Source organism: Sinohyriopsis cumingii, chromosome 19 (assembly GCF_028554795.1).
Source record: "Sinohyriopsis cumingii isolate HCF-2022 chromosome 19, ASM2855479v2, whole genome shotgun sequence".
Taxonomy (NCBI): Eukaryota; Metazoa; Mollusca; class Bivalvia; order Unionida; family Unionidae; genus Sinohyriopsis; species Sinohyriopsis cumingii.
Genome location: NC_142979.1, coordinates 69,716,077 through 69,788,165, shown reverse-complemented (window position 1 = coordinate 69,788,165; position 72,089 = coordinate 69,716,077). Strand labels below are relative to the sequence as shown.

Genomic DNA, 72,089 nt, shown 5'->3' with positions numbered 1-72,089 from the left:
ATTACAACATATTCTCTTTGCTGTTTAGTGTCAAGAGGAATGGAGTATTGCAGCTGTAGAACAATACGTGCGTTAGTTACAAATTTGGAATGTATTTATTGGAACATTTATTAGAACGGGACCATTGATTAATACTAAATCAATGTAAATATTCCACGAGAAGATAAAGAGTGTTGAGATTCCGGTGACTAATATATCATACATCTAGATTACAATAAGAAAAATAATCAAGCATGAAACGCCTATCAAACCGACTTTTCTGATGAGACTGCTTTTAAAATCACCCCAATCTTTATAGATTACTACTTTCTTTTAGCAAATTCTAATCCAGTGTGCAGAAAAAAGGTAAACCGATGAATGTATCAAATTGGAGAATTTCATAATAAAAACGCTCTTCCCGCTAAGAAATAAGTTTCCCTGTCAAATGGAGAATTCGTCATTTATAATTCTTGCAGTTGATAACTTACATCCGAAACTAAAAACCAAAGATTATAAATCCTACATCTCAAATTATACATACATACATGCATACATACATACATACATACATACATACATACATACATACATACATGCCCGCTGTTCTGGAGTCTGCATTACTTGGAAACCATTTAACAGTCTAAACTTAATCCACTTTGCAAACATAATTTTTCTTAACGCAACAAACATATCTATTCAATTCCATAATTCTTTTCAGGACAAAGTTTACCAAAGAGTATGGAACAAACTCAAATGTTTAAATATGACGCTGTACGAAAGAACACATGCAGCTCGAATAAAATAATGCTCCATCTCATTTCGCTCACCTACCGTTGATCCGTTTTGTGTTCAATTTTAAATTAATTATTCATTATCTGTATGACGCAAATATATTGATTGAAGACTTGCAGTACGTTATTGTGTGAACAAGGCAGTGTCGTTATTTGATCAATGCATACACAGGTGTGAATGCTCAGGTCAAATTCAAAAAATATATCCTGTTCGCACGTTGAGTATTTTGATTATTGAATTTAACGTTCAATCACGATTAGCATAAGTATCGCAATTTTCGAGATAATAATTTTCTCTTTACATAACCAATCAGTCTAACTGCATTAGGTAAACGTTTTATCCATCGTGAAATCCATAACTCATCATTAACGGATAACAAATTGATTGCCAAAATTATATCTCACACATTTTTTTCATGTTGAATGTCCCATCATCTATTAAATGTATATGTCATCATGCTAGGATCAGACTCATTGATGTTGACTTGGAAACATAAGAATACAATGTTTTCATTATGACCAGGAGATAAATTGTGAGACAGCATATATCAGTCCACACCGTTTGCAATCGAGCAGAAGGTTGACAATGCTAATTAGGGTAAAGTCAGAGTAGTAGCAAACAGATAGTTCGTTTGAGTTTTGTACAAATAGGTTTGTTAGTACAAACTGATTCGTTTAAAATCTTGTCTTCAAATGTAAACAATTACTTTCATTAGCTAAATATCTTGGATGTTAGAGGTAATTCTCTGTTTAGTTAAAGTAAAGCTTTGTCAACAGTTTGCATCCGATCTGCTTCAGTTTGTGCCAAAAAAAAAAAAAAACAATTCTCGTAAGCCCAGACAAGTTGTCTCTCGTACATCAACAATCTGATGCCAGTGACTCATTACCCACTGTACACTGTCGCCAAAATGGACACTGACAACCACATAATAATGCTCATATTTTAAACATTAAACAATTACCTTTAAATCATGCCATTAATTCCTCTCGCACAGTGTCGCCAGCAGAATTAATTTCAGGGTGTAGGAGGGCCAATAATGTAGCGGGCAGCTATTATGTGTAACTGTTGTAGACCAAAATATGTTTAGAGATGAAATCCGGATGTATGCGCAAGCGCCCCTATGCGTTGGACCCCATGCTTGTGTGTCACAGCTAAAATGAGATAGGGCAAATGTTCTGAAAGTATACTGGGACTGCATTCTTCTGTACACAGAAGTAATAATTGCGACCTGAGTCTTTTTTGGTGCTATAAATCAATGTGGTAATATGATCTTATCCTCGTATATTATGCCGGGTGCATTGGGCATGACGTGATGACATAATGAGATCTTGGCATTATCACCTAACTACTGAAAAGCTTCCAAATTAATCGAACTTCTCCCTGTTCCAGATACCAGTCTAAATCTGAAAAAGATATAACATGTTTCACTTAATCTTATAGATTCGACAGATGCAAGTAAATTGCATTAAAAGTTGCTAGATATGAAGATTTCAAAATGATATTAAATGTGCAAGCACATGAAAAACATGAAACTGGACATAGTGACACTCATTATGTGAACCATTGTCATGTAGTAAAGTGACTATTCATCCCACATACATATGAGGGTTCTTGGAACATGTTTATCAAAGCAATCTCAGTCATTTACAGGCAAAATAACTAATAAGATACACTAGCTATATTCAAGTCAAGACAATGTAGGAAGTGGTGAGGTTTTAACATTGCTGCAACAATTAGTGCATAATATTAGACAGGAACGTTAAATGACATTTAACTAAATTAAAATATATTACCCTAAGTAAGCTAATTAATTCCTGAGGAAGACAACATTTCTGGACATTTCAAGTGAATGCAGAAACGAAAGTGCCTCACAGATCAACTATATTTACAAATATATCCTATATCATTACTAAATGTGAACTTCTAATTATGGAGAAGGATGAGCATTTGAATACGTGGGACATGTACCATATACCTGTTAAGATCAAGTGTTCAAACGAAATATTCAAATGAATTTTTAAACAGTTAAAGTACATTTTTGAGTGTATCCGTTAACACTTATTACATAGATCTAGACTGGTATCTGGAACAGGGAGAAGTTCGATCAATTTGGAAGCTTTTCAGTAGTTAGGTGATGATGCCAAAATCTCATTATCTCATTACTTCATATCCAATGCACCCAGTGCATTTTTGAGTGTATCCGTTAACACTTATTACATAGAATGGATTTTTGGAATGTGATATCAACTGACACTACAAACGCACCATCTGTCAATGTATTGACTTAAAATATATTGCCATGCATAATGGAAATTACTAGTGCATACAGTCTAATATGTACCTTACGGATCACAAATAAAGTTAATGTGAGATCCTATATGATGTATTGGATGTAAGGTTATGTTCCCAAACATTTTAAGATATACTGACATTTTCTCATGTGGGACATGTAACCGTGTTAAGATCAGTTGTACGGAGTTAATTCAAATACTCCTTTTGAACATTTCTTGTGTAATGTTCAGAGTGACAGGAGTTAGCAAATATTATTAGTAATTAATATGCAAAAAATAAATTGACTCGATAGAATCGGATATCAACTTACGCCAGATTGCTGCAATTTGTAAATCAATGTCTTAACCAAAGTGAACCATAAATAAGAATGCAAATTGTGTTAGACATATTTTATTTTGCTGTTTTTTTTTACATTAAAGGAAAACGGACTGAAGAAGGATTATATTTTTAACATGGCTTACTAAACAACCAAGTAGAATCTGCTAGATAGTTTTCATCTATATTTCCTTGTTAAGTACTAAATAACTATCTTTCCAAACATTTGCTGAAAGCCATACAAGCCAGCTATGCGTCTCTCATGTACTCACCCCAGTACAGACACGTAAATCAACTCCTTGGACCCATACAAATATTACATTTGAAATAAAGTCAACTTGAAAGACTCTTCTTGTGTTTAAAATAGTACAATTAAATTAAAGGGAACTTGAAGGACTCGTCCTGTGTTTCGTATAAAGATCTCATTCTGACTTTGAAAGATATTTTCACTGACAAAATTTCAAACGTATCTACCACTGCAAATTATTAATGGCGTGGGAATACTTAAATGCTGAAATGAGTGGCATCAACCCTACTGCGTGTATATATGTGCATATTTACCTTTATATTTAAATCATATTTTTAATTCATTGAAAACAAAATTTTAATTTAAACTTTGTAAATATTTTATTTCAAAATTTTATTTGTAAAGTCAATATACACGAAATATCCAAACATCGTGTGAATATATTTAATAACAAGCTTTGGACACGAATTAAACTTCTTTGTTATGACACATACCAGCCTCAGATCGCAATTATTTTTCCTATATAGCCTTTATATTTGTTCCGTAGAACTAAACTTTCTGCAGTGTCAAAATCCTAATGAATCATATACTAATCTAAAATAAATTCAACGATGAACTCAGTGTGAAATTCTTGTCAAAGCTGTTTTGTTTTTGGGAGGCTGGACTGCAAAGTACTCTTGGACAAATATTCCACTTCCGAATCAGCATTAATGCTTCGTTCGTCGCTGTCCACTGTCTCAGAAATACACAAAGAAAAAATGATGCTCATATTCTAAATAATAAGAAATTATCTTGAAGTCAATAACAAGAATGCCAAAATCTAACTCTGATATCAACACCACAATGAATGAGAAAAACATGGAATAAAAAAACGGGACTACATTCATAGTTAATGAATCGGAAGTAATAATTGTGACCTGACATCTGACACTTGCTCTTTTTTATTACCTTCTTTGGAAAGTGTAATATAAAATCTCATAAGCCTCAATATTATCTCCTTGCTATTCTTCGAACTAAATGAGAGACATACAGGTATACATCGACACAGCGCAATACCGATGACACATGTGTGTGTGTATGTATGTGATTAGGATTTTTAAAGTAGCATTAACAATTTTTCAGTTATATCGCTACGATGTCTGCAGTGTGACAGTTTATAGTAGCGTCTAGCACTGGGGCATCATCATGACGCAGACATGTAGCATGATGCCCCACCCAGTCATATTATCCTGACACCAGGCTGAGCAACTGTTAGTACCACTTTTGTAAGACTTTGGTATGACTCGGACGGGGATTGAATACACAACCTCCCGCTTCCGAATTGGACGCTCTAACCACTAGACCATCGGAGCGATTCCGATGACACATGAATAGATTAATTATTATAAATGGTTGCAAATTTAAATCTGTTTCACATGTTAATTGTATTTAGTGAAAATTCGGAAATTTGTAGAATTATAATAGTGAGATGCATGTAAAATTCTCTTCTTGAGTAGTTTTTATCATCAGTTTCGAACACTTGTCCTATCTGTTAATGTCAAAGCATATTCCGAAGATTCATTATTCCGAGTTGTAATAATTATAACTGCATACAAACAGAATGATCGACTGATAATTTGTATATATGCATGCCTTATCAACTTGCCAATTTCTTCTTCCTTACATTGCTCTTTGGTTAATATATTAAGTACCCAATTAAGTTCAGTTGAAATGCCTCGTTTACATATCCACTCGAAGTGGAATTCAGCATAGCAGAATAATTTCGATAAAGTATGCCAAACGGATTAATTAATAACTCATGCACGAATTTTCATCGCTTCACAATAGCCAAGTATAAGATCTAGTTGCAAACCAATTGCGAACTGCAACGCAACAGAAAATGTATTTTTTACGTAATTTGAATACCAAAAATACGTAAAACACTGGCTTTCTATAGCTGTATTAATGACACATTACACACTCTATCCGATTTTCATCAAATGTATATCTTTTCTTATTTATGTAACATTTGTATACCTTAAACTAACGACGAATGTCGAGTAAAGATTTGATTTGATTCTGCACTACAACAATGCATTCAGGTAATTTTTACCACTCCAAGTCTTAAAATATATAACAGAAACAAGGTATAACAAACAATTTAAGTAAACGCAACAATCAATTCATTTTCCTGCAATACAAAGTGACAATTCAAGACATATTTACACTTTTGTGAATTAAATCCCAAACATGTCCAACAATATAGAATGTTCAGAATGAATTATAATTGTCTTGAATGTTCTAAGACTTATATATTAGAGTGACGCAACCCATGATGTCTTGGAAAGATTTGAACATAATCCAACTTAGTTTGCATTAATCCAAAAGTGAATGAGCATTTTAGTAATTTCAATGAAGATTTAAAATAAATAATACCTCTCATATTATATCTGAAAACAACAGTAAAATTGTTAACTATTGGCATTGCTTGCTAGTCATACTGCATTATTATGGTCAGGCTAAGAGACTGTAATTAACAATGGATTGCTAACCACTGGTATTTCTTTCTAGCAGCATTGCATTATTAAGGTCAGTCTAGCGGACTGCAGTTCGCAATGACTTGCTGACAGCTGGTATTTCTGGCTAACCATGAGTTACGCATTTATATCAGGATAGTTTCACTGACCGCTGGTACTGTTGGCTAGTGTTATCAATACCTGATTTTCTGGATACAACTTGTAATGATAGCGTCTTGGTTCCAAATAAGAAACGTGTCGACATTAGATCCAATATGGCTGCTTTTATAACTATCTTTAAACTATTGTTTTTGCTACTGAATATCAGCGTCAGTTGCAATACTAGCAATCAAAATAAAGAAATGGTCTTATCTTGGACTAATGGGGAAAAACTAAATTGGTCAGAAGAGCGTAAATCTATACATTCACTATACCCATATCTGCTGAAAACCTATTGACTGTTCAAAGTGGATGTGTTAAGTTCTACTCAATGTTTTCAAGGAAAGGTCATTCTAGAAATATCAGAAAAGATATTAAACAACTTAAACAACCACAATTTTGACTAGTTAATTTAATCATGTCATCTTCCACGTATTACTTGGTAATATGGAGTGATGTTTACTATAATGGTATCAAAGCTGAATCAGATCACATACACGAAAATAATATGCAACAAAATTACGGCTATTTCTTGTCATGATGGGGATCAGCTACAATAATGGTATAATAGGACCTGGTGCTGTTGCATATCTAGTACGTTCAGAGACGAAAATAACAGACCAACCGAAGAAAAGTCCGCCCTTCCATTACATGGAACCATAATCTCCCAGAACATTGAATAAGTTTCCATACATTTGGGCATGATTGATGGACATCAGCGTGTGGATGGAGGAGGGAATCTGACGATGGCAGCTGGTAAGTATTATATCATTAAAATTAGATTTATCCCCCAAACGCTACATTTTAACATCAGTAATATCTTGATTGCTTCTAATTCATAGCTAAATTTGTCAGATTGGTGGAAGGTTCGATGACACTAAAACTGGATGATGATGTACAAAAGGAATACTCACCCTCAAAAGGAAACAGGAGACTGTTGTATTATGGATTCACTTGATAACTGTCTGAGCAACAACAATTGGGCCCCTCTCTTTTATGGGCTAACGAGCAAAGGTGCAATGAGAACAAAGTAGTGTGAGAGACCTAAACTACAAGCCCACAAAACACCATCCAAATATTGAAGAAGTTATAAAAACCATTGTGAAAGAAAAAGGCACGAAACCGTATGAGCTTTAATTTGCATAAAGGACAGTTACCTACTAATAAGTGATAGTTAATGCAATTCACCTAGAACTTCATCATCATCTAATTATTCAGCAGCTTTTCGAAGGCTGAATGGTCAAAAGGAAAAGATACATTTTGAATTCACATCAAATAATTCAGAATGTTATAACATACCAATTTTCATGATACATCGACTGGGTCATACTATTTACATTAACAATTTTGGAAACACCTATCGCAATCATTATTAATAGATCTTTTAGAAATTGTGAATTTATTTACAAACCACTGAAAAAACAAACGTTTGAAATGGTGTACGTTAAATACATTTTCATAACTTTGTAAGGAAAGCACAGATACAACTATCGTCCCTTGCCTTATCAACACGTGTGTGTAAAACAGTGGTCACAAACTCGCGGCCCGCCAAGCCGTATCATGGCCCTTAAAACGATTGACGTCACAATGTGTAGTGGGAGATAATAAAGGTGGTACGGCCCTTTAGCCATGGAAAATGCCCTCAGGTCGGTTTGCGTTTGAGACTCCTTGTGTAAAATATGGCTGAAGTAGCAACGATCATTAGATAACTTATGTTTGAATCTTTAATTCCAAATACTTTTAACAATACAATAAAATTTAGTTTCTTCCAATTGGGAAAGGTATATGAAACAACAATGATGTAGGAATAATAAATGGAGTGTACGATTTTGGCTCTAAAATGCCATCTGCTCACCTTTATCTCGAACTTTATTTCAAACTTATAATCAAAGATAAGAGTTGGCTGGGCAATGCACTTTCTGATATGTACATGCAAGAGATGGACGTAGCCAATAGCAGTATTTTATCAGATTCTTATACTCCTTCTTGAGAAGTACAGTCTGTTGTTTTATCGTCTGAAAATGGCAAGGACAAAGCAAACAGTTTAGAAGCACTGGATACCCCCACAGGACTATCTATACTGTCTACTACGGACTCCGAAGCTCAAAAAGAGTAAGAAGAATCAACTTACACAAAATAACTAATCAAACAGAAAATAATCAACAAATGGAAATCAACATGGAAAAACGAGACATCGAAAACAGAATTCGTGCAACACGAGGCAATATGGCGACTAGAAAAGAAGTCAATTACCTTGAGAAATTCTTCAAGCTGGAAAGAGTAGTGATGTATGACAAAAGCTATCTACAATGTAAATACAGGGAAGGAACACAAGAAATAGACATGAGGCACATACAAAGGGAAAATATACCTTGTCTAACCACAGTAATGATAGCCATAAAAATAGCCCACCCAGAATGTATGGATAGAGTATACTCCATAAACCCTAATGGATACAAAGGCTACATAATAAGACCAAAAGGGAAGAAACCAATCTTACCATATGGGGAAATACATATTGGGAAAGAAAGAGTGACAATAAAGGAACCAGAACCATTGCTAAGGGAGATAAAAAAACGAACAGGAGAATTACATGTTACAGACATCCCGCTGGAAATACAAATAGAAGAAATAGTTAAGCGCTTTGAGGAAAAATTCAATATCCCGGTTAGCTCAGCAAGGAATAGAACGATAGAAACAACATCAATTTTAGACGGAACACGGATATTAGAAATAGAAAGCAGTAACATGAAGAAAGTAAAGAGAGCCTTTAACATATTCGGATTCTTAGCAAAGACGTGGTACAAAGGATGCATTTTTGACAGAACATGCAATAGATGTGGGAATACAGGTCACACACCATTCAAATGTCCTCAGAACTCGGAAAATATAGGACCAACAATGACATCTACAGAAACAAGCAGCAGACAAATAGGAAAAGGAAATATGCAGCCACAACAACAACAACAACAACAAAGAACACAAGACGAGCAGCAGCAACAACAACAGCAGCAGTTACAAGAACAGGGACAACAAATACAAGAACAGGAAATACCGAAACAAGCAGCAAAAAAGATAGAACAAATACAACAACAAAGAGATGAGCAGCAGCAACAACAACAACAGCAGCATTTACAAGAACAGGGACAACAAAAACAAAAACAAGAACAGGAAATACCGAAACAAGCAGGAAAAAAGCAAGGGATAGAACAAATACAACAACAACAACAACAAGAGAGAGAAACTACACTACAGAAAGAAATTGAAAACAATAAAAAAGGGCAAAAAGTTCAACTGCAGCAATCCAAACAGACAAGACGAAATGAACAACAAGGGCAACAACAACAACAACAACAACAACAACAAACAAAGCAACAACAGATGATGGAAAATAGACAAGAAGAACAACAAAAGAAAATAAAACCACAACAGCAACCAGAAAACATAGAAACCAAACAAAACGAAGTCTGCAAGAAAAAGAAGTGATACCAATACAGTCACCACTACAAGAAAATGACTCAGAAGTTACAGATGCTACAGCTTCAAATTACAACAGATTCAGAAAACACAAACACCTAGACTATTACAAACACTCCAAATAAACAAGATACCGCAGCAAAATTCAAATGAAGATCCAGAATTGCTACAGACAATGGAAACAAGCCTAGATATAAGGAAAGCACTTAGAAACAAGACAAAAATGAAAAGACAAGAAAGGAGAAAAAGTCAAAAAGAGACAGAAAAAAAACCTATGTTCAGCTATGATGAATACATTGAAAGAAAATATGGAATTTAAATTTTAAAAAAAATTAAATAAAATAAATTACACTTCAAAAAAGCAATAACACAATAGCTAAACATACAGAATACCAATCATAACATGTAGGGCAGGAGGGCCTCCCTAACTGGTCTGTGAAGATCAAAAAGGAGAGAGAACCCTCCAAAAAAAAAAATATTTTATCTGTTACACTTTTTAAAAACAAATAAACTTAATAACATGACAAAGTGTTTGATATATATAGGTCGATCATTTTCTGATATTGTACCGATTGAAAGACTTAGTATTGAAGGACGATTGCAACAAAATATAAACAAGATTCAAGAGTGCGCAATGCTAATGGTTTCACATTCTCAAAATCGAAAACAGCATGCATGTATTTCTGTCAGCTACAAAGACAAGATGATGATCCTAAACACACAATTGACTGAACACCTGTACCGGTTGTTGAGGAAGCACGATGTTTAGGCATTGTCCTGGACAGAACACGCAACTTTATTCCACAAAGATATAAGCTAAATGCTGAATATCGGAAAGCCTTTGAAATACTTATGTTAGTAGCTCACACTGGCAGGAGTGTTGACAGAAAAATCATCTCAACCAATAGAGAACCTTTGCTAGATCTAGATTGGAGATTAATTGTGTTGTTTATTGTACAGTAAAAAAAGCAATACTTAACTATGCTTGAACCAATTCACCATCAAGCAACATAGCTTACTTTGGGAGCATTTAGGACATCCCCATCTGAAAGCCTTTTAGTTGAATCAAACAAGCCAGCTCTCTCACATCATAGAGAAACATTATCTATACAATATGAACTAAAACTAAGCTCTCACCTTTCGAACCCCAATTGTACGAAAGTATTCCATGGCAAATGCAAAACATGATAACTAAACAAACTAAATGTAATAGTTACCTTTCTCATTAGATCACTTCCCCTACCTTTGAATTCATTGGAGTTCTCTAAATTATATATATATATATATATATATATATATATATATATATATATATATATATATATATATATATATATATATATAATCTTTGCATAACTCTGTTATGCATAATTTAAGAAATGAAATCAGCTACTGTACATTTCAAAGCTCTTGTGTTGATATGCTAATTATAGCACGGAGAGCTATAAATGAGAGTTAGAGGGACATGAGCGGAAGCAAGTCCCACCATCAAGCATTACCTACTGTCTTTTATAGTAAGGAACTGTGTTATGACCAAATTTTAAAACGTCGGCATTACTAAGCATTCTCGTGTAATGACCATGTGACCCACTATATCCAGCACCTCAGTTTCTGATGCATGAATGTTCAATGATGCAAATGAAACACTGTAGTTGTGTTCGAATACCTATAACTTTTATAGAACCCATAAGGTCAACGTACGCCTTAAAAACATAGAATATGTCGTGAGACATTTTCTGACTTCCTATTTAACTATCAACATTTTCTAAATAATGTTTGGTATCACTTTCTGTGTTTGTGCGATACCTGATTGGATGCAGAAATTAGACAGAAAATAATGCGTATGATATACTGTTGCGACCTCTTAACATTATTATGACAATTGCCTATTTATTTCTAAGACAGAACAGTGTCATGTAACAGACGATGTAACGCAAGATGTCATAACAATGCATATTTTCTTTTTGATACATGTCCACTGGTCTTTTGGGGTTTTCCATCAAGTTAGGTTTTGATCTACACATTTTATAGTTATATTCAATCCTTTATTTGCGTGTAATAAATGTGTATAATATTTAGTCGATCCTCTTCAATATAACTTTATCTTCATTACTTTTAAAGGCACTTTCTTTTCTTTTCATTCCTTTTCTAATATAATGCGAAATGTAGATGTACGGTTTGGCTATTTGATTCATCCAATAAAGTTTGCTGTTTGATTACATGCTTTTAATATACAGCATTTTCAGGCTGATAAATATCTTTTTCTTTATAATTGTTATCCCCATTTAGTTTTCCTTTTTACCACTTCATGTCCTCTATATCACCCATTTTATCATCTTCAAAAAGCATATAAAGGTTTCTAACAAATACTGATATATTAGTTTAAAACAAAAAAGAGTTAAGGGCGAAACTTTGTCCCAAATGACATCACTTTATATTGATAAAGTCTTTCGGAAGTAACGAATGCTGTTTTCGTTTTGCATAAAACATGACCATTTATCAGATTGGACAGAGTTGGGAAGGCCACAGTGTGCAAGAAAACAAATTATGAACGCTTTTACTATTGTTTTAGTTTTGTTAACGTGAAAGGAATTGCCTTTATAAATCTTGTTGACGCAGACATTATGGCCAAAAAGAATCGTTGCCTGGTTTGGCTTTAGGTAAGGGGCCGACACAGTCGGTCATTATTCTACTAAATAGTTCGCAGAGGCAGGAAAAGAATACAAAAAGGCCGTAGGTATATTCTGATTGGATTCACCATCAAGATCTTTTGATACGCCTTATTAACCACTAAAAAACCAGTCAAAGAAACTCCATGGGCAAGACTAAGAATTTCCCGTCTGTAAGAGTAAGGAGTAAGAATTTGATGGCTCCATAACCACTCAGCAGGCACTTCAAGTAGTCTCAATTTTCTCATGAGAACCTCATTATAAGAAAACCACAGACCGGTACTTCTGTTGCTTTCGTTTCACTAATAGCCCTTTCAATGAAACAGGAGATCTCATGATCGTTTTATTGTTCGATAATGAGTGATTGTCATCTGTCACCCTGATTAGAATTAAGAGAATGCATAGTAAAAATAAGATCAATGTGAACAACACTTTTTGATGGTTCAGTACGGTCAAGTGTTTAAGCTCTCATAAACAGAAACAAGAAAGAGTGCAGACAGCAAGCTTTGTAAAATTTAACTTATTTTCCTAGAAAAACAAAGTAAAAATGGAAAATGATAGAACTTACGGTTTTAAGAATCAAATCCAAACATAATCAACGAAAATCCAAAATGGAAGACGACGACGTTTACTTTATTTATTTAATTGTGATACTGTTATTGGTGTATATTGGCGGACAGTGAAAACATATTGTAATTAACGTCCATGCAAAATTAAAAGTATTCAATCTTCTATGTTCTAACTATGATGGATGTGTAACCCTTTATCTAGCCACACACTGATACGCCGCCATTTTTTATCAAATTAAAATAAGTGAAAATTATGAACGCAAGCAACTTTAAGGGTATGCTGTTATGTAATTATGAAATACAACCATCAATGCAAGAAGCAAAACTTCATATAGACTTAATAATTTTTTTAACCATACGACTTCTTACGTTGCCTATAGTCAGGCCTTTATCCTCTATGAACTGTACCCAACCTTTGGTCTTCAAAAGTATTGACCTGGCACAGTTTGTGGATTGCTTACCACTGTCATTGCTTGATTGCTGTATTACATTATTATGGACAGCTAAACGAATGCAATTAATAATGGATTGCTGATGAATATCATTGATTGCTAGCTGTATTACATTATTATATTCAGGCGCAGACTACAGTTAACAATAGATTGCTGACCCCTGGTAATGCTAGCTAACTGGATGACAATATTTTGGTCGGGCTAACAGACTGCAATTAACAATGGATTGCTAAACAATTATATTGATTTATGTGCATTAGAATATTATGGTCGGGCTAACAGACTGTAATTAACAGTTGATTACTAACCACCGACATGGTTTCTATCTGTATTAACATTATCAAGGCAAGGGTAACAGACTGCAATTAAAAATGGATTGCTGACCACAGGTATTGCTAGCTAACTGTATGACAATATTTTGGTCGGGCTAACAGACGGCAATTAACAATGGATTGCTAAACAATTATATTGATTTATCTGCATTAGAATATTATGGTCGGGCTAACAGACTGTAATTAACAGTTGATTGCTAACCACCGACGTTGTTTCTATCTGTATTAACATTATTAAGGCAAGGTTAACAGACTGCAATTGAAAATGGATTGCTGACCACAGGTATTGCTAGCTAACTGTATGACAACATTTTGGTTAACAGTTGATTATTAACCACCGACATGGTTTCTATCTGTATTAGCAATAGTAAGGCCAGGTTAACAGACTGCAATTGAAAATGGATTGCTGACCACTGGTATTGCTAGCTAACTGTATGACAATATTTTGGTTAACAGTTGATTACTAACCGCCGACATGGTTTCTATCTGTTTTAACAATAGTAAGGCCGGTTAACAGACTGCAACGGACAATGTATTGATAACCACTGGCATTGCTTGCTAGATGTATTATATTATTAAGGTCAGGCAAACAGATTACAATCTGTGAATACTGGAGAAAATAGTACCAAATGTCAAAAGTACCAAATGTTAAAAAGAGTGAATAAAATGAAATGTTACTATTATAGTATCAACGTTAAATCAGATCATATTCACACAATAATATGGTGCAAAATGAAGATTATTTCTTGTTATGGTAGGTATTGACAGATTGACATATTATAATTTTAACTTTAATTGGCCCAGTATTGAGTTGGCAGATTGTCAACCCAACTCTTTACACACCTAAACACTTATCTACTATGACAGGACATAGAAAACATACAATAATAAAAACGAACATTCTTTTATGTCATATAAAGTTACATGCAACACACTATTATTATGCATAGTTCATGCACCACCAGAGGTGATAAATTACATACACAGCACGCAGCATGCATTCCACTCTGCTTATCCTTATACTCATTTCCATGTACACAATTAATAATTATCATGGTGATGGTAGCAGATTAAATTTAACAATATCGTCATCAATATGAAAAGTTTGCCACTGCGTAAACTGTCTTAGACACAATTATTTTGGTAGATGTATATATGTATAGCATAGATGATTCAACGTGACCATAAACACAAATATGTTACTTGTGTTAATAAAGAACAAAATACAGGAGAAACTCAAGAACCGAACTTTCCACACAAAATTTATACAACATCAACTTACATATAACACAAGTCGCATTGAATTATTTTGGACAAAATAATCATGAAACAAATTAAGATGTATCTACGACATTATGTGTCGTGATTCTTGGCAGGACATTATATTTTTATATTTTGAGCCTGCCTTGTTACTGGAAAACAAATAGTATTTCAAACATATTATACAATAATATACGAAACTTGATATCCCAGTGTTTTGATTCTTCTAAATGAACGTTGATGACATTTTAAAAACATTTTAAATCTGAGCACGTTTAACAAAATTGTATAGAACCATATAACGGACTTCCCTACAACAAATCATAAGAAACTAGAAGGTGGACAATTTGCATATGTCTGAAAAAAAAATGTGAAGTATGTTCCTCACAATACATAAGTGACTAATTATCCTATCTTTTGGAATATAAATACTTTGCTGAAATAAGAAAACAATATACAAACAAGGCGCATCTAAAGAGTGCCAATGCATACAAATTTAGTAAGTTGTTTAGTAACATAAATGCTAACAGATTAAATTAAACTGATTCATAAAACTTCTATTTCAATCATTCTATACCCATGGAGACACATAGTAGTTACACATATTACCATTTCGTTCCGTTTGTAATTAAGTCCGTAATATTGTTCTCTGTCTCTCTCTCTCTCCCTCTCTCTTGTTTCCTTTTATATCCCGAATACCACCACTTGTACTTTAAATAATATGTCTATTGTTAAAACTCATTCGGCAATATAGTACAGTTCTGTTATGTTATATGTGCTACATTGATTATGTTTCATATTGAAACTGATTTCCGGGTTAAGGTAAATATTACAAGGTTTATATATATGAAAAAGAGAGATATACAAACCCAGTGTGCATGATGTTATAAGTTTGCTTCTCTTTTGCTTGTTTTAACGGCACTTTCAAAACACTACTGGATATATTATACCAAGGAAATGGAACTAGTGTCCTAACCCTAAGGTTTTTCTGAAGTAGGATAAGTAAATCGTCTTTCTCAGTATTTATACATTTTGATTTATCTAAGAGCTTTTCACGGCACCAGGGAGAACTTACTGATTAGTTATGTCTCTACGGTCATTTCTGGACCACGGATTATTAGATAATAAAATTAGTAATGAATTTTGTTATGAATATTATTACCACGATAATTTTATTGTCATTACGTATTTTCTATATCTCCAGTTTTGAACACCAAACAATTGCTAACAAGCACGGACGTTCGCTACTCGTGTGATGAGATGTCTGGTTGTATAACTGATGGACAAAAAAGTTTTGATTAGAAGATTTGTGTGATCTGTTTGGTATGGTAGTGATAACAGAGAGTGCACAGTGTGAGTCTACTGGATTACCTTTGTCTAAGGTCTGATAATACAGTAGTCGGTGTATTTACTGTTTATTTTGCATTTGTCGTATTTGTAAAATGTGGCTCACCGAACCTAGATGAAACCTGTTGAAACCTGATTGTACTTCATCCTAAACAGCTTTTCACTAAACATATATATTTCACATAATTTGTATCCACCCTACTAAATCCAGGAGAGTAACTTTTTCACTCCTTGTGCGAGCTCGATATCTGTTGGTGTTTGGGCGCATATTTTGACTTGTATCTCTCCCTACTAGCCCGACCAATGGTACTCCCCAACATACATGTTTGACAATGCTGGTTAAGTGTTTTCACCCCAATGCCGTAATTAGGGCAGGGATGGGACCCTTGGCCCTAGCAAAGCGTTCGTGTGTATGTGCGTGTGTGTGTGTGTGTGCGTTTGTAAAATCCGCGAAACGGGGACATCAGTGTCAATACACACCAACAGAGTGGGGACACACCTCGAAACGGGGACGATCCCATTGTGTAATTTCGGCTTCAGTGGAATGACAAGGTCTTATTTCATGATACGAACCTTAAAATAAGCGTATATGAGCATGTTCCTATTTTGTAGGTATTGTTTCACATCATGCTATACACAATAATACTTACGTCCCAGTAGTGGCGGCTATAGGTGGAAGCTAGTAAAGTGGGCTCTGTAGATTTTGGCAGTTATAAGTGGTTATTTTTACAGTGAAATGGTTCATACTTGTTGGGATTATGTGTGAATATTCAGGGAATGCAGGACATACAACATTATTGGTAGATCTTAATCAATTTTGAAAAAAAAAAATGTGTTTTTCCACTCAAAATTCAAATATGATGGAATAGATATGGAAGTTTAGTGGTGCAGTTTTGAGACATTCCCTACCTGATCTGTTTGACTCATTTACTTACTACAGTGTAGTTTGCCTTCAATTGTAAGAATTGTTTGGCACATGGTGAGTAATAAATGTCAGTGTTACAACTGAGTAGTGAGAAAAAATTAGTTCAAACAAGATTATCTACAAGTATGAGTGGAAAGAAAGATCAAGGCAAGCAACAAATAAAAACCAGATTACAGAGTGGCACCCTAATGGAGACATCTGACACAAGTATGAGTAAATCAACCTTGAGTACACTTCAGCTGGACTTGGATGAAATAAAGCAAAGTCTCAGAGGGAGCATTTCAAAAGCAGATTTTACATCTGCTATTGCTGACTTGGTGAAAAAAGATGACCTAACAGAAATTGTTACAACTATTGTGAGGAAATTGTTAGAGAATGTGAAAGAAGATCTAAGAAAGGAGATAGTAGCAGAAAGTGAAAGGGTAGTAAAGGAGAGGACAGGAGAGTTGATGGATAGGGTGGATTCACTGGAATTTGAAAACCACCAATTGCTAGAAAAATTACAAGAAGCAAAGAAGGAAAATGATAAAATGAGGATTGATATGAAAGATTATGAGAGGAGATCAGAGCAAGCAAGTGCAGCTTCAAACCAATTCGAACAATATTCAAGGAAGCTGAACATAAAAGTTTTAGGGCTGGAGGAGGAGGAAAATGAAAGTCTGAGAGAGAGAATTCCGAAATTGGTGAAGGAAATCACAAAAATTAATTTAGATAACAGGGATATAGTGGCTGTGCATAGGATTCCAGGTCGACAGGGACAACCAAGGCCAGTGATTGTCAAATTTTGGAGTCTGGATTGTAAACTTCCAATTATCAAGAAGCGGAAGGATTTTCTGCAGTACAAAGGAATTAGACTGGTAGAGGATGTAACCAGGCTGAATACTGAACTTATCAATAAATTATCTAGGCATCAAGAAATTGACAGTGCATGGTACTTTAATGGATCTGTGTATGGCAAAACCAAATCAGGAAAAAGGATAAAATTTGACATCTATGATGAAATTGATGAGAAAATTAGATTATAAGTGTAATATGCAATTCTGTGAACTTATGAAATTGACCGAATAGGTATGTGAACTTTCGTTTTTATACTCCTTTTTCTACTCTAATTTGTTTTAATATTTTGTTTATAAGACACTTCTTTCCCTCACCAATTTTATCCTTAATTAATATGTTGTTTATTCGCTGGTCCACTGTCATATCTCTCCCTAATAAATTCTCTCACTAGTTTATAAATCATCTTTCACTCTTATACTCTCATATACACATTTACTCAGTTGTTTACTCACTTTCTCAACATTACTCTTCCACGATTAATCTCTCAGTCTCACATTTTTTGCGCATACATTCAATCACCCACCGCTTCCATGTATGCGCTCTTTCACCCTTTCGTTTTCTTCCCTTTTACCCCTTCTTTTATTCATTAAGTTGTAATTTATATTCTTTTTAATCTGTGCCGTTTGGTTTACAAAACTGTCTTAGCTCTGGAAAGGTTTGTCAGAGGTGCATAAGAGTTATCGCAAATGGAGTTGTTTCACTTGTTGTCCATAGTATACTGTATCAATGTTAAACGCAGCCAAAGCTACAGCATTTACTGTAACACCATGGATGATTTTATTATGGATGTTTGTATTCTGTGTGAGTGTGAGTGTGAAAGCCATGCATATGATAAATTCAAGGTGATAGTTACTTCATACATTCCTGTACAAGAATATGTATGTATAAAATTTCTGCTGTTTTCATGGATAATAACATAAAAATTATATCTATTAATGTTAGAGGCCTGCAAGAATCAGTCTTAAAACGAAGGGATATTTTCCACTGGGTAAAACAAAAGAATGTATCTATAATATGCTTGCAAGAAACTCATAGTACAAAGAACGATGAAATATATTGGGCAGCTGAATGGGGATACAAATGTATATTTAGCCACTGCTCTAGTAAGAGTGCTGGGGTTCCAATATTTTTTAGAAATACTTTTGAATTTATAATTCATAGAGAAAGATGTGACAGTCAAGGGAGATTTATTATTTTAGATATTACAATTAATGGCAACAGAATAACCCTCGTGAATTTGTATGCTTATAATGATGATAATCCTAGCTTTTTTAGAAAGTTAAAGGAGGAGACTTTATTTTTTGAGAACTCATCAATTATAATGTGCGGAGACTGGAATACTTTTCAAGACTTAGATTTGGATACTTATAATATTTTACATGACAAACACCAACAGTCTAGGGCAGCGATTCAAGACCTGAAAAACGAATTGGAATTAATTGATCCCTGGCGAAATTCCAACCAAGACTTAAAGATGTATACTGGAGGCAAACATCTCCCTTGAAACAAAGTAGACTAGATTACTTTCTTGCATCGGATGACATTCATATGAATACAGCTGATGCATGTATCTTACCAGGGTACAAGACTGATCATTCAGCTATTGTTTTGAGTGTGGCGTTTTCAACGTTTCCAAGGGGAAAAGGATATTGGAAATTTAATACCCAACTGTTGAGGAACATTGAGTATACTGATTTGGTCAAAAAGTGTATAACTGACACTGTAAATGAATATTATGTAGGGAGAAATAAAGATGACTCTCTCCATGTTTCTCTTTCCTGTAACGACCAAATGTTCTTTGAAATTTTGAAAATTAAAATAAGATCTGAAACTATATGTTATTCTATTAGGAAATCAAAATTGAGTAGGAAATAATAGAAATTCAGGGGGGACTGTCGAATAACATAAATGGGGAAATTCTGGAAAATTTAGAGAGAAAAAAAGCAGACTTAGAGGAATCTAGGAAAAAAATACATAGAAGGTGTTATATTAAGATCTAAAGCTAGATGGTATGAGTTTGGGGAAAAAAGCACAAAGTACTTTTCAAATCTTGAAAAAAGAAACTATGTTAATAAGACAATAAAGGAAATTATTTTAGATGATGGAACAAATATATCTGACCAAATAGATATTTTAGAAGCACAAAAACAGTTTTATATGGAATTGTTCAAAAGTAGAATTGCTCAGCTTGATGACGAGGCTACTCAAGAAACTCGAAATAGATTTTTTAATCACAATATTAAACTTAGTCGAGAGGAAAGAGAATCATGCGAGGGTCTGCTTAAAATTATTGAATTCGGTATGTCTCTAAAAGGGATGGAAAATGGAAAATGTCCTGGCTCGGATGGATTCACTGTAGAGTTCTATAAATTCTTTTGGAAGTCTCTGGGGGGATTTATATGTAGATCAATAAATTACGGATATACTGTAGGAAAACTTTCAGATGTTCAGACTCAAGGAGTCATCACATGTCTACCAAAGGAGGAAAAAGACAGAAGATATTTTAAAAACTGGAGACCAATATCACTTTTAAATACTGATTATAAGATTGCTTCGGGAGCAATTGCAGCTAGGATTAAAAAGGTTCTTCCATCAATAATCAGCGATACTCAGAAAGGATATGTGAAGGGTAGATTCATTGGAGAAAACACTAGACTATTATATGATATCATGGACCAACTTGAGAATGAAAACAGATATGGTTTATTATTGTTAATAGATTTCGAAAAAGCCTTTGACTCAATTAACTGGATCTTTGTGGAAGAAGCTCTACAATCTTTTAATTTTGGTGATTCTGTTTGTAAGTGGTTTAAACTGTTTTGTAATGACTCTAATAGTTGTGTTATAAATAATGGACATATGTCATCTTTTTTTTAGACTTGAAAGAGGATGTCATCAAGGAGATCCCCTTGCACCTTATTTGTTTAACATTGGGGTTGAGATTTTAGCTATAACTTTAAAGCAAAACGTGGATATACGGAGAGTAATCTTTGACGCCAGTGAATATAAATTGAGTCAGTATGCCGATGACGCTTTTATTCTTCTTGATGAATCTAGTTTTTCTTTTGAAGCAACTATGAATATCTTGCAAGGTTTTTCTCTATTATCGGGAGTTAAATGTAACATAACAAAAACAAAAGCTATTTGGATTGGAAACAGGAAATTTTCTAATGAAAGAATATGTCCCGAAATGGGCCTAATTTGGTCCTCTTCTAACTTTACACTCCTTGGCATAGAATTTTCTCCAGATTTACAACAGATGGTGGAAATTAATTATATGAAGAAACTAACAAAGGCAAAATGAATACTGGCAAGCTGGAGTCAAAGACATCTGTCAATAGTTGGTAAAGTAATTGTTGTAAAGACTCTTGTTCTGCCCATATTCATACATCTTTTTTCAGCACTTCCTAACCCATCAGCAAAGGTTGAAGCAGAACTAAATCGCACGTTATTTAAATTTGTATTGGGTGGAAAAGTAGAGAGAATAAAACGTGATATACTAGTTTCCCCAGAAAACGAGGGAGGACTAAATATGATACACATATTTTCATTCATTAGGTATATTAAGATAAGATGGGTTAAAAGATTGCTGGAAAAGGAAAATGGAACGTGGCAGAACTTAGTCAATACAACTATACTCAGAAAAAAAAGGATATTTGGAATTTAGGGAGAAGGAAATTAGAAGAATTTTGTAAGTTCATTAAAAACAGTTTTTGGAGGGATGTAATTTTGGCAGTATCTAAATGGAAAGAAGAACCGCAAAGTCCTAACGAGTATCTATCCATGAGTATTTTAAATTTTGTCCCCCCTAAAATGATCTATCAATACAAATCATGGACAGAAGCTGGTTTTGAAATTCTGAACGATCTAGTAGATGATCACGGTAATTTAATACCTTTTGAGATAATAAAACAAAAAACTGGAAGCGATGATTTCTTGAAATACTTCTCCTTAATATCCAGAATTCCTAAAGCATGGAAAGATGCCATAAAAAACCACCTAGTACATAATAATTTTGATAAGCAGGAGGATAAAATAACGAACTTGCGAAAACAAGATTCACTCAAGTTTGTTTACAAAGATCTTTTACAGGAAGCTAAAAGGCAACACACTGCGAAGCAAGAAACTTGGATGCAAGTATTTGATAAAAATATAAGTAGTGAGGAGTGGTCTGATATATATAGCAGGGCAAAATGCTGTACCAAGGATACCAAGTTGATCTCTTTTAACTTTAAATTAATCCATAGAATAATCGCTACTAATGATTTTCTTAAAAGAATTAACATATTTGATGACAACAAATGTACTTTATGTAAGAGTGAAACTGAAAGTATTGAGCATCTCTTTTATGACTGCAGTATTACTTCACAGTTTTGGTACCGTTTTATTGAGGTTTTTGCACCTTTTTGCCCAAATATTGTACATCTCTCCAAAACAGAAACATTTTTAGGAAGTGAACAACTGGACAGTTTGGGTAATTTTCTGCTTGTTTTGGCAAAATATTATATTTATACTTGCAGATTCAATATGAAAAATCCTTCTATTTTTTGCTTTTAAGCAAATAGTTGCAATGCATAAGAACATTGAAAAATACACTGCTAAGGTAAATAAAAAAGAGGACCAATTTCTTCAAAAATGGACCTCAACAATGAACATTTAACTTGTCTCTGACTTGATGGTAAGCAGGAACAAAATACTGTAATATCACAAAGGCCATGTCACCTAGATTGTGTGCCATATGCATGTGTATGTGTGTGTGTGTGTGTGTGTGTGTGTGTGTGTGTTTTCTTTTTTACTTTCTCTGTAGATTATATTTATTATCCCTAGATTATCTGATAACCAGAAATGTTTGATTGTAAGGTGACCCTGGGATGGTTCCCCGACCCATTGGTCAACCTATTATGGGGTTAAAAAAAAAAATGTGCATCAGTCGGAAAACTGCATCGCCGTTTACGCGGTAAAAATTTACACTCTTCTGCTAGCGGCATGCACATATCACTTCCGAATTACTGACCGAAGATAGCATGAAGAAGAGCTAACAGGATCTAAATCATTTATATCAACATAGACAAATATATATGATATATGTTCTATTTTAACACATAGAGCAATATCGATAAACATGTTTATTAATGGGTAGTTCAACGTTCATAACACATTTCGTCAAAGTAGATCGGGAACCAAGAAAACTGAATAAAAGGTTTCATGCAGATATTATGCACGGTTTTTAAGATGGACAAGAGATTCTAGCAATTCATCTGAGCATGTATATTTTATGTCCTATTTAACTCTGAGCCATGAACATTTGGATAAAAATTACGCTGGAAAATATCAACATTGGTTTTAGTTCATTCAAATGTAGTTAGAAGCATAGTAACGAGCAGTCTGCGTGGAAACCAAAACATAATACCATTTCTTTCCTACAATTAATCGCATTATAATTAAATCCAACAAGTTAAGACTGAACCAATAGGAAATAAAAATAACTTTTGTAAGTTCTTGTGGCACCAGTAACGATGCTGAAAATACAAGTTTTTATACTCAAATTTAGTGTTTCTCGATGTATAATAACTGTCCATGCTGGCTGAAGTATAAATAAAGTGAAAGAAAACAATCAGATACATTTTGTTTGACTCAGAGGTAAATTATCAAATATGTCACATTCTGTTCTCGTTTAGTCAGTACCTTTTTATATTCTCTCTCTCTCTCTCTCTCTCTCTCTCTCTCTCAGTTTCGTTACTTCTGTCTGTCGTTCTTCTTTCTTGCTAGCTTCATTTTTTTCTGGCCGTACGTACCTTGTTTTCCCTTTTTTCTAAGGACTCGATGATAACAGTCGTTAATATTTCTCTAATCAATCAATGACCACAAATATGCAACTTTAAAGTTACAACTGACTTCACTAAGATAAAGGCAGAACATTAATAATGACACAAACTAGAATAATTTTCCTCTAATTAATGCATGGAAACCAATATCACAACTACACATTTACATCACAACTTCACAATTGCCTGACTACCTAACAAATATATTGTTTCTCCTTAATACATTTCCGTAACATAGCGCCGGTACTTAACTACCATAAAATACAAATCACAACTCAAACACCAAATACCAGGAACTATTTTTCCTACGCTACCTTAAGTCTGTCAAATCATGATTTTGAGCCTGTAACTCTGCACCATATTTACCATCATAGTAAGAATAAAAGGCGTCTCCAGATAACGGGACAGTCCCTTCTCGATCATTCAGTTGTACGCTTTACCAGTCACTATCATGAATACTGCACATGGCGTCACACAATCGATCCACACAATTAGATTTTAATAAGGACTATTTGGCTCCAGGGACACTTATGCGGTTCTGACCTGAGCTCACTAAAACTAAACCATACCATCATACGAAATAAACTTTTGGTGTGTTTCATTCATTGAAGAGATCTTATCATGCATTGGCTTTAAATGAAAGAGATTGCCCTAAAATGGCAATTGTTTGTACACCAAAGTTAAAGATGTGTTCTTGTGTGGGACATTTTAAATTCCAAACCGTAGTCTTGCCAATACAATTATTTTAACTGAATATTAACATGTGGACCTTTGATTATTTCACTTTAGAAAAAGGGACACAGTCTCTGTATTTTCATACAATTCTGACAAGTTATCTTCTTCAAACTCCTGGACACCATTTGTACTTATATATCCACTAAACATTATATAAAGATTCAACATGATAATTTTAATTTAGTTTATTAATATGGATGGGATGTATGTGTATCAAGTGAGATTACTGAAGTATTTTGATTGAATTGATTTCTATTTTGAATCAAAGTACATACTTATTGAATGTCCCCTATTTGATTGTATAATTTCCAGCACTATGTATATGTGTGTGTCCCCGTTCTGATGGTAAAGATTCTCATACAGTGTTTATTGCAAATCAACCAGAAATCAATTTGAAATGACATGTATGTATCAAATGCATATTAAAATAGACCTTTATCGCTCAGAATTTGCTTTAGAAAAAATTTCCCCGTTGTGATGGTGAAAGTCGCATGTCCCTGTTTTGTAGGTTTTCCAAGAATGTGTGTGTGTGTGTGTGTGTGTGTGCGTGCGTGTGTGACGGTGTTCACAATAGCAACCTCTGCCACATGGCTCGCGCTCACGAAGAACTCGCGCCCACCAAGACAGGTTGCTTTGCACTTGTTCCTTACAATACCTTGTGAATTGCTATTAACAGACGTGCGAACCCATTTCTCCCAGCCTCTCTAGCTATCCCCTCATGAAAACGTCACATGGCTTGAATAGTTGCATACATTATTGACTATATGTGATACGTTCTGGGTAGTCCCAAATTATACCTACAGCTTTTTCTTGTTCAGCGTATTTGCGTGTAATCAAATGCTCAAGACAATATTGAACAAAACACATGCAATGCCCTATGGATCGGTGTTAAAGTTATGCATTTTGCTAACCATGCCGTGTGCTACGGGACCATAGAGTAGCACATGAGGCAAAATCCCCATGTCATACTACTTGTACTTATTTTGCATCATTCAAGAACTCGAAAATAATAAAATAATAAATACTTGAATTGTATTATTTATGATCAACTGTTATTCAGGATGCATACATACAACTCAATCTTGCCTCGCTTATATTTGAATATTTCAGTATAAGTTAGTATTTACCATGAATGGGTATAATATTATATAATAAAATTAGACCATATTCTGCTATAATATTTTGGATATATTATTAGGTATATGTGGCTATATTATTACTATGAACATGATTCTACCTTAAAATTGTGTAAAACTTCAAAAGCAGCTTCCCATGCCACTGTGGATTTGCAAATGAATTTTTTGGTTTCGTTAATTCCTTCAGAGGCAGTATAAATGTTTGAGCCAATGGACTAAGCGGAAACAAAGATTATAGATTCACCGTTGGGACACATCTCAAAAGTTCAACTTTGATATTAGTTTTAATCGTCATTGAAAAATGAATTCATTCTGCATCCCTATATTCATGTATATTTTACAATTAAATTAAAACAATTAGCATAGTACATACACAGGTTCCGTTTACGGGTATAGTTTAACTTTCACTATGAATTACTATGAACCCCAGCTAACTAGAGTAAGTTATGATCATTCTCAGCAGTTAGCATTCAGGGACGAAAGCTGAAGAAATCCGGTTGTTTTCCACGCTGGGAAATGAGCCATTTTTATATGTAGTTAATTATGTTTAATTTAATGGTCGTTTAACCGGTACAGCATTTTAATTCATGGCATTTTATATTTTTATTTGCGTAGGAGAGACAGTTCACGAAATGAAGTGTTCTTCTGTGTAAAGAATTAAAACAGCCTCAAAACACAACACAACACAATTTAATAAGTGGTTAAATCATAATGACTACTTAGCATGATGTGCACTACAATTAATTGTCTATCTTTGGTGGTCTGGTTAGGTAAAACATGAATAGTTGTGTGTGGTTATAAGAGGTCAAACGGGAATTAACATTAGCAATAGACCTTCATGGGAGCAAGCCTTGGGGTCGAAAGGGACATTTTATGTTAATGTGTCCATATATTTAACATGAAAATGAGTTTTTAGAGTCAAAAATGTGTATGGCGTCAAGCAAAAACAGTGATACATGGGAATGGTCTTAACGGACGGACATAGTAACATTGTTAGAGTAGACCTCAACATTCACCACTATAGGTACATAAAAGAAATTCTATGATAAATTTTGCGATTGGTTTAACATGGTAATGATATCATGGGGTTAAAACTGTTTATGGAGTCAAAAGCGTTTATAGAGTCAAATTTGTTTACAGGGTAAATGTTAACGTTGTGAATGTTATATGCTGTTTCTATGTTGCAAAATCTACTGGTATTGTAATGGTAACATGTTTAGATACAAAGCTATACACCACATATACAATGCAATCAATCCCCACCACCATTTTATTACGATCCAATACACCACATCTGCAATGCAGCGCCTACTTTTGAATTCAATCTAACGCACCAAACGTTCCATAAAACACCCACTTTTTGACTACAATCCAATAAACCACATATATAATCCAGCACCTAAGTTTTAGATACAATCCAAACACACCTTCTGTATAACCAATGATTACTTGCCAAACACTTATAAGGGTCTAGGGAAAATTACCACGGGAATAGCAACATAATATTTAACACTTCATATACATTAATCGAACGTCCTGTGTATTGTCTAAACCTCTGCACTTACTATCAGACTAAAAGGATATGTTTTAAAAGCACACCACCTATACTATCCAACATCCTAGCCACACTATCCAAAACGTCATGTGTCGTGTCAAAAACTCTACGTCAACAATGACATGAAAAGGGTGTGATGAATAGAAAGTGATGAAGTCACAAAAATATACTATTCAACCAACGCACATCATCCAACACCTCATATATACTATTCAAAATCACTTTTTTCCATGACTGAAAGGTGCTCGTATGTAAGTGCATGAGTGTTGTGTAAGTCACTTTTCCAAAGTATAAAACCTCAAAGCAGAACAATAATGGGTGGCCATGCTGCTTACTTACTTACTGACTTAATTTAATTATAGTCGCTTGCGCCAAACAAGGCTTGTATGACTAATTTATGTCCACAATGTAGTCTTCTTTACTGATATTGGGAGGTGAGAATCAGACACACACCCACGCTCGTTTTTGTATACAAAGTATTCTTTTTATTTGAGTCCACGGGATATGAGATGGATGGTAATTTGAACACACACCTATGCATCTTGATGCAGTCTGTTTCACCTTAAGACGTTCGGTGGGGATATATACCCCCTCAAGACGCAACCCCGGTTACGTGTATACATGCACATTAGATAACCTGTTTACTAGACTAGTGGTAATAGACCAGACGCTTGTCTTCGGACGGCAGGAAAGCGCTACGATGTGGGCTCAAAACGCCGGCCGAAGAATGCAAAAAAACGACAAGGTCTTAATTATTTATCAAATCTAGCCCAGTTATCCAATCGGAGGTCCTTATTATCAATAATGTGTTAACCAACTGTGTAATCAACTAGGCTTAGACAATTTTATACATATTAATCCAAGTTAGAATTATCGTAAAGGATATTCAGTAAACCGAATGCAAAACACTACACAGTCAAGCAACCTGGTCTATTTTCGGCATCTTCTCAGGCCGTATGTACTGGCAAACTGGTCTTCTTCTGACGTCGAAGTTTTCCTTCCATTTATCTGCCAGTCATTACACTTAGCAGGTTCCTCTGTTATCGTCTGATGGCAGACTCTTCTCTCCGGAATGACTGCATCTCCTCGAACTCTAGTGGTTTCCTCGCTAACTTATTTCTGCATGCAGCTCAAGTGAAACTGAACACAAGCTGTTCCCCTTCCTACATTTGGTGGTTGTCTCTTCGTTTACAAATGGCTGCAACCCATTCAAGTCCGACTGGGCTCCTCGTATGTTTATTCTTTAGTCAGTGTCTTCTAGTCTGTTGATTTTTTTTTTTTTTGCAACGACAAAATTCTCTCTCGGGAGATTCAGTGAGGGAGTTGGTCGGCTATACACATCGAAACTGCCACGCGAATGTAGCTATGCTCCATCTTTTACTATTTCATCATTAGCAACAAGTGGCAGCACGTGAATTGTCCATTGTAATTATAATTTGAAGCATGGCTTTGTATTCCTCAAGCATGGACGTGATGGAAAACATCCATGAGTTTAGGCAAAGTGAATATTAAGAAAACACGAGCAAGAGAGAAATGTGAAAGAGCATATTCATACACATTAAATAAAACAAGATAATATTTCAAAGATCAACATATTTAATCATAAGAAGAAGTATATCAAACGCGAATATAAATCAGCATTACAACAGTTCTAAACATGAACATAAACGCATGGTTGATAGCCAATTGCCCAGTGAGATGATTGATTATGATACAGTAAGAGATAATTGACCCAGTGAGTTGCGTGATTTGGATGCAATCAGAGTTGTTTGGCCCATTGGGTTGAGTGATGTGGTTCCAACAAGAGGAGATTGGCCCAATGAGATGACAAGAATATTAAAAATGCTGCATTGAGTGCGGATTGGTCAGATTTGGATCCAATAAGAGCCTGTTGTTCCAGTGATTTGAGTGCTTTAGACGCAATAGGAGTTGTCTGACTGAATGTGCTGAGTGTTTAGGATGCAGTAGGAGCTAATTGACCCAATGAGCTAAGTGATACCTGTCTGCATTTTAAAGCTACGTCATAAACGATTTCCAGAGGTAACATGCATTAAAATCTAATGACTGGTACTTGCTGTGACCTAATCTTAGTAATCATTCTTCTAAAAACCATATTAAACAGTGCCAGTTAACATTTTCCAATGTCCTTCAAATATTCCTCCATTTAATCCTTGATTTGATGATTCTCTTTTGGGATTCGGTAGCAAAGGCCAGGGGTACTTATCAAAGAATGAAGCACTATATGTTGTAGTCTCACTCTTCTATTGTCTGTCTCTCTCTCTCTGTGTCTATCTTTCCAAAATATTTGAAATATTTTTCTTAGGAGCTAAACCTGTTGTACCCACACAGTCAGCCCGCACCTACCTCTCTCTCTCTCTCTCTCTCTCAACTAGAACTTAAAAACTACTTTGCCTGAATGCTTGCATGTTTATTTTCTCTGAGGTCAATATCAATCCTTTCCTCAACTTCAGTTATACTCTGAAACCCTTAAATGGGAATCCTAAGTAAAAGTAAGAAATCTCGTTAGTATTAAATGCAAAAGAGACGATCACACTACAGAACATAACATAAATTTCGCTCTTGTTGAAATGTAACATAATGTGACACGGTGTGACACCCCACATCAATAGGAGTCACGTTCGACCGGAATCTCACCTAGCGATATGGGCTCTTTGCGAAACGTTTTGATCTAACTGGATTATATGAGTATGGCCAATAATAGACCATTCTAGTCTTAAGAGGTTGATTAGTCGTTTAGGTAGTTAATATCCATCGAACATAATGCTATTAAGATACCAGGTAGATTCGGTCATCGGAATGTTGTGTTCGTAGATTTGGTAACGTATAATCCGTGACCAAACGAGAATAATTCTTACAAGAATAGTTACATTTCTTTAACAATGTTGATTCATAAGACATATACAAATAAAACGGAAAAGCACAAAACTGGCTGATATCAGTAATCGACTCTAAACATCTAGATTAATGCATAAAGTAGTCAATCAGTTAATTTCTACAAAAAGGTCACTTATAGAAAGAGAGAAAGCATCAACAACAAAACACACACATTACATGGTGATTTAAACTCTGAAACAACAAGAGTTGTGTTACATAATAATACATCAAATTTCAAGGAGTGAAAACAGTTTTTCTTTCCTTCACGACTTTCTCCCTAAGCAATGGAAGTTTTCATACACTCTCGATCCGAAAACAAAAAAAAACCTTCAAATCAAAAACCTCGTTGCTTACATGATCACACACACACACACACACACACACACACACACACACACACACACACACACATATATATATATATATATATATATATATATATATATATATATATATATATATATATATACGCATGAACAAATAAATCGATGATTATATTTTGGGGAGCACTATTACTGTTTCAACTAACAGTGTTCTTATATATTTATAAACAATATTAAAAGTCTGTAAAGCATTTACTTCATCGTTGTACATCACATTGAAAATTACAGTCAATCTCGACTTTTATGCCTTAACACTATGTCATATCTTGATATGCATCACATATTACAATTTATTGAATAATTAACTGAATTAAAAATATTCCCTAACGGTGAAAATAACAATTATTCCATTGACGATTTAAACAATACACAGACTATCAAAGACGCTACAGCGGTTGAAAATGGAAAATGTTAGCAGCACATCGGCTTCAAGAATCAGGAAGCAATACGTTTTGTAGAGTAAGATAGATGTAGGTATTAGTCAAAATGTTGACCACTCATTTTGAAGTATTCTATCATGTCCGCTTAGAAATGATCGGACCGGAGTGTTTCCTTGTTTCCTCTTGCAATCATTGTTCATATTGTTTATGACTGGAACTATCTCTAAAAGTGTTTCTAATTTACTTACTTTTCACCTCTCTTTGAACACTGGAGCTGTCATCCATATTCGTTTCTTGAACCGTTCTCACTGGTTCAATTGTTTTTCACTGAGAACAAATTTGTATGTCTACCTGATATTTATTCATCTGCTACGAATGCTTCAACAGAATTTGATTTTCTCTCTCGCAGGAATATTCCAAAAATACTCTTTTTGTTTAAACTTTCTTTCATGCCTTCATTCAAACGTCTCCATTTCTGTGCCTGTTCGCTCCTCTTTTTCATTTTTCTGAGTTTATCTCTAGCCTGAGCATGCACATAATAAACTGTAAAATTATTTACAATGACTGGTACAGATAGTGCTATGACTAAAATACCGCTGATTGCACAACATGTACCGACAAGATATCCTAGTAATGATTTTGGTACAATGTCACCGTATCCAATTGTAGTCATGGTAATAATTGCCCACCAAAATGCCATCGGTATATGTATTATTTCTGTTTCAATTCCCGAAAATAATTCCATATAATACTCAATGCACGCAAATATTATAACTCCAATTAGAACAACTATCAGTAACAAAAGCAGCTCCTTAGTACTGGCAGCAATGGTGTACATCAGAATCTTCAATGCAAGGAAATGCTTCATTAGGTCAAATAATCGAAATATTCTGAGAATTCGTGCCGCAAAAAGTATCTGGATGATATTCAAAATTTTGATCGGATCTGGGTGAAGCATGATGATCATTACTCCGATGTAGTAGGGTATGAGAGAGAACAAGTCAATAAGTGTACTTGGTGACCGGAGAAACTTCAGTCTGTTGGGTGAAGCCAAAATTTTAACAATCAGCTCGATAACAAAAAATAAGTTACAGATGTTGTCGATGAATACTAAAATATCTGTTGGAGAAGTATCAGTGAAAATGTCGAACTCATGCCGTAGATCCTTGCTAGTGATGTTCCGGGAACTGTCAGGAGCATGCATAAAAATGTCATCAAACGTCGGCAAGGTCTCCACCACAAAAACAGTAATGGATAGGAGGACGACCATTAAGGAAACAATGGCAAAGGTCTGAAAGTATGAATGAAAAAATATAAGAGAAGACAATTATATAGAAGAAAAAATATCCCAGTCTTGTGTGAAAGAAAGAATGCACGAACAGAAGAAAGGAAGAAATGGATACTTTCGGAAAACAATGTTGTAATATCCAGTACATATTTGTGCGAATATTCAGGTTCACGTCTAAAATCGATCTGTATTGTCTTCTTTTCTTAATGGATTGTCAATTTGATAGGGTTTGTGATGAAGAGGCGAGCGTTCTCTATCACTGTATATGACGCGAGAATACAAAACAGGAGAATAATTGGAATTTTTTTTGTATACCTACTATCAACTTTTGATGATGTTCTACGTAACATTTCTCAACAAATAATTCTAGAAATTCTCATTGTTGAGGGGTTTATCCAAGGTCAGTAATAGATAAAAAGATGTTAGTTAGCGAGATAGTGTTTCTAACTTTAAGAAAATGTCCATAGCCGTACCACATAGATCATTTCTTGGCTCTCTCTGTATTCATTTTATCTATAACTGATTTTCACAAAGTGTTTGAAATATTCCGGAGTGTCCATGGATGCAGAGGATACATTACTATATACTAGTGATATGACTCAAGAGAGCACTTGTCATAGCCTGAATCATTATCTTTGCGAAAAGATATAAACATTTCTCCAACATAATTATTTAAATGATCAGAATGGTATTTTCACTAGTTCGTGTCACACGTTTGTTGTAGAAATTGCGAAGATGAATATTTGTCTGCTTGATTGAAAGGGTCTTTTGTGACTTTAACATCTCTAATTTTATGTGGACGAAATAGCCTGTTTAGTTCATTCACGAACAAAACTAAAGCTTCTGTTACAAGAGCGTATATTGTTTATTTACAAGATGATAGATAGATAGATAGATAGATAGATAGATAGATAGATATAGATAGCGATATAGAGAGAGATAGAGAATTAGATAGATTCTGAACACAATCTTGTTAAATAATAATGAACTACTGATAATATGTTACATTCATTTGCAAAGCAAACTTAACTTTATTTGCGATTTAAATAATCGTTGTTTTATCAATATAATAATAGTTTAGTACGTGATAGCATGTGCGCCATGTCCCGATAGCCTGGCTCAGATCTAACTGTGGTAGAAATCATGCAAATGGCATTTGCTCAAGCTGAGGTTAAATTTAACGGTTGAACTTTATGGTGGCTTTGGATAAATGAACAGCTTCATGAATTCTGTTGAATATCATTTGCGTCTTAAGTGGCAATCAGTCGATGCAGTTTGCCTCCCTAGCCCTCGGGACGCACAAATCTACTCGAATGTCTTTCTTTTCGTTTCTGTTTTCTCAAACTTAGGCTTTCGTCTCAACATGTCTTTACTTAACTCTATATTTGTCAAATCAGAACGGTGTTCAGTTGTAAGTTTGACGCAAACTGTGTACTTTGGTCGAACTTCAGCACACAGTGAAACTTGGTGACGAGCATCCAAACACTGATGCGAAGCTGGGAGTTTCTTTAATGTACGATATACTGCTCCTTATTTTGTAGTCCTGACATTAATTGTTTCCAGCAAACCTACCCCTCAGTTTTCTCATAAAAACATTCTGATAATGGCTAAGCCAATCCACTAGAACGCTCATCGGTTGTTGAGCTTCTAGCTACTTCTTCATGAAATAGTACCTTGCCAACAGATAACAAATCTCTTTTTTAATTTTACCGACTTGGAAACTGCATTTCACAGGGTGCAGGGGATAATCTTTGGAACATTATTCAAAAGAAGGTAAATATCATGTTATGTAAAAAAGATATGTAAAAATGTATTCATAAGCCAATAACCTTGCCCAAATTACCCTTATCATTATATATTTATTATAGTATTCATATATACAAACTTATCATTGCAAAAATTAATGTATCGTTATACTAGGATTAAAATGACAATGTTAGACAAGTTGTACATATATGTACCAGATCCATTCCCTTTCCGCAACCCCACATCTCTCTCTCTCTCTCTCTCTCTCTCTCTCTCTCTCACCGCCAGTTAAGAAGTGTATTTATAATAATAATGGAGGACTCAAATATCATTCACTATGTACTCTGGTCTCTGTGTAGAATATCATCAATCTTGAATTCATCACTGCATCTAAGCAATACGAATAATTTACTAATATCAGAAACATGTTTTATGTGCGAAAATTACAAGCTGCGTTCGGGATAAAATTATGTTTATTCATTAAAACACCTGAAACGGAGTTGAGTGATTGGATTAAAACTGGTTACCAGTGCCATCTTGGAACTATATGGGTCCTGGATCGCCTTCCATAGCTTGGGTCTGGTCTGAGTCCAGAAGGAGGCCCGATCATCAGTATAGACATCTTTATAAAGGTTCTCTTCATCTCTTTCAAACGATTTTAGCATCTCCTCCGTGTCCTCGTAACTAATGTACTTTACCCAACAACACCTTTGAATGTCCTTTTCATCCAACTCCCAGTAGTCTATTTCAGCCTTGGCAACGGGTCCACAAATATCGCTTGGCATGTGTAATTGTCCTATTCGGTAATAATTAAGAATACTGACAAATATATGAGGATTCCTATCGAAATAAAACTCCCGTTTTCCCGTCTTCCTTGCCGTCTCCGCTACAGCGTAGAGTCGTGTACTTGGCAATTTTTCTAAGGTTGATATTTTTGTCTCATGCCTTATGCCCCCTACATTTAGAATTAATATGTCATGCTTGTCAGTACCGAATTCTTTGTTGTCATCCGAAGCTATCGAGACAACATTTTGTTCACTTGGGAAATTACTCTTCTGTGATTTGATCACATTTCCATTGATATTTCTTTTTTGAATACGTGATCTTTTCCTTGCCTCCATAACGAATTTCGAATTCACTTTTAGCTTTTGTTCACAATCGTAACTTGCTCTATTTCCTAAATCAGGAAACACCAATTAAAGAAAATTTCAAGATACAGCCCAATAGTATCACCAAACCGTCTGTTAACCCCTTTAAAACTGAACTCTCTGTTTATCCATATTTTCGTTATTTAAAGACAATGTTGGCATATGGTAAGTGGGTTAAATAAGCAGCGTCATTTTGTGTTCATGAACAGACACACTCATAAGATCTTGTTTAGCCAGTAATTTGTCGAGATAATTTGATATCTTGGCTTCAAATTCTGTCCTTGATCGCAAACGTCGCTGCTTTTTCTTACGAATCGATTGTAATTTTTATAAATACCCACATCATATCCAACGGCCTGTTTGGATCGATTTTTATGCGTATGTGGTCCACCATTCACAGTTTAACCCGTAGTTATGACATCAACACTAATTTGCATACGGTTAGGCAATAGTTTAAGATAAGCTGAAGAGTAAAATACGTGTTTGCGTTTTTATACACAAAAGAAATATATTCTGTTTCCAGAAGTTAATGTATTAGTATTCATGTTAAACGTAGCACTGTTTTCTAGCATAAAAAATCGCGTGCATAATCGCTACAACATTATGAAAAGAACTTATATGGAGGTTGGGGTTGTCACGTAATATACACTTCTTGTTGTCTTCCTTTTAATGATCTGAACTTTACTAGTATGAGATCCACAACTTCACAGAAAAGTAAAGACTGCTCCACTTTAGGGACAATCATATAAGTACGTCATCCTTATTAAAAAAGACGTAATAATTCCAAGTCCTTCAATAATTATAAACTTTACACATTATTCTTACTTTTTCGTACTAAATAATACAATATATGTATTACCAAATGGCAAAGAAAACCCCAAGGCCATGAATATTTTTACCATCACCTGTCATCCAAACCTTGATAATTTGATAATTTATCTTACTACAAAGAAACGATTCCATGCATAATAGATGCCGAGAAAGAATATTATAAATTTTAAAAGTATTTCCGACTCGTCTAAGCTGACAACGCTGTCACATTCCATACTGAGGCAATACCAAATAAATTCCTCCACTGATATATTATGAAGATACCCATTACAACATATTCTCTTTGCTCTATAGTGTCCAGTGGAATGGATTATTACATCTGAAGAAAAATACGTGCGTTAGTTACAAACTTATATAAGGTATTTATTGGAACATTTATTAGAACGGGACCATTGATTAGATACTAAATCAATGTGAATATTCCACGAAAAGATAATGAGTTTTTGACTCCGGTGACTATTATACCATACATCTCTAAAACAATAAGAAGAATAATCAAGCATGAAACGCCTATCCAACGGACTATTGTGATGAGACTGCTTTAAAAACCACCCCAATCTTTATAGATTACTACTTTCTTTTACCAAAATTATAATCCAGTGTGCAGGAAAAGGTAAACCGATTAATATATCAAATTGGAGAACTTCATAATAATAACGCTCTTCCCGCTAAGTAATAAGTTTCCCTGTCAAATGGAGAATTCGTCATTTCTAACTCTTGCACCTGATAACTTACATCCGAAACTGAAAATCAAAGATAATATATCCTACATCTCAAATTATACATACATACATACATACATCCATCCATACATACATACATACATAGATTGATACATACATACATACATACATACATACATACATACATTTATGCCCATCTGTTTTGACGTCTGCATTACTTGGAAACCATTTAACAGTCTAAACTTAATCCACTTTGCAAACATAATTTTTCTTAACGCAACAAACATATCTATTCAATTCCATAATTCTTTTCAGGACAAAGTTTACCAAAGAGTATGGAACAAACAAAGATGTTTAAATAGACGCTGTATGAAAAAACACATGCAGCTCAAAAAAAATTCCATCTCATTTCACTCACCAACCTTTGATCCCTTTTGTGTTCAATTTTAAATTAATTATTCATTATCTGTATGACGCAAATATATTGATTGAAGACTTGCAGTACGTTATTGTGTGAACAAGGCAGTGTCGTTATTTGATCAATGCATACACAGGTGTGAATGCTCAGGTCAAATTCATAAATTATATCCTGTTCGCACGTTGAGTATTTTGATTATTGAATTTAACGTTCAATCACGATTAGCATAAGTATCGCAATTTTCGAGATAATAATTTTCTCTTTACATAACCAATCAGTCTAACTGCATTAGGAAAACGTTTTATCCATCGTGAAATCCATAACTCATCATTAACGGAAAATAAATTGATTGCCAAAATTATATCTCACACATTTTTTTCATGTTGAATGTCCCATCATCTATTAAATGTATATGTCATCATGCTAGGATCAGACTCATTGATGTTGACTTGGAAACATAAAAATACAATGTTTTTACTATGACTAGGAATTGTGCGACAGCAGATCTCAGTCCACACCGTTTGCAATCCAGCGAAAGGTTGACAGTAATAATAACAAAAGCATCAATAATAATAATAATAACGCGATGGAAGAAGGGTAAACTCGGTGTAGTAGCAAGTAGAAATTTGATATGAGTTTTGTCCAGACAGGTTTGTTAAAACAAAATGCTTCGTTTAAAATCTGGTCTTCAAATGTAAACAATTACTTTCCTTTGCTGAATGTCATGGATGTTAGAGGTAATTCTCTTTTTAGTTACAGTAAAGTTGTGGCAACAGTTTGCGTCCAATCTAAAGCGTTTGCTAAAAGAAATTCTCGTAAGCCCGGACGAGTTGTCTCTCGTACATCAACTATATGATGCCATTGAGTCATTATCCACTGTACACTGTCGCCAAAATGGACACTGACAACCACATTATTTTAAACATTAAACAATTACCTTTAAATCATGCCATTAATTCCTTAATCTAACTCTCGCACAGTGGCGCCAGCAGAATTAATTTGAGGGTGTAGGAGAGCCAATAATGTAGCGGGCAGCTATTATGTGTGACTGTTGTTGACCAAAACATGTTTAGAGGTGAAATCCGGATGTGAGCGCAAGCGCCTCTATGCGTTGGACCCCATGCTCGTGTGTCACAGCTAAAATGAGATAGGGCAAATGTTCTAAAAATATGCTGGAACTGCATTCGTGGGTACTGAACTAGGAGTAATAATTGCGACATGAGTCCTTTTAGGTGATATAAATCAATGTGGTAATATGATCGTATCCTCGTATATTATGTTTAAAAATTCATTTGAATTTTGTTTGAGCACTTGAGCACTTGATCTTAACATGTATATGGTACATGTCCCACGTATGCAAATGCTCATCCTTCTTCATAATCAGAAGTTCACATTTAGTAACGATATAGGATATATTTGAAAATATAGTTGATCTATGAGGCACATTCGTTTCTGTATTCACTTGAAATATCCAGAAATGTTGTTTCCCTCAGGAATTAATTAGCTTACTTAGGGTAATATATTTTAATTTAGTTCAATGTCATTTAACGTTCCTGTCTAATGTTATGCACTAATTGTTGCAGCAATGTTAAAACCTCACCACTTCCTACATTGCCTTGACTTGAATATAGCTAGTGTATCTTATTAGTTATTTTGCCCGTAAATGACTGAGATTGCTTTGATAAACATGTTCCAAGAACCCTCATATGTATGTGGGATGAATAGTCACTTTACTACATGACAATGGTTCACATGATGAGTGTCACTATGTCCAGTTTCATGTTTTTCATGTGCTTGCACATTTAATATCATTTTGAAATCTTCATATCTAGCAAATTGTAATGTCATTTAATTACATCTTACAAATCTATAAGATTAAGTGAAGCATGTTATATCTTTTTCAGATTTAGACTGGTATCTGGAACAGGGAGAAGTTCGATTAATTTGGAAGCTTTTCAGTAGTTAGGTGATGATGCCAAAATCTCATTATCTCATTACTTCATATCCAATGCACCCAGTACATTTTTGAGTGTATCAGTTAACACTTATTACACAGAATGGATTTTTGGAATGTGATATCAACTGACACTACAAACGCACAATCTGTCAATGTATTGACTTAAAATATATTGCCATGCATAATGGAAATTACTAGTGCATACAGTCTAATATGTACCTTACGGATCACAAATAAAGTTAATGTGAAATCCAATATGATGTATTTGATGTAAGATTATGTTCCCAAATATTTTAAAATATACGGACATTTTCTCATGTGGGACATGTAACCGTGCTAGGATCAGTTGTACGGAGTTACTTCGAATAATCCTTTTGAACATTTCTTGTGTAATGTTCAGAGTGACAGGAGTTAACAAATATTATAAGTAATTAATATACAAAAAATAAAATGACTCGATAGAATCGGATATCAACTTACGCCAGATTGCTGCAATTTGTAAATCAATGTCTTAACCAAAGTGAACCATAAACAAAAATGCAACTTGTGTTAGACATTTTATTTTGCTGTTTTTTTACACGAAAGGAAAACAGACTGAAGAAAGATTATATTTTTGACATGTTTCTTTCTCTGCAGTTTAGCATGGCTTACTAAACAACTAAGTAGAATTTACTAAATAGTTATCTCCTTGTTAAGTACTGTATAACTATCTAACTACACATTTTCTGAAAGCCATACAACTTGATATGCGTCTCTCATGTAATCAACCCATTATAAACACATAAATCAACTGCTTGGACCCATATAAATATTACAATTGAACTAAAGGCAACTTGAAAACTCTTCCTGTGTTTAAAATATTACAACTGAATTAAAGGGAACTTGAAGAACTCGTCCTGTGTTTCGTATAAAGATCTCATTCTGACTTTAAAAGATATTACACTGACAAAATTTCAAATGTATCTACCACTTCAAATATTTTAATGGCGTGGGAATACTTAAATGATGAAATGAGTGGCGTCAACCCTACTGCATGTACACATGTGCATATTTACCTTTATATTTAAATATTATTTTTAGTTCACTGAAAACAAAATTTTAATTTAAATTCTGTAAATATTTCATTTCAAAGTTCTATTTGTAAAGTCAATATACACGAAATATCCAAACATCGTGTGACTATATTTAATAATCAGCTTTGGACACGAATTAAACGTCTTTGTTATGACACATACCCGACTCAGATGGCATTTATTTTTCCTCTATAGTCTTTATATTTGTTTCAAACGACGAATCTCGAGTAAAGGTTTGATTTAATTCTGCACTAAAACAATGCATTAAGATAATTGTTACCACTCTAGGTCTAAAAATATATAAGAGAAACAAGGTGTAACAAACAATTTAAGTAAACTCAACAATCGATTTATTTTTGCTGCAATACAAAAAGAAAATTCAAGACATACTTACACTATTGTGAATTAAATCCCAAACATGTCCAAAAATATAGAATGTTCAGAATGAATTATAATAGTCTTGAATGTTTTAAGACTTATATAACAGAATGATGAAACCATAGATGTCTTGGAACGAGTTGAACGTAATCCATACTAGTTTGCATTACTCCAAAAGTGAATGAGCAATTTAGTATTTCCAATGAATATTTAAAATAAATAATTCATCTCATATTATATCTGAATACAACAGTAAATTATGATCACAAATAGACTGCCAGGAGTTGTTCTAAAATAGGTGTGAATTTGTCGCTTTTCAAAACCCTATTTATTTACAGTGTCACTTGACCTAGATGTGGATCATTTAACTATACAACTCATCAAATTGCATTCAAGGATGGTCCGTCATCTCAGATGCTATGTAACCATTTATTTTAGATTATCTAACGTACAACATATATTTACGAACAAAATTTAAGCACACAATATAGTTAAACTTAACGGTAAGTATCTAGTCCGATTGGTATGAAAAACTATGTAACCCATGGTGAACAATATCGTCTGCAGCTGGTACAGTAACTTAGAATTGATTATTTTTGAAACCTGGGCGAAGTAGGTATTCGGAGGGTCCTTGAGAAAAAAGGTGGACAGTCACAGAACAGTGAGTGTTTCTTGGCTTACTTGTAACAACATATCAATAATGTGTTCCCGTCTGAAAGAGGGATATATTTCAAGAGAGTCCTGAGGATACAACCGTACTGATTTATTTAGGATTGGTAAAACATCAAGAGAACTAGTCATAATTCTGTGTAGTTATAAATTGCCAAACTGCATCAGCCAATGGGATATGACTAAATTATTCAAGTTATGTTAAAAAATCAAAAGCAAATAGCAAATGTACATCTTATTGGCAAATTTAGTGGTCACTGTGAGTATAACAAAGTGATAATTACGATCTGGTTAAGGAATGTATCTTGAAGGTCATGAGTTCGTATATTAGGCATAACGACAAAGATTTAGAGACTGTAAACGAGGAGTTGGAGAGAACCGTGTCGAATTTGCAACAATGGATTGCTGACAACTGGTATTGCTTTCTAGTTGCATTACAAATGTATTATAGTCAGGCTTACAGACTGCAATAAACAATGGCTTTCTTACCACTGGCATTGCTCATTGCGTTTTGTATATTAACTTATTATGGTCATGCTAACAGACTCCAATTATCAATGAATTGTTAACCACTGGTATTGCTTGCTAGATGTATTATATTATTAAAGACAAGACTGGCTAACAGACAGCAATGAGCAGATGATTGTTAACTATAGGCATTGCTTGCTAGTCATACTACATTATTATTATCAGGTAACAGAATGCAATTAACAATGGTTTTCCTACCACTGGCAATACTGTTTTGTGTATTACAATATTATGATCAGGCTAACAGACTCCAAATAACAATGGATTGCTGATCACTCGTAGAGCTTTGTTGTATTAAAACATTATGGTCAAGCTAATATTCTGCAATTAGCAATGGATTGCTAACACTGGCATTGCTTGTTAGATGTATTATAATATTAAAGACAAGGCCGGTTAACAGACATCAATTAGCAGATGATTGTTAACTATAGGCATTGCTTGCTAGTCATACTGCAGTATTATGACCAGGCTAACAGAATGCAATTAACAATGGCTTTCCTACCACTGGCAATACTGTTTTGTGTATTACAATATTATGATCAGGCTAACAGACTCCAATTAATAATGGATTGCTAACCACTGGTAGAGCTTTGTTGTATTAAAATAGTAAGGACATGCTAGGATTTATTATTAAAGACAAGACCGGTTAGCAGACAGCAATTAGCAACAGATTGTTAACTATCGGCATTGCCTTCTAGTCATACTGCATTATTATGGTCAGGTTGACGGTAGATCTGGTGTTAAAACAGATTGTTTACCCAACATTTTGATCTCATATAACCGGAAGGCATCTTTTTTCCACTGATATCTACACCTTAATATATTTTGATATCCTAAATCAAATTTGTATCATTCTTATTGTTTTAAATATTCCATTTAACAGTTTGAAAAGTAATCAATCGGGCAAGCATGAAAAGAAGCGTTTGTAAAAAATATAAAATCTCACTGGTGTTTTGTTTATAGTCTCTTCAACGGTTCAGAACTAAACACATGCAATTGTAAGCTTTAAAGAGCTTTTGGTATTTGTATATATCGTTGAGTAACATAAAGCACATTTGTATTGTTATGCCTGCCTCTAGAAAATATCCGAGCTGGATTTGTTTGCTTGTCCAGCATTACGTCGTCATATACTACGAGATTATCAATAAATCCACCAAGGTCGTCTACGGATGGAGCTTCATAAATACCGGTGATAAAATTAATAATGGTATAGCGATCTTCCTTTAACAATTTGCATTTTCATTAAATTTTTCATTAAAATCTGTAAGTGCATCGTACCATCTCTGATCATAAAGTGACGGATATACTAAATATAGCTTGTCCCACTTGAGCCATCTCATTATCAAATTAAGTAATAATAGCGTTTTACCGGACCCAGATGGACCTATTATTATCATTCTAATAGAATTCGGTAATGATGAAATATTTTTGACTGGCTCTTGTTCTAGTTTCGCTGAGAAATCAATGACATCCTCGTTGTAGAAATATAACAAATAATATGAATCTATATTTAGTTAAATATAGAGCATCCTCCCTCACAAGTGTATTAACAGCAATAATAGGAAAATAAAAAGCGTGCACTTACAGGTAAATATCTAAAATGTGGTACAAATAAATATAAATTTATCTCTCTTTACAAGGCAAGGAAAATGTATGGTGATATTGCTACTTCATTAGGAAAATTACCAGGAACTCCATGGGCTAAATACACAGGAGAAAACCATCTTCCTGGATATAATTACTGTGGTCCTTGAACCAGACTTGATATCCGACTTGATAACCAAGATCAACCAAGACCTGGAGAGTATCCTGTTCATCATGTAGCTTATAAAAATAGAGATCTGCAACAACGACATAATGCAGACGTAAAATTAATGCATGCATTAAATTCAATAACAATTAATCTTACAGAGAATCATTAGCTAAATGGTTGCTAAGATCTGCGATGAAAGGTAAATTATTATTCGGAGCCGGTAATTAATAACCAGTTATATAAATAATGGAATTGATTTCTTATAGATAGCCTAAGAGGATATTGGAGGGGTAGAGCAGCAATTAATAAACTCCCTGATGCAGCAAATGTTACACGTTCTTCTGCTAAATCATGGTTAGCACGACAGGCAATATGGCAAATTTACTACCACAACCTAAACAAATTCAGCATGCACATTTTGATTCAGTATTCCTGATGAAGTTCATCAAGCAGATATTTTATTTTTACCACATGATTCTACTACAATAGGAAGACGTCAATCATATACGTATAAATACACATTAATTCTCGTCGATGTTGCAAGCAGATATAAAGAAGCGGAACCATTATCAACTAAAACAGTAACGGAACTTTCTTCAGCTTCTGAACGAATTTATCAACGATGACCCTTACGATAGCCACAACTATTACAGATTGATCATGGCAAAGAATATTGTCGTGCAGTATCGTCGTTGATGAGAAAACAAAACATCATAATCAGACGAGGAGATACTGTAATTCATCGTCATCAGGCAATTGTTTAACGATTTATTCGAACACTTGCTGAACTGTTATTTGAATATCAATACGCAAACGGAATAATTCATAAATATACGAGATCCTGCGAATGGGTTGCAAGAATACCAAGTGTTATAAATGCATTAAATGATGAAATTACTTGAACAACTGCTATGAAACTCGTTACTACAATTACACAAAAACATATACCAATTCAACGACATGACATTTCAAAATAACAACTATTAGGTAATGTGACTAAGATATTTATATGAACCCGGTGATCATGAAGGTGTTGAAAAAAAGAGCGACTGATCCTATTTGGAGTATTACGACATATAAAATATCTAGCGTGGTAAGATCCACGGGTAGACCTGTAATAAATATACAGATTAGATTCAACTGCTCCTCAACGTGGATTGGTACGTGAACAGATACAAGTAATTCCTGCAGTTACACAATTACCACTACATTAACGTTTGTAAACTAGCACCTCGACGATGATTACATTCAAGATAGGTTAGCATCACATTTTCGCGTGTATGACCAAATTTAATATTAGTTTTGTCTTTGGTAAATTGTCTTGGATTATTATTTTAATTGTCACGAAATTGTGTATGAATTATATCAATATGTATATGTTGTCAAAAATGTACTCGGGTTTCGTTGCCGCGTACAGCGTCACCCGAGTGTGGTATATTTTTTCAGCTTAGTTATTTCGAAATCCTGAGCGAAACTCAGACCATGCTGCACGAACAAATTGCCTGCAGCGGGGAAACTAAGTACCTAGCTGCGCATATCTGTCACAGCTAGTGTACTTATAGAGAAAATTCTTTATAACCAAATCACATTACGCCAAGTCTTGGCAGGAAGCTTACCCCTTTACGGAAGCAAATCTCCAGCTATAGAGGTAATACAATTCTTTATTATTATTCGTTTATGTGACTGAATTGTTTTTATACTTTAGATGTTTTAGAACCTTAATTAATGTTTCAAAAAGACTTGTATCTGCAAACATATTCACTGAATGCAGTAGATAACGAGCAGGAAACATAATTTATTCTAAATTCTACGGAGAGTCAATACTTAGGTTATACAACGTCATATTAGAAATACTTTAGTCTGGTTCTAGTTAGCTATCTGTTGTAACTGAACAGACAAATTGATATTTAATTATACGCTGTTTGCATTAAACGATTAATGTAACGGGTAACGAATTCATGTGCGCGCATGCATTACATATATCACTGCAGAAGTACTTAACCGTGTCATATGTACTACACGGTTTAGTTATCATTTTGGCTGCCTAAATGCCATGCCTTGTATATGGTTTGATGTGGTGTCATCAGCTGTAGAGCTGCTTTATGCATGCCTGCCAAGCCTTATGCATCGTTTGATGTGGAGTCACAGAACTCTGTGGGGTTTCGTGTGACGTATACGCTGAGTTTTGGTGACGTTGGATCGGAAGAGTGGACTGGTTTTCTCGATGCGAGGGACCAGGGCTTCGCGACCAACGGGTCTGTGATGTGAGGGATCCTTCAGCAGGCTGAGAGGAGCGGACCATGCGTGGGTGCTTCTCTGGCCATTTACAAGAGCGCGTCGAACCGGAGTTAATATCTTGGTCGTCAAATGGGCGCCACGATAGTTAGTGTTCCATGTTATTTCCACAATTGCATTTCATAATTTCATTCATTCCTATTGTCATGTCGTTACATGAACGATCGATAGGTTCACAATGTCATTCATTCCTATTATGTCGTTATATGAACGATCAATAGGTTCATCATTTCATTCATTCCTATTCCTATTTCAATATCTGTTTACGATCGATAGGTTCATAATTAGACGTATTGCTATATCGTTATGTGAACGATCGATAGGCTAATTTCATTCATTCCTATTGCTATATCGTTATGTGAACGATCGATAGGTTTATGTTGTTCATTCCTATTGCAATGCCGTTGTGTGAACGATCGATAGGTTCGTAATTTCATTCATTCCTATCGTTATATGAACGATCGATAGGTTCGTAATTTACACTGCTTTTCAATATCGTTCTATGAACGATACGTTAAAATTTACCTGCTTTTCTAAAATCGTTATTTGAACGATACATTCAAGACTCTTTATATTGGGGTGTAGGTCACTTTTATTTTGTTGGTCGGTGATAGAAATTCACGTTTTGTTTTGAAATTCCCTTTGTTAATTCATATTTGAGTTTTTTCTCGTTGAGTTAATTGTTGTTAGTTCCATGTTAGGAACTTTATAATTTTCCTTATCTTTTTGTTTATAATGGTGTCAGCTTTGTTATATTTAAATTGCGTTTATAAATAAACATCTTGTAAACGCAGTTGCTTTTGGTGTCTTCCCTAATCCAGTCCCAACCCGGCTTCATCCTGTGACATTAATACTGCCACAACATTACTGTATTACAGCTCGCACAATGAGTATTTAGGTATTTTAATGTCATGATATGTTCAGCATCGAGATCAAAGTCGCCTAAATGTTTTTCTCACACTGTTTATAACTAATATTCTCCTCACTATATTATTGTCGATAACATCGCTATTGCCAGTGCTCTCTGTAAAGTCTATGACAATTATCCGCAGCTGAGATATTCTTCTGACTCGAGACAGTGCGAGATAAATTAAATTTGACCATTCGATATGATCATCGCCGATCCAAACATTTGTATCAGAGATGATTATTCCGTGTGATTAATGATTGTAATTGCGTATCCTAGCCAGAGTTATGTTGACGCGTTCTCAACAATATTGACAGGAACAAGATTACAAGATTTTTTTTTCTGACGATGCTGTTATTTCATCTTTGATATTCTGTCGTCGCCTATCTGCTGATCGATAACACAATGGTACGGGTAGATCTGAATTTCTTGTAACATAAATAATTGTTGTTGAAGTGTATCACCAACTATCATTCTTCTTGCTACGATAAAATAATTTTGTCTCCATAAATCCCAAAAATTATTAATAGGAGTTTCGAAACTTACTTCACGCATTATTTCACATTGAATTTTATTCGGATGTAAACTAATCATTTTCAAACCTGACTTAATTTTTTATCAATTGCTGCTCTATGACAATCAGTTATTTCTTCATAATAATCTACAAAATTATTCAGCCATTTATGTGGAGACAATCCAAGAAAAGGCGGCTGCTGACCATGATCGCCACACATTATGACAGCGGTGTATTCTGTCAATAACCAATCAAGAAATGTTTTCAATGTTTCTAACGACATATTTCTTCCCAAACAATATTCCTTGGAATATATTTTTCTTATATTCGTTCAGGTGTCAATTTATCTCCCTTCAATCGAAAGAATGTATGATAAGTGCATGATTTTATTTTCGCTCATTTCTCTTCAGTCAGTGTGGAGATGTTAAAACGACCATATCAAAATTCCGAAAACGTTCCATCATACGAGTATTTTTGCCACAATCTCAAGGCCCATTGAGATGAACTGTTTTATGGCTAGCTACGAGATGATACATTGATGGTGTTGATGACAGTTTTGATAATTGATTATGTTTGTAATAAATATCTTTAATTCCAACGTCGGTGGAATCAGATTAATAAATTATATTTTCCTGTTTTATTCTACATTCACCCCATGATAAATAAGTGCCGATATGTATTTGTTCTAGCAATCCTGAATATTTGTATTGATATAAACGAATCCTTAGCCATTCTAATCGAGGTATCAGGATATATGTTTATTATTGATAGTAGATTTACCGAAAAGCGAGCATTGAAGTTCATAAATGAGTAAACTGCGGTGACTCACGATCAATTTAACACACAATTGTACATAATTTATTTCCGTCCAAAAAGTTAACATTACTTCGACTTATTAAGGTAGTTTTTTCTTGTATCAGCAATTATAAAATCTAGATCAGCATCATCTATAGTCAGTCTTGTACAATGTCGTTTTAGATCGTATGATCCTCCTTGGTTAAACTTGCCGATTATTTATCCTCCAAGATCTTTTGCGATTTTATTCTCCAAATCAGTTATATCAGGATATTCATCGTCATAATAATTATTTTGTTGTGGTAACCAAACTTCTTTCTGTGGACGATATGACATAATTGCTTCACTTACTGTTAACAATAATAGTATTTTTATATCGAGCATATACCCTAATAATACTGTTGTTGCCCACATTTTTTTCAGAAAAAATGTTTGCTAAAACAGACATAATAAATCGGATGCAGATTTTCAGAAAACTGAAATGGCCCGATACAAGCGAATCCAGCCAGCTCAACATATGGTAATGGTCCATTTATCGATTGTCTTGTCATTTCGTGTATGGGATGACCAAATCGCTCAAAATACTTAGAACACTCTCCCATACCAAGAAAACTTCCTGGATAGAATGCAACCATATCCAATGAAATAATATCTTTATGCTCGTATTTACCATTCCACAATCCACCGTGTCCGTACTCAACACAGCTCGATATTATATCGAGAAAATCCAATCGTGTTGGATTCCACGAATTTCTTTCTCTAGCAAAATGAACAGCAACTGACGGAACAGTAAAACAATTCCTCTGTAATTGTTCAGCCCTAATATCCTAAGGATCATGGTATATATCAGCGCAAGATTTTTCATTTGATGGTGGAGAGATTATGTGCGATAAATAACGCCATTAGGTCGTATAAACTGATCAAGGTTTCCATTATCTGAACTTTGAAACGGCGATACGGACGCAGGATCGTTTTTAGTTATTTCTTTAATAAAATCGAATATATCTCCTTGGTAAATTTAACAGTTCGATTATGTGGAAATAATGTTACTGCATTAGCCTACACATGCGCATCATGATCAATAGCTTCGATCGAAGTTTCTTTTGATTTATATTTTCATTCGTACAAAATTTCTTAGATTATCGTTTTAATTGTTATTGTTAATTTTAGTTTCTTTCCTAGCTCAGCGACATCTCTGGCAGATGCTCAGTTATCTTTAACTATTTCTCCCCATTTGTTTGTTATTGTACGTCTTTTATCCGTACACCATTCCCACGTATCTCGTTTGCAACATGATTCATTACTCGTTCGGCTACACAATTGAACCTTGACAATTTCATTGGCTTTAGATTATTGACGCTGGATTTATCATTTGTTGGATATTACGAGTAGATAACCGCGGTTACAGTATACGCTAATTCATAATTTGGTTTGTCAATACCAGTCAACATTCCTGGTTTGTAATTTTTACTCAGTATGGCAATTCTTTCATTATGAATGACAGGGTCATATTTGTCATGGATAATCGAAGTAGTATTGTCTGTTTCTGCTAATACAATAAATTTTACTTTAAAAAGATATTTTCGATCGTCGAGATAATTGATGATAGCTGCCGCTTGTTTGGCCGTTCATTGTAGAATCGACACCTTTGGAGCTGCGTGTGATTTTAAACGTTGACCACACATGAGATGCACCATCCTTGTTAAATTATTTATAGGCGTCATGAATTGGATTAAACAATTTTATTCGTCGGATCAACCAGAGATCGCATTGGTAAGTCGGGGGATATTCTGTCAAGATCTTCAGAGGGCTTAATCTAAAATAATCTCTCAAACTCGTTCATCTTATAATTAAAACTAACATTAAATTGAAATTATATATATAATGATTCAAACAAAGAACAAATGCAAGTGGTTTACGATGGGTTCTACGAGTCCTTTAACAAAGCTTGCGAATATCATTTACAAAGCGTTTGTAATGGAAGCCATGGACCAAAACAGTGTCTGAAGTATGGTGTTGAATTTGGAGGACAAATGCGTTTGTGTGTGCAATGTTGTGGTAAAACAGAGCTCAAAGGATATTATGATAAAAATACAACACTGATAATAATGATACATTTTTAAGAAATGCAAAAGATTATTTAGTTATATTTTCAAAATAATAATTAAAAAAATGATAGTATATATAAATGGAACAAAAAGAATTTGTGAGTCATTCTATCATCGAAAATTACGAAGCGTCTAGTGATGGTATCATCAGCCACTGTGTCGCACAATAGAAACCGAGTGGGTTTTTGGACTAAATGAATAAGACAAACACAATGTGTGAAAGATCGAAATTTATGAAATTAATCGATAAAGAAAAATATATGGTGTAAAAATACAATGAATCTCTCACGCTCTCAACATACGATTGACCCACTCACTCTACACAAACATTCACACATTGAATGTAAACCAAGAATGTGAACTCAATACGACATACAGATCCAAGAACCTCATGGACTGCAGATACATTTTCAAATAGTATTATACGCTACAAGAGAGATTCACATAATCTCATGTAAGGACCCCAATTAAGAGTCAAAATCTTATGATCTTCAAATGTGTCTCAAAATAACGTCATAAACTATGAGAGAGAATCATATAATCTCTTGGAACTCAACTAAGATTAAAAATTATCGTATGAACACAACTAAGATTTAAAATAATCTTATAAACAAAAACATGCGCCCAGTTGGAACAACAATTAAACCAAACGTATGCTTCTAGACCCTTGTGCAGTCGCACGATTCCTTGGGTTGTCCCACACTCTTATCGGCCGCTCGCACCCTTCATGGATCCACCACATGTACAGTCATACGTATACACACGTACAGGCATCATACAGCACCCTCTAATTAGCTACGTCTACGTCCGTGGCTCAGACATACGTACATAAATACGTATCGAGAATAAGCAGCCTTAGATACTCTGGAAACTCCAGACAGCTCTAAACAGCTTCAGATGGCTCTAGACATCTCTAAACAGCTTCAGATAGCTCTCAGACATCTCTAGTCAACTCTAGTCATATTCACAGCCAGAATCAGCGACAATAAAACCAAGCTGGTCGTAATAATAGTGTCTGTAAAATCTCGAGATATATGCTAATACATTACCTTTAATAGTGACGTGTAATTCAAAGTTGAAATCTGCGTTGTAATAAATGCATTATTACGCGATAAGACACTACAAACCGAATAAACTTCGCATATCAAATGAAATATAAATTTAACACTTACCCCTATGACTGGAGAACAATGGAGAGCGTGCACTCCTTGACGTGATCCAAAACGACCAGTGTCGGTTTAGAAATTGATCTTACTTAAATCCATAGGAGAATGAGCAATAGTCAGGGTAAAATCCCCGAGCATGTCATGTTATTAATGTCCCTTGTCGCAAGTAATTTCCGGCGAGGTCCATGTTAATACCGTCGTTTACCTGGAAAAAGACTTATTCACCCTAGATAACGTTGTACGTATGTACAACGAAAAATAGTCAAATAGTTCTAAGGGAAAACAAAGTTATTTTTTTGGCCTAATACTGTGACACACTGTTTCCTAAGAAAACAGTCTGTTATGTTATTAATACTGGTTATCTCCAAATCAATACTAATGGGAATATACACTATTACTGTCACTGATTTTTATGAGTGTTTCCACGGTGTAATCGAGGACGGTCTTGAGATCGATCATATTGATTCAAATCCCAAAAATATCTCTTTGATTAATTTGCGAGCTGTCTTTCAGAGCCAAAATTGCAGTTTGGCAAATAATGGATGCAATGATAAGAGTGGAAAAGTTGTTAAATACGTAAATACAGAGACTTGCGAAGAACAAATGTTTCAACAAATGAAATATTTCGATATTTGCATGCCTTTGGTACAACGTGTTGCAAATAATATCATTAGATCTACTTCTTGGAGAAAAGATAAACAAAAAATAACTTTTATTGTTGAAGGGAGACATTATCTCCCGTATAGATAATTATGTAGTTATCTCGATTATATTACTATTTATTTAATTGTTTTGTCATCATTCATTAACTGATTAATAATGATACAACAGTTATTTTGTTCCTATAAGGTCATTATCGTTGATGTTGAAAGTGTACGGCATTTTTGTATCATTATAAAAAATATCATGAGACAATGATTAATTTATCAATTCAAACTAATTTAGATATTGTATGATGACTTGAACAAAATAAAGTTTACAAAAATAATTAGTAATATCACTAATAAAACTAATAATAATTGATGACAATGCCACTCCAGGACGTAAAATGATTCTCAAAAAGATGGATCATGAAATTCTTTCAGTAAAGTTGGATTGATAAAATTACGCGAGGATTTTCGCATCGAAGAAATTACGCTGGTTACCCATTACGAGATGAAATAGCGCGAAAACGATTAAAAAGAAATATTCTGATACAATATAATTAAATAAATATATAATTATATTTGACGGATAATATCGCAAGTATGATCTTTCGTTGACAGTATTTTCAGTTATTGTTATAATATGACGCGTGTGCTGCTATCTGTAACTATTTAATTCTTTTTTGTCATTAAAATAATTGTGATACAGCAGTTATTTTATCAGAACGTTCCGCTTTTGATGGGGGGGGGCCGAGTGGCCGAGTGGTCTAAAGCGCTCTCCGTTACGGATAACAGCCATCTCACCTCTGTCTGCGTGGGTTCGAGTCTAGGATTCGGCCACTGTGGGTATGTGAGAAAGCTTGCCAGTAGCTTCTCGTGGGTCGGTGGTTCTTCCCGGGGTTTTCCCGGGTTCTTCCTCCACCATTAATACTGGCCGCCATGCATAGCCTATCGTGTGCTGAAAAATGGCGTTAAACCCCACAACAACAACAACAACCGCTTTTGATGGGAGATAACTCTGTCAAGCTAAAAGTTCTCTCCGGCAAGTTTCATACCCTACGCTTTTGATCTCAAGAAGGGAGATAATTCTGTAACATATCTTTCTCCGGTAGAACTTAATTCTTTATCATTTTAATTAATTAGTTGACCATCTGTGTTATAATTAATATCAGTGAAATAGCACAATTGAATATTATTTCAAAATATTAAAGGGATATTTATGGTTACTAACTTACAAACGAAATCAAGTCATTCACACCGTTACATGTATAATATAATAAGTTATTTTTAGATGCTATACGGAAAATACATATTTTTCAAACCTGACTTTGTCAAAGGCAGAAATGTGTAACATATAATAGTTTTAAACAGCGTGTTTCTAAACAGAAATAATTTCACGCTCTAATGTGTGTGTGTGTGTACATTTGTACAATACTAGAATGTTGGATTTATATATTCGAGGTCTGACGATCGAAATCCGTGACTGACAATTGTCGACGGTTGCGATATTTTGTGATTTTTCATTGATAAGTGGTGGAGTAACCAGTGGGTGTTAGATCCGCACACTTGGGCTGATCGCCTGATGTTTTAGCCATGTTTCTGTCAAGAAAAATATGTCGACATTCTGGTCGTTGATACTATTAACTATTTCTATTAACTATTAACTATTAATAATGATCCATACGGTTGCGGTCGTCATATTTCACCAGGATTCGTTAATATAATTTCACCTATTGCATTCAATCTTGTATGCGATGTAATGGATGGCAGTTATCAAATAGATCTTGAAAAATCAAATCAAACTCAGCAAGAATACTTTTTATATACATTTACTCCGCATGTACCTCCTGGATATTTGATCAAACAAGAACCTGTTAATCCTTTTTATCTATATTGTCATAATAATTTATTGTCAATAATACATTTAAAACTTACGGACCAATCCAGTCACTTAATTGATTTACATGAAGATATTTTAAATATAAATCTGTATGTCAAATCTAAACGAGATATTTTTGCAGAGTGTTTTACACTGAAATATTTAATCAAGAGATATATTATAAAATGTACCAACATGAGAGTTTTCATACAAGACGAGGATGATGTACTTGAAATGCCTTCAGAAAAATAATGACAGTCCCCAGTCAGTACTGGACAATTTAACGTTGTTATAGTTATCGATGAATGCGGCAACGAAGAGATTTTGTTGAAGCAGGAACAAGTCAATAAACTGCGGCGAGAAGATATTTATCTGATCACGTGTGATAGAGATCAAATTAGGAATTATGTACATTCCCGAATTAAATTTGATCAGCTTAAAAAATTGCCTAATTCTGAATAAAAAATCTGATTTCATTAAATTAATTGGCATTTTCTAAAAAAGGAAAAAAATATTTACAAAATATATTATATTAGGATATTGATTTACTGATTATCGCTCAAATTTCAGATAAATAATTAAAATAAGTGAGAAATTATAATTTGATTTTGTCATATGCTACTAAATGGGTCACATTTTATTATTTCATTGGGTGAAAACCAAGCGATTCCCTAAATGATTTATCGATAAATCGATAAATGTTCCTTTCTTCTGCTAAAACAACCCAATCAAAATCAGGTATATTTCAGTGAAAAACACCCATTACTTTGGACTGTTTTTGATGAAAATTTAACGATTTATCGATAAATCATTTTGAGAACGGCAACGATTTCTACCCTTGAAAAATCGGCAGTTTTTTCAACCGCGATTGAAGGCGGAACTAATTTCTCCACTTCTGTATCTTTTACTGCTGATAAAGATTGTAACATAATTTGCTGGATGGTTTTAATTAATATGTATTCCGCTGATACTGTATATCCACCTTCAAATTTACGATTATGTACTGATTCAAAATCAAAAATAATTTTTTCAGGATCAACTTGAATTTATATACCCTCATGTTTTACCTTTTTAATAGCATTAATATTTTCAAAATTCATTTTATTATATAAATATTATAAAATACATATTTAGAATAAAACATATTAGGTCATCATTGACAATTATTGAGGACGACACATCACGTAAGTTTTGTTTTGTGGACGGCACAACATATAATTTGTTTTGAGGACGGCACACCTACATATAGAAGCAGAGGTGGAATCACAAAGAACTCCATTATAAAACGTCTTAACTACACCACAACATTCAATTTCGACCAAACATCGTTTGAACTAGTCCAAACCACACTCACACTGGAGCAAAGGTCAGTCCAGTTTTTCTGCCTATACCGCCCTCCTAGTAGTAGAAAAACAAACTGGCTGACTCTCTCTCTCTTTGGAGCAGTTTCCGAATCTCCTGGACTATGGAAATTTGATAGGTGGCGACCTGATTATTCTTGGAGATTTCAACTTTCACTTTGACTGTCCCGGAAACTCAAATACATCAAAACCCATACATTCCATTAATGTTTTCAACCTCAGTCACTTAACCAACCCACCCATAAACATGGTCACATTTTAGACTGGATTCTTCATAGACATGATGATGACATTCTACATTACCCCCTGGTATCCCATGACCTTGCATCAGATCACCTCTGCATATGCCATCTTGACGTATCAGTCCCTAACACTCCACCTATCTGCCACTAAGAGAACCATCTGTATGATAAATAGAACCAAACTAATGCACGACATCCAAGCTAACCTAACAACTTGCTTACCTCCTACCGCAGAACAACTCGATAACTGTCTGCGTTCATTACTTGACAAACATGCCCCAGCTACCAAGTGCAGAGTATCAATTTAAAAGTGTTCTCATGGTATAGCAGTGTTTGGGACCAGCTTCGCACTGCTAAAAGAGACCGCCGTTAAGCTGAGAGTCTCTGGCTTTCAACCAGACTCACTATTCATAAGCAAATCTATGACGCCGATAAGAAGAACGTCACAAACATAGGAGATGCAGCGAAATCAGCCCACTACAGTACTAAGATCATGGAAAGTTCCAGCTGCAAAGAACGCTTCGAGATTACTAACAAGCTAATGTCAAGGAACAAATCAACACCACTTCCAACTACCTTCTCTCCAGTCGACCTTCCGGACATGTTTGCAAATTTCTTCCGTGACAAAGTACAAACCATTAGAGATAAGCTTGACGCCACAATTTCAATTAACTCGTCGTCACTATACAGCTGGGATTAAGAATTTGAGCGGCAACCATTAGCAGCATTTGAACCTGTCTCTATGGATTTCGTATGTACAATCGTGATGAAGAGTGCACCAAAGTCATGTGAACTTGATCCAATTCCAACATCACTGCTGCTTGAGTGCTTAGATCCAGTATTGCCTTCACTAACTGATGTTAATTATACCTCTCTCTCATCCGGGGAATTCCCATAATTTTGCAAAACTGCCATTGTACAGCCTCTGTTGAAGAAACCAACTCTACACCATAGCGATTTAAAGAACTGCCGCCCAGTTTCTAATCTCCTATTCATATCAAAAATCTTAGAAAAGGTTGTTCTATCCGATCTTGTATCTCATCTAAATTCAAACAGTCTTTTTAGCAATGTACAATCTGCACATCGCCTTTGCCACAGTACTGAAACTACTCTTCTAAAAGTAGTTAATGACATTCTCTCTGCGTTGGATAGCGGACAGATTACAGTCCTCACCCTCCTTGATTTGTCTGCAGCATTTGACACAATAGACCATTATATATTACTTCACCGTCTCCAGCATGTATTTGGCATTCATGATACAGCCTTACTGTGTTTCAATCCTACTTGGTCAACAGGACACAAATTGTATCTGCAAATGGAATACACTCCAGCCCAGTTGATCTATGTTGTGGTGTTCCTCCGGGGTCTGTTCTTGGACCTGTTCTCTTCATTCTGTGCACTCAGTCGCTTTCAAGTGTCATAGATCATCATTCAGTGTCTCACCAATTGTACGCTGATGACACCCAAATATACATATCTAGCCAACAAACTGAAGTAGATGTTACCATCCAAGGTGTAGTGAGGTGCATTTCTGATGTGAAATCATGGATGACATGTAACAAGCTGCAGATGAATGATGATAAAACTGAGGTCATTCTGATATCAATACAAAGACTTTCTCATTCACATCCTTTACCTCAAACAATAAATATTAGCAACGCCAACATTAAATTCACACAATCAGTACGAAACCTCGGTGTTTCTTGGACAGTACTCTTAAATTGCACCAACATGTCATGAACATATGCAAGGTTGCATATCTTGAGCTGAGACGCATCAGCTCAATTCGCAAATATCTTTCAGTTGATTCCACCAAAACACTTGTGTGTTCATTAGTACTTTCAAGACTGGACTATTGTAACTCAATTATGTCTGGTTCATCTCAATATCTACTCCAGAAACTTCAAAAATTTCAAAACACAGCTGCTCGGATCATACTTAGAGTACCACGATCAGAGCACACCTCCCCGCTGCTCTGTACACTACACTGGCTATCGATTCGATCCAGAGTCCAACATACCTATCTGACCTCACCCTGTGTACATACCAGCAATATACTTACGCTCCTCTGCTGACAATCGTACACTCATTATTCCCACTATGAAAAAAAAGTCATATGGACAGTGTTCTTTTGCATACCAAGGCCCAGCAACGTGGAATGAATCGCCCACTGAACTTAGACACAAAGACACAGTGATCACATTCAAGAGGGCTCTCAAAACTCACTTATTTCGACTGCAAGAACAAACTTAAAGACCTAATGTTTCCTACCGGACATATTCTCAGCATGTTATTTTTTTTTAATGTTGTTCTAATTTCATGGTGTTTGATTTTGTAATAATGTTATTATATGTTTTTTTTTATCTTATAGGTGTTGTCTAATGTTGTAAAGCGCTTAGAGTTTCTAAAGATTAGGCGCTATACAAAGTTCTCAGTATTATTATTATTATTGTTATTATTATTATCATTATTATTATTATTATTATTATTATTATTATTATTATTATTATTATTATGTTTGAGAAGGATGACACATCAGAACAAGACAAAGTTTATTCAATTGATACATCTAGCGATGATATTATTCCCTACATAAGGAATATTAAAGAGGTAGATTTACGTACATTTTTATGAACAGTTATACTGATAAAACAACATTTTTGAAACCTGCGTACTCAAATAAATATGTACAAAGTGAAACCTGGCACGATTGGGTTTATACAATACGTAATAACCTTGATAGGATCGATACAATAAAAGATGCAATATATATTAGGATTTTATTGAAAGAGCAAATAACTATATTAAAAATTTACAACGACTAGATTCGTAACAACTATATGCATTTCAAGGGCAACCATCTTTAACAATAAGAAGCTGAACACAAAACAGAAGTCACACGAGAACGAGAGAAAAAGAAAAAGACCCGGAATTTGAGAGAACTAGCGAAATGTGTGAATTAAGTTCCTCGCCAGGTAAGAAAGAAACAGAAGAAACAACTGGATGTGGCTTTTCTTCCCTGACTACATCAAGAGGAAGTGGTCTTATTGCTTGTCCTAACAACTTCATTTCCGACGTAGATAGATTAGAAGTTCTGATTTGAGGAAAACGCGCAAAAAATAATTCTCCAGAAATCATCAACGAAATATTTGATTATTGTCGAAGATTACTTACAGGAGTTGTTATGAATCGTAATATTTCTCATTAATGAAATTGTCGATGAGTATCACGGCGACTGAAAACAATTAATTAATCAGCATTTAATTTAAAAATCATTATACACACTGCTCAACGTGGGCCTGTAATATTTAAGGTAGTAAACTCATGTTTAACAAATTACAAAGCGATTTACGGAGATGGACTTGGTGATGTTGTTATGGGTTTCTTCAAAAGGATGGTTCCAAAAGCAATACTGATTGAAAAACAATTAGGAATGAAGGCAATTGAGGCTGTTCGTGATAAAGGTGTTAGTGCTATTGGTAATATTGCCGGTTAACCATTTTCATCAATCAAAGAAAGATTAGCTCAATCAGTACGAAGAAAACAACAGCCACCAGTGAAACTGGCCAGCACTGAAGTTATGCCTGCAATTGTCAGTAAAATGATAAATCAAGCTGCAAATAAAAGACTAGCAGAGTTGGCTGGTGTTCCTATATCAGGAAAAGAAATCTAAACAAATATAACGGCAAATATAATAACAGGAAGTTAGATATGGACGCACTGGTTCTTAAATATGAATCTATACGTGATTATCGTTATTATTCTTGTGACGCACATGTACCAGATCAGCATGGTCGAATAGAATTACAAGTTCAAGATACAAGCAAATATTTCTTTCCTGCTGAAGCATTTACTGAAAGCAAATGCTACAGTGTACGGAATTGGTTATCAAGCTTGTTTTGTTAATAATGTTGTCATGGCATTATTTAACATTGTTATATACATGACTGACAGAAAAATATTGAATCATGTCTCGAAAATGTTGATATTGCTACGACGACCCTTGGTCTTCCAAGATATTCAGATGAATATTCAAAGTCAGCTGGCCCGTCATTGATGTTTACCAAGGTCATTGTTGATCAGCTTGAGGGAAGAAACGTGGTACTAAATGGCATTTGACACACTTTATGTTTCTGAAGTTGCTTTGAGGATAATCGGACATCAATAATCATCTTAAGAAGTTTTGTTAAATTTTGAGCGCAATCATGTTGCACGTGCTTATCATCGGTTGATGACATTTATGGGACATGATCAAAATGTTGACACTGGTTTACAAATATTTCAAAACATTATATCCGATATATTACTTTTCGTAGGAATATTTAGATTTATTCAGGCAATTTGTTGTTGACATACACTTACAAGTTCGTGTAGCTCGACTGCCCGCTGGTGGTTAGAGAGCAATCGCTGTTATACTCAGCGATAAAGCAATGTTACTTGAGGGTGTTGGTGGACGAATGAGAGTTGTTGACGCTCCTGTAGAAGACATACAATTAAATCATTTATCATATTATAAAAATGTCATATAGTCACGTTAATGTCAGTCTTACTTCCGAACAAAAATAAACTAAAACAAGATCAAATTTCTAGTGGCGGTCCAAACAATTTATCATTAAACAAGACTGAACTCAAACATTTTAATAAGGTCTTAGAATACAAAACTGGAGGTGAACTTCATCTTTCTCCGAGTTCCATTAAAGACTCAATTAAAATAGGCGGTAAATTTCCACTTTTGCAGCATTACCAGCGTTAATAGCTCCGTCAGCTACAACATTTGCAAAAACAGCTGCACTTGATGTGTTAATTGATGCTGCTGGAAGATTTTTTAGAGCAGTTACTGACACAATAACAGAAAAATGATTTTAAAATGGGGAAAAGGTCTAAGATTAACAGGAACCCCTTATCGATACGGAAAAGGTATGATACTTACAGGAACACTTCGTTAATTCTTTCAATGTCAAATTTCGATTTGCTTGATGCTGATGAAAATTAAATATCAAACATTTTAAAGGTGTATTTATGCGTGATCAATTACCAAAACATCCAGATAATTTTTGAAACAGGAGTTATTAATCTTGATAACAGTTCTGATCCAGGAACTCACTGGGTTGCATACGCAATTGATTCACTTGGATTTGTTTATTTTGATTCGAATGGGTTGGCAACACCAATTGAATGTTCAAAATATACAAACACAATAAAAAAATATTCCAGTCCGATATTCAACATTATCAACACAAAAATGACAATTCCGCCGATATGTGGTCGTGAAGTTATTAATGTACTCAATGCTGTATTAAAATCAACATTACCACCCCATAAAGTCGTGCACGATTATACAAGTATCAGCGTCGTTTTAAACAGATCGTAAAGTATAATGGTTGATATTTACGGAGGATCTTCCTCTATCAAAGACATGAAAAAAAGATAATATTGATTTGTCAAATTACGCGACTAAAGATGAACTTGCCGATATTATGAACCTCTCTGGAGCTGACCAACATTAAATTGTAATTTTTCAGGATAAATATCGTGTTTTAAAGACGAGTAATATCAAATGTAATGACATGGTTCGTAGAGTTCTATGTGCTACTGCGGATAATATTCCAATATTTACTGTGGGCGGTAGACTCAGAGACAATAATATATCAATTGCAGCTATTAGAATTGCAAAAAGTGTTGATAATCGTTTTCGGACCACCGGCGATACAAGGACAGGTAGCCCTAGTAGGAACAAAACAAATTAGCTGGCTTAAAAGATCCAACATCTGATGAAGATGTGGCAACAAAAAATTTGTAGACAATAGCTAGTATACCGTAGATACTAAATTATCAACGTTACGAGCTGGATATGTTTTTAAATACTCGTAGAAATTTTCAAACACTCATAAATTCTCAGACGATTTCTTTGGCACCCCTTTGACTGTCGACGTGAAATTCGTTTATATTTACACAAAACTCGACGATGTTAGGACAGCTATGTCAGACATTGAATCGATTATTAAGCGATTAGGTGTTATCAGAGATCCTGATCATTTTTAGAGTTAATCACAATAGCACAGAGTAATATCGACGATATTAGAAAAAGACAAGAAGATGCTAGAAGTGGAATTTCTGGCATCGTTAAAGATTAAAATTCCAGACAAGTAGATTATGAACCTGGTATATACAGTAGCATCGGACCAAGCATAATGGTTACTAGCAAATAAATCCATTAAACATCGCGCTGAGATTACCGATATATACAGGTTCTCAGTACTTGGTAATGTAATATTTAAAATATCTACCACGATTTTACGGCGTTATCCACTGAATCCGTTTGGTGGATCTCCCGGATCTATGTTAGTGATATTAGATCAAAACGACGAAGTAACATTTACTGTGGAACCCGAAGAAAAAATCACGGCTTGATTTATTGTTGGTGCCTTGAAATAGAGGTAAATTCCCACCTAATAAAATATGAGTATTCCGATCAACGTTCAACGTAATGTTGCAGGACAACAGTATAAATACAATCAATCATGTGAATGGCAAACAAAATTTTAAAAATATCGTTGACGAGTATATAGTAAAAGTAAAGAAATGTCGTAGTCGTGTAGTTATTGTCGATATAATTGTTTATTCAGCGTACGCTATTAATGTTGGAACCGGCGTATTATTATCAACAATAACAATGACATCACCAGTAGTTATAACAATTTGTGTTTCAGCTGCAACAACAATTGTCGGTATTCTTAATAGTATTGCCAAAAAATATGCACGTGCACAAATGCAAAACTGCATGATTATATAATAAAATTACGCACAGCGACGTTAGCATACTCCAAGTTATCATCGTTCTTATCATCAAGTCTTAGTGATGGAAAAATATCAGATTGTGAGTTCACGAATATGATCAAAATTTACAAAGAATCAATGACTGTGATTGATTTAGAAGATCAGGATATAAATAATAATGTCAACTCCGAAAGAGCTACTTCAAAAAATCGTAACGAACACAACTCCGTCAAAAACATCAATGATATTGGCTAGCTCAACTTATCGAGCATTTAGTGTCAACTTTCCAACTGCAGTTAGAGTGAAAGAAATCGCAATAGTACAGTTACGAGTATCTCACAGTTGGCCGAATATTAGACCAAAAAAATTTGGTGGACTACAGGCGAATAATTCGCTTGTATTTTCAAACAAAAATAAACCATATGGAGCCCCCGACTAGTTAGTTTGTTCTGTTCCTTCAGGAAGTTATCAAGTTGAACAGATCAATGATGACTTTCAGCGCAGAATAAACTTTAGAACCAGAATTGAAGCAAAAGTATCTATAACAGTTCAGGAACCAAAATTATCGGCTGCAATTTAAATAAATTCGACAGATTACGTTGTAGTTCTTTCTCAGTCGTCAATCAGACCTCTTTTAGGATGGCCTGAAATGACACCAGAATATAAAGGACCACCAGAAACAAAGCGAGATGATTTTATTACAGATGAAAAAAGATTTGTAACAAGTCCAAAATATCGAAATATTTTTCTGAGGAATGGAACTAATGATGTATATGTTATTTATACTTTTAGTGGCGAAATAAGATACTTGGACGTTTATAAAATGTATTCCGACCCCATTACTTTTGAAGTCAAACAATCAATCAACAAAAAATCTGTTTTTGCCCTTATGACAACATTATAATGATGATATAAATCAACAATTCATTAAAAATACAACATCTAAATCAATTGGAATCAGATTATAATCATATTAATGGTACTTTCATTAAGGAAGTATTTAATGACGCTATTTCTTTCCCCCGCCCTAGAAAACTATTTATAAATCATTATAAAATAACAGAAAATAAATATGAAGGACCAGGTGGTTTTACATTTGCAGCACCAAAATTTGATAAGGAGGAACTAAGGAAATGTTGTCAACGAAAACATTCCTAAAATCTTTGAATCATGGAAAAAATTAGCCCCTTCTCCAACATGTATTTGGCATTCATGATACAGGCTTACTGTGGTTCAAGTCCTACTTGGTCAACAGGACACAAATTGTATCTGCACCTTTTTGAAGTGGGCCATTTTATATATGCATGGTATTCTATTGAATTCATTGGTCGGGTAACCAGACTGAATTTTAATTTATGACAGTTTATATTGTCATATGCGTTGGGAAGACAGTCCAAAAAATGAAGTACTCTTCTATGTAAAGAATTAAAATAACCCTAAAACACCAATCCGCCGAGAAAAATAAATCCTAAACGAGGACTCTCTAGAGTCCTCTAATAACATTATATATATATATATATATATATATATATATATATATATATATATATATATATATATATATATATATTCTATACAATGCCAAGAGTAAAACACAGCAACATCAATTGAATAATTGGTAAATAATCATTACTACGCAGCATGGTGTACACGATAGCTAATTGTCCCTCTTTGATGTTCTGGTTAGGTTAAACATGAGTAGTTGTGTGCAGTTATCGGGGCTCAAACGGTAATTAACATTAACCCATAGACTTTCAAAAGAGCAACACTAGGGGTCAAAAGGTAAATTCTATGTTAATATGTCCATATTGTCCATATTTTTCACTTGGGAATGGGTTTCTAAGGTCAAAAATGTGAATGGGGTCAAGCGTTAGCAGTGTTACAAGTAGCTGGCCCCAACTGTGTGACCTAGTAACGATAGATTTGACGTCAACATGTGACACCATAAGTACTTATGCAAAGTTGTTTGTTAAATGTGTCCTTTGGTTTAACATGGAAATGGTATATGACATCAAAAGCTTTTATGGAGTCAAAACCGCTTATGGAGTCAAAAGTGTTTACAGGGAAAATCTTAACTTTGTGACTCTTATATGATGTTTGTATATAGAAAAATAAACGAGTATTATAATCTTAACATTTTCTTACATGATATACCACATACCTAATCCAACCACACCCATTTATCATTTTTATTACATTCCAATGCAACACATCCGCAATCCAGCACCTACTTTTGACTACAATCCAATACACCATATACACCATCCTACACCCACGTTTTGATTTCAATCCAATAAACCAAATAAAACAATCCAGCACCTAATTTTCAGATACAATACAAACACACCACATATTTAACCTATCACCGTTGATTACTATCCCAACATTTATAAGGGTCATGGGGAAATTAACATGGGAATAGCTACATAATATTTAACACCCCATACACATTAATCAAACCTTCTTCTTTAGTGTCTAAATAACTAAACTTACTATCGTAATAAAAGGGGTATGGAATAAAAGCACACGACCTTTACTATTCAACATCCTATACACACTGTCCAAAACCTAATGTGTAGTGAAAAGTATGTGATGAATAAGAAGGGATGAAGTCACAAAATATCCTATTCCTCACACCACTCACATTATTCAACACCCCATGAGTTTTAAGTCACTTATCCAAAGTATACAAACTCAAAGCAAAGCAATTGTGGGTGGATAGACTGCTTACTGACTTGCTTTAAATAGAGTCGCTTGCGCCAAACAAGGCATTTACGACTAATTTATGTCCACAACGTGGACTTCTTCATTGATCATGTGGGCGGGAATCAGAGCCACAGCCCCACACTCGTTTATGCATTAACATGATGCTTTTTAATTTTTCCCATTTCGTGACAATGAAGCCATTGGGACATTTCAAGGGTGGTAATTGTACCACACACATGCCCAACATGATAAAGTCTGTATCACCCTAAGGCGTTCGGTGGGAATCGATATCTCACTCAAGACGCCACCCCGGTTCTGTGCAGATACTCAAATCGGGGACCCAATTTACTAGTAGGAATCGGTCTACATACTCGTCTTTGATTAAGCGGGAATGGATGGCAGGAAAGCATTCTGATGGGGGCTCCAAACGTCAGCCGAAATGTGCAAGAAACGTTAAGGTCGATCCATTTTATGCAATGTAACCCAGTTATGCAGTGGGAGGTCATCATTATCAATAATGTGTAAGCCACCCGTGCAATTAGGTCAATCAATGAGATTTGAACATTTAATTACATATTCAACCAAGTTGGAATTTCGAGTCCCAAGTGTACATTCATCACCAAATATTAACCAAATCTAGAAGCATAAATAACTCATAATGCTTTTGTGTAACCCAATTTATACAATCAGTTTTAATTTTGACGGTTGTCTATAAAGGATAAAATTAGGATTTCAGGTAATATGCACAAAAGCTTTTCAATAAACTGAACGGAAAGTCCCACACAGTCAAGCAGCCTAGTCTGTAATCGGCTTCTTCAGACAGTTGCTTCTGGTCTGTTGCTGTATTTTTTCCGTACGATGATAAAAGCCTCTCATCAGGAGATTCAGTGAGTTACCTGGTTATCTATAGGCAGCGAAACTGTCTCCCGAATGAGCTATGCTCCATTTTTTACTAGCTCATCATTACCTACACGTGGCAGAACGTGAATAATGTGCTTCATCCCCATTCTTTTCATACTGTAGCAAGCAGGGTGCTGTACGGTGTCTGGCGTTGCTTTCGAATGGAGTGATTGCCAAGCTGGCAAACGGTCGGCTTTATATGCCTCAAGCATGGGTGTGATGGGAAACATCTCTAAGAATTGGCAACGTGGACATGATCAAGACAGAACTATGAAAGGAGATATTCATATACATTCAATTAAACAACAAGACAACACCATTTCAAAGATCAACATATTTAATAATAAGAAACGTCTCAAACGCAAATACAAATCAGCAAATCAAAATTTCTAAACATGAAAATATTTACAAGGTTAACAGCTAAAAAGCTCAGTCAAATGAGTGATTATGATGCAATAAGACCAATTGGACATGTATGAGTTACTTGATTGGATGAAACAAAAGCAGACTGGTCAGTGATTTGAATGAATTTGATCCAATAAGACCCGATTTACACAGTGCTTGTAGTGAATTGGACGCAATAGGAGCTGACTGACTGAATGAGCTGAGTGATTCGGATGCAGTATGAGCTAAGTGACCCAATGAGCTGAGTGATACTTATCGGCATTGTACAATCAAACGGGCGTCATAAACGATGTCCAGAGTTAAAATGCATTAAAAGCAAATTAATGGTTCTTGCTATGACTTGATCTTACTTCTCATTCTTCTCAAAAGTACTTTAGACAGTGCCAGTTGACATTTACCAGTGTCCTTCAAATATTCTTCAATGTAATCCTTGCCTTTACGATTCTCTTTAGGGATTGGGTGGCAGGGGCTGATGTTCACTACTGAAGAATGAAACACTATAATTCATTCTCTCTCTCTCTCTCTCTCTCTCTCTCTCTCTCTCTCTCTCTCTCTCTCTCTGTGTGTGTGTGTGTGCCTGTCAAAAAAAATATCTGAAGTCTTTCTCTTACGAGCTAAAGCTTTTTAACCCACCTAGCCAACGCCTCCTTTCTCTTTCTCTCTCTCTCTCTCTCTCTAGTTAAATAAAACTTTAAAATTACATTGCCTGAATGCTTGAATGTTTCTTTTCTCTGAGGCCAGTATCAATCCCTTCCTCTATTTCAGTAATATTATGAAACCCTTCTATGGGAATCCTCGATGTTCAAATAAGAACTCGTGTTAGTGTTAGATGCAGAAGTGACTGGAACTGAAAAGAACAGAACAGAACAGAACAAAACAGAATATGTGTTTGACTCTTGTTCAAAAGTGACATCATGTGATGTCTCTAATGTCGACACGTGATCTTCGCAAAACTTTTTGAAGTAGCAAGGATATGAGTATGGTCAATATGGGACGATTCTGGACTCAAGGGGTTAAGGGTGAGTTTTGGTAGTTAAAATCATTCGAAGCTAATACTTTTAAGGCACTAATACCAACCGATAGTTACGCTTTCTAGAACTATAATTTTTATTTCATAATGTTGAATCATAACATATAGACACACATATATAAAGAAGAAGCAAAAAAGTGGTAAACCTTACTATACAGCTAGATTACTTGATATAGTAGGCGGTCAGTTAACGTCTATACAACGTAACATCTTGATTGTCAAGAAAGAGACAGACTGAACGACAGAGAGAAAACAAACAAAAACAACAAATCATAATGACTAACGCTGAAAACAAAAATGGTTGTCTACATAACAACGCATCAAATGTCAAGCAATTGTATAGGAGTGAATAAGGTTTTTTATTCTTTCACGACTTTCTCCCTACGTTATATAAGTTTTCATGCACACTCGTTCAAACAAAAACGGTCAAAGCAAATGACTTGTTTCTCAGTCAAACATAAATATACACACACATGAACACGCGAATTGATGATTATATTTTGCGTAGCATTATTACTGTTTGTACTATCAGTAATTATATTAAAGTCTGTAAAGCAATTACACCATTGTTGTTCATCAGGGTGAAAATACCATCCATTTGGACGTTTATACCTTAACACTTCATTCATGATACCATAAACTGATTATACTTATCATATATCGCAATTCATTAAAACATTTATTGAATTAAAATTCTTATCTATGGGCAAAAATATATTTTTAAAAATTCATGCAATGAGCTTCAGATATGGTACACCGGTTCAAAATGGTAAATGTCAGTAGCATAATGGTTTGTCAGGCGCTTTCCCATACTGCCTCGAAATTTAAGATTGAGCAAGCATTAAGTTTAAGGTCAGAGTAAGTTAGTCGTACGTATTAGCTCAACCTTTGGCCACTAACTTTGAAGTATTTTTCACCATCCCCTCTGAAATGATCAGACTTTAGTGGTGTTTCCTCGATCCCTCTTGCGAGCATTGTTTATATTGTTTATGACTGGATCTCTGTCCCTAACAGTGTTTCTAGCTTAGTTTTTTTCACCTCTCTTTGACCGCTGCAGGTGCCACTATCTATATCCGTTTCTTGAACGGTTCTCAGTGGTTGAATTTTGGTCATTGAGAAAAATGTCTTATTATGTCTACCAGAATTTGATTCCTCTGCTGTGAATGCTTCAACGGCATTCGATTTTCTTTCTCGCAGGAATATTCCAAAAATGCTCTTTTTGTTCAAATTTTCTTTCATGCCTTCATTCAAACGTCTCCATTTCTGTGCCTGTTCGCTCCTCTTTTTCATTTTTCTGAGTTTATCTCTAGCCTGAGCATGCAAATAATAAACTGTAAAATTATTTACAATGACTGGTACAGATAGTGCTATGACTAAAATACCGCTGATAGCACAACATGCGCCTACGATATAACCCAATACGGACTTCGGCACAATGTCACCGTACCCAATTGTAGTCATAGTAATAATTGCCCACCAACATGCAATCGGTATATGTTCTATATCTGTTTCAATTCCCGAAAATAATTCCATATAATACTCAACACACGCAAATATTATAACTCCAATTAGAACAACTATCAGTAACAAAAGCAGCTCCTTAGTACTGGCAGCAATGGTGTACATCAAAATCTTCAATGCAAGGAAATGCTTCATTAGCTCAAATAATCGAAATATTCTGAGAATTCGTGTCGAGAAAAGTACCTGGATGATATTCAAAATTTTGATCGGATCTGGGTGAAGCATGACGATCATTACTCCTATGTAGTAGGGTATGAGAGAGAACAAGTCAATAAGTGTACTTGGTGACCGTAGAAACTTCAGTCTGTTGGGTGAAGCCAAAATTTTAACAATCAGCTCGATAACAAAAAATAAGTTACAGATGTTATCGATCAGTAGTAAAATGTCTGTTGGAGAAGTATCAGTGAAAATGTCGAACTCGTGCCGTAGATCCTTGCTAGTGATGTTCCGGGAACTGTCAGGAGCATGCATAAAAATGTCATCAAACGTCGGCAAGGTCTCCACCACAAAAACAGTAATGGATAGGAGGACGACCATTAAGGAAACAATGGCAAAGGTCTGAAAGTATGAATGAAAAAATGTAAGAGAAGACAATTATATAGAAGAAAAAATATACGAGTCTTGTGTGAAAGAAAGAATGCACGAACAGAAGAAAGGAAGAAATGGATACTTTCGGAAAACAATGTTGTAATATCCAGTACATATTTGTGCGAATATTCAGGTTCACGTCTAATATTGATCTGTATTGTCTTCTTTTCTTAATGGATTGTCAATTTGATAGGGTTTGTGATGAAGAGGCGAGCGTTCTCTATCACTGTATATGACGCAAGAATACAAAACAGGAGAATAATTGGAATTTTATTTGTATACCTACTATCAACTTTTGATGATGTTCTACGTAACATTTCTCAACAAATAATTCTAGAAATTCTCATTGTTGAGGGGTTTATCCAAGGTTAATAATATATAAAAAGATGTTAGTTAGCGAGATAGTGTTTCTAACTAAATGTCCATAGCCGTACCACATAGGTTATTTCTATGCCCTCTCTGCTTTCATTTCATCTGTAAGTAATTTTCACAAAGTCTTTGAAATATTCCGGAGTGTCCATGGATGCAGAGGATACATTACTATATATTAGTGATATGACTCAAGAAGGCACTTGTCATAGCCTGAATCATTATCTCTGCGAAAAGATATAAACATTTCTCCAACATAACTATTTAAATGATCAGAATGGTATTTTCACTAGTGCGTGTCACACGTTTGTTGTAGAAATTGCGAATAAGATGAACATTTCTTTGCTTGATTGAAAGGGTCTTTTTCGACATCTAGATAGATAGATAGATGCTGAGTCATTTGTGGAGACAAAGCAATAGACAACTTCAAGATTAGGATAAGAGTGAAAGAAGGATCTATCCTTTCCCCTTTCTTGTATCTCCTGGCAATGGACTGGTTGATGAAAGAGACAGTCATGGACAATAATCAAGGAATTCCACAAGTTAAAGCATATAGCACAATTATCTATTCCAGAGTTAACTGCCTTCTAAGTGGAATTTTAAAGAGACTAATATTGCGAATGTCAAGAATGATAAGTAATTAAAAGGTGCACGGATGTGTGCTAGACTGTGTTTCCTTACTATCATAAAGGTTAAAACTGTCCTAAATAAAATGAATGAACAAGTCAAGATTACATGTGCTGCATTTAAGCTGATGTCTGACATCAATCCGTCACTTATACACTGTCATGTTTTCGACATGAATATAGCGTTTTCTTCATTTGTTTCATCGACAAAAAAACAGGCGAAGTTTTTCCTGAGGCTTTTCACGGCGAGTAAGCTTTTATTGTGTGGTGATATGTTTAGTCGAAATGCTCTATACCGAATTTGATAAATAGGTAAGGTAAATCTATGGATTGTCAAATAAGAATGGAATATATGTATTCCTAATTAATAAACACAAATTATTTCCAAAGATCAGAATGTTTATATCAGGAAAATAACGTTTTATCGAAGCTGGATAAATATGATGGAGAACTTGAAATGACGTTTAATACTTAAAGAGGCGGAAATACCGTGTAGAATTCAAGGCATGTTTATGTTCTGTATTTGATCAGCAACATATTCACCGATTACTATTAGAATCAACTGAGAGGGAGATGAAATATAATCAAATGTTGAAAGAAAGACAAACAAAATGTAATAACAAATGGATGAATATAATAAATGAAAGACTATAAAATGCAATAACAAAATCAACATCTCTTTGTACGTTGAACGCAGAGAGGGTAGAAAGATACGCGGGTAGGTAAGCTGGTACAAATAGACAATTATCACACGTTTTAATAAATCATTACGGTTAAGGTTTTGGAAATATAAGTGACCAAAACATATGTTACGTTGATTTCAATGCAGGGTATTTTATTACTCAACAATTAATAGTCATTTTGTTCCAATGAATCTGTCATAATTGTATTGCATGAACACCAATGGCCTTCAAATATCTTCATATTGCCTAATTCATTACTGCAACAGATTCATTAGAAATTCCTTAAGATACATATGGTGAATAAATTAGGAAATATGCATAGTAACCAAAAAAGCCTGACACAGTATAATTGAGTCGAACATCTAAAACTCTTTTCAAACTTTTCCATTTTCAACTTGATACTGTTTTTCATTTGGAAAGAGCAAATTATTTCAGATATGTTTTGTGTACAAGTGATCGAGCCTTGAGCCATCATGTTGTACTGTGTATGTAAATGATAGATAGATAGATAGATAGATAGATAGATAGATGGATGGATGGATGGATGGATGGATGGATCACGTAATAACGCAGTATAAAGAAAATAAAGGAGGAACGAAAGAAAAGGAAATAGAACGGTAAACGTTCTTTGAATGAATGAATGAAGTTCAATTACATAAGTACCAAATTGTTACAGAAAACCGACCTTTATTATTTTAGTGTAAGGAGCATCCAATTTACTTCTATGAAGAATTACATATCATTTTGGGATAAGTGAACTATACGATTTGTATACCTTTAAAATGTGTGTGAACTATCAATTACATGTACTATGGGAACACTGGCGAGATTGCTTCCTACATATTTTTGGAAACTAATGTGATGCAGATTTATAAGAAAGGTGCTTGACATGGTCAGTAGACTTCCTTTGGTAGTTTTAAGCAAAATAATACTTACTGGTCTCCAACTCAATTCTATGTGAAAATGTATCCATAAGCCAAAATGACCTATTACCTGTATCATCATATATTTATTAAATTATTCATATAAGCAAACTTATCATTGC

The 72,089-nt window shown here is 34.6% G+C and overlaps 2 pseudogenes; both read right to left on the bottom strand.

The window, feature by feature from the left end:
* Positions 1–31,414: 31,414 nt before the first annotated feature.
* LOC149775915 (potassium voltage-gated channel protein Shaw pseudogene) lies at positions 31,415–35,211 on the bottom strand (annotated as a pseudogene).
* A 33,033-nt stretch (positions 35,212–68,244) lies between these two features.
* LOC149775914 (potassium voltage-gated channel protein Shaw pseudogene) overlaps positions 68,245–72,089 on the bottom strand; it is an 8,476-nt pseudogene continuing 4,631 nt past the window's right edge.